The sequence below is a fragment of the Dromiciops gliroides genome, chromosome 3 (genome assembly GCF_019393635.1).
Source record: "Dromiciops gliroides isolate mDroGli1 chromosome 3, mDroGli1.pri, whole genome shotgun sequence".
Lineage (NCBI taxonomy): Eukaryota > Metazoa > Chordata > Mammalia > Microbiotheria > Microbiotheriidae > Dromiciops > Dromiciops gliroides.
The window spans coordinates 488185914-488258002 of record NC_057863.1 but is presented as its reverse complement, the minus strand read 5'-3'; the positions used below and the strand labels follow the sequence as shown (position 1 = coordinate 488258002).

General features: G+C 38.5%; 1 protein-coding gene across 1 annotated transcript; it reads left to right on the top strand.

Annotated features, from left to right (window-relative positions):
* The first annotated feature begins 21122 nt into the window (after positions 1-21122).
* FGF9 (fibroblast growth factor 9) lies at positions 21123-64127 on the top strand. Its single transcript, XM_043999158.1, has 3 exons — positions 21123-22211; positions 34454-34557; positions 61365-64127. Exons 1-3 carry the CDS (start codon positions 21932-21934, stop codon positions 61608-61610), a joined length of 630 nt encoding a protein of 209 aa, XP_043855093.1. The 5' UTR covers positions 21123-21931; the 3' UTR covers positions 61611-64127.
* The last annotated feature ends 7962 nt before the right edge of the window (positions 64128-72089 follow it).

Below are 72089 nucleotides of genomic sequence, written 5' to 3'. Positions count from 1 at the left end.
AACATCAGTTAGTGGTTGGATTAGATGACATCTAGGGTCCCTTATAATTTTAGGATTCTGTGCTTTTAAAATGACAGAAATTATTCAACTTTTTCTCTGGCCAGAGAAAGTATTACTGACATTTACACCAGAATAAAGCTCATTGCTCATATTGGTGTGTTGTTTAAAAATCTAAATGTGGGTTCTAATCTGTCCCCCTCAGTTTTGAGGGGAAACTGGCTAAAATCACTGATAAATTCATGAAGAGTTTAGGCTTTTAAGGGTTTATTAAAAGATATAAGATAGTGAATAGAGAGAAAGATTCAGAACAGATTCCTCATAGCATTGAAATCCTAGCTTTCCTAACAGCCCACATGAAGTCCTACCACCAAGCTAATGTCTTGAACCAAAAGAGCCAGATCCCCTCCACCAGCCTCAGCTTCCTACTTCCTGTCCTCCTCCCAGAAATGGGAGGTTCTTCAAGTTGATTGGCTGAGAACTAGAAGGGAAGATAGCATGAAATATATTTAAAAGGTTATAAAGTGTAGGAAACATTTTAATTATTTTTCCTATTTACATGTTTGCTCACGGTAGGCAGTATTAAGATTAATAGGTCTCCTGCTGATGTTGAAGTCTATAGCCTCTGAGAACACACTCTCCTCAGGGCCAGCCAGGTGTGGTCCAGATTTAATCATCACAAGTAGGTACTTAGTCTCTCAGTCTCACCCAATTCAATCAATTCCAAATGAAACTTCAGGTGGGGGCTCCTGGGCATCTGCCAAGTCCCATTATTTTATCACATTGGTGCAGTCTCTGTTAGCAATGTTTTCCTTTATCTTAAAAAAATACTGAAGATTTGTGTTGATACTGTAACATGGAAAAACAGTAGTGATGGCAAGATTATAATATTTTCCCTATGTGTTATCACATAGAATATATATTTTTTTCCAGTGCAAAAGAACAATGAATACAATTCCTTCAGATACTGTTCAGGCATTTTCAGTTGTGTCTGACTCTTTGTGACACTATTTGGCATTTTCTTAGCAAAGACATTGGAGTGGTTTGCTATTTTTTCTCTATCTCTGTATATTTGAGGAAACTGAGGTAAACGGGAGTAAGTGACTTTCCTAGGGAATTCAGGAAGATGAGTCTTCTTGCCTCTAGGCCCTTCACTGTATCTGCCGCACCATCTAGCTGCCCCCTTTTGGGCACACATCTATCATACCTCTACCTCAAGGATATTCCATGATTTAGTTTGAATTCTAATAAACCTTTCTGAAGAAAAAATCCAACATTTAGAACCATTGAGGTAGGTGACAGAAAGTTTCATGCAAGTCATTTAACGCATGTGGTTTCTGTAATCATGTCAATCCTTTACTCTAGAAGCTCCAGTGATTCACTGTTGCTTCTAGAATAAAACACTACCTCCTTTGGTACATAAAGTCTTCACAATCTGGTTCTAGGTTATCTTTCCAGTTGTTTTTGTTGTTATTCAGCAATCTCAGTTGCACCTGACTCTTTGTGATCCAACTTGGGATTTTCTTGGCAAAGAAACTAGAGTGGTTTGTCATTTCTTTATTTTTCCAGACAGACTGCATATTAATTACTCCCTTCATGGTACAGGTAGGTAGTATAGTGAATAGAGCACTGGGCTTGGAATTAGGAAAACCTGAGTTAAAATCCAGCCTCAGACACTTACTAGCTGTGTGACTGTGGGTAAGTAACTTAACCCTGTTTGCCTCAGGTTCCTCATCTGTAAAATAAGCTGGAGAAGGAAATGGCACACCACTTCAAGTATATTTGCCAAGAAAACCCCAAATGGGGTCACATGACTGAAAATGACACAACAACAACAACAACACTCCCCTCATACAATTTGTATTTCATCCAGAATGGCCTACTTACTCTTCTCTGTATTGTACATACTTTCCATTCATGTACCTTTCTACAGGATGCCCCCCCAGCTCAGAATGCAATCCCTCTTTACCTCTACATTTTAGGATTCCTAGTTTCTTCCAAGGCTTAGCTGAAATGCTTCTTCCCACACAAGTCATTTCCTGGTCTCTGGAATTATTAACCCTTTCCCACATTATTTTCATATATTTTATATTTATTAATCTGTGTATATTTTGTTTTACCTTAATAGAATATAAGTCCCTAGAGGGTGAAAACTTTTATTTTTCTCTTTGTATACCCAAATTCTAAAATAATACCTGAAACATACTAGGTACTTAAGAAGAGCTTGTTGAATTGACTTTAATCATATTCACACCTTTGGCTGATTAAAAGTATAATATCTCCAAAGTACTCAACTGAAAGGAAGTGATATGATTTTTATGAGAGGCTCTTTGAAAATTTGTAATGGGCCCCAAGCTCATGTCCTTCTCTTAGATTTTTAATGGAATGGTGACTCCAAAGAGTTTTATCCTCATATCCTGATTTGGGCAACATTGGAAATCCTAAGAAATTACTTTCTATTATCTTTATATGTTCAACACACCGAATAACTTCATGCTAAAGTAAATTTCCCTAAATATGAAACAACCATTCAAATACGTGCATGATCAAATGACAGCAGTGTGGAGAAGGACCCTCAAACAGTACTGACATGTTTAAACATGCTTTCAGTTCCTTTGCCTTTGAGCAGTTCCTTCATTGTGAATATAAGAATAGCAGACACCATTTCTCTGATGCACTGTGCTATAAGTGACTGATTTGCTCACTTGCCTTTAGAACCATATACAGTTATTATTCAAGTGAGATAGTGGGTAGAAAGTATATTGTAAACCTTAAATTGAAGGTTATTGCCATTGTTATTCTTGGGCAAGTAAAACATGAATCCTCCACCTATAGAGAATATTAACAATGCATCTTTCTGTGTGTGTGGCAAGTAGACACCTCATACTTTCCCTTCTTCTCAAACCCCTGTTCCCTCCTTTTTATCCAGTCCCATACAAGGGAGGAATATTTTAGAAAGGTGAATGTTCTGATTATCTTTCTTTCTTTCTTTCTTTCTTTTTTTTTGCAGGGCAATGAGGGTTAAATGACTTGCCCAGGGTCACACAGCCAGTAAGTGTCAAGGGTCTAAGGCCAGATTTGAACTCAGGTCCTCCTAAATCCAAGGCTGATGCTTTATCCATTGTACCACCTAGTTGCCCCCTAATGTTTGTTTGTTTGTTTGTTTGTTTTTTTGCTGGGTAATGAGGGTTAAGTGACTTGCTCAGGGTCACATAGCTAGTTAAGTGTCAAGTATCTGAGGCCTACTGTGACCTCAAGTACTTCTGAATCCAGGGCTGGTGCTCTATCCACTGTGCCACCTAGCTGCCCCCCCACCCCGATTATCTTTCAAAGCAAATTATAACCAATACTTGAATAGATCTGTGGTTTCATGGCTTTGGAAGTTACTTCTAATGATGTGGATTACATCTCATCTATTCATGCCCTCCTTTTTCCATTATACATTTTACTTATGATGTCCTTTACTTTTGTTTTACTTTGATGTTGTTTCTTGTTTATACTTATCATGCACCTCTTGAGGTGTCTATGGATCATTTAACACCTGTCTATTCTCCTGGACTTCATGGTCTCTAGAAACTCATCATCCTACAATACGTAATCAATTTTGTAACTCATACTTCCTTAGACAATTTCCCACCCTGGCTGCAGAACTTCATCATGTCCCCATGCCAGTACTCCCATCCCCTTTCAGCTTTTATTTTTATGTGTTGTATTTACTAATTAGATTGTAAACACCTTGAGTTGAGGGACTGTCAAGCCTTTCTTTGAACTCTTAGCTTATCACATAGTTGGATGCCTAGTTGGAGCTTAATAAATGTTTATTGACTCTGACTAATGATTCTCTGTGTGAAATATTAATTTCCATTTCTTTGGAGATTCTGGTACTACATATCTTGCAGCCAGATAACAACACTGGCAGAATAATGGTATGAAAAAGATGAGTCTTTATTTCTGAGAGTAATTTGGGATCATTAAAAGAGCTCTGTAATTTCCTAAAGGCAACCCACTCTGCTCTCCTATTACTGTTTAATTATCAGCCCAATCACACCAAACTGGTATGATTTCTTCCTATGCATGAGTCTCATATGATTCCCTATACAGCCACATCTATCCTGCTAGAGTGAAAAGGGGTTGTTTAGTGTTATAACTAACAATTCCAGCACCCAGTTTTGGACAGCCTGGGGGGAAAATCCTCAGTTCTCTCCCTCCCCTCCCCTGAGCCACAAAGTAAGACTCTGCAACTGTTTAACTATGTGTCTTTACTTACTTTTGCATAAAATAGAAAGAATTCATTTTATCCAATAGGCACTAGAATTAAGAGGGATTGGGAAAGGTTTCCTGTAGAAGACAGGACTTTAGCTAAGACTTGAAGAAAGACAGGGAAGCTAGGAGTTAGAGATGACAGGGAATAGCATTTTATGTATGGGGGAGAGCTGGTGAAAATGCCTAGAGCTGGGAGATAGAATGCCTTGTTTGATGAATAGGAAGGAGGCCAGTGTTTTTTAAAAATTTATTTGGAATTTTATTTTCCCTCCAATTACATGTAAAAACATTTTTAACATTCATTTAAACAATTTTGTGTTCCAAATTCTCTTCCTCCCTCCCCCCCTTAAGAAAAAAAGCAATTCAATATAAGTTATATATGTGTAGTCATGCAAAATATTTCCACATTAGTCAGGTTGTAAAAGAAAACAGAAAAAAAACCCTAAAAAATATGCTTCAATCTTTATTCAGATACCATCAATTCTTTCTCTGGAGATGGATCACATTTTGGGGGTGGGGCAATGAGGGTTAAATGACTTGCCCAGGGTCATACAGCTACTAAGTGTCAAGTGTCTGAGGCCACATTTGAACTCAGGTCCTCCTGAATCCATGGCCAGTGCTCTATCCACTGTGCTACTTAGCTGCCCCGATCACATTTTTAATAAGTCCTTCAGAGTTGTCTTGGATCCTTGCATTGCTGAGAATAGCCATCTTTCACAACTGATCATCTTACAATAGTGTTGTTACTTTGTATACAGTACATCTCATTTTGCATCAGCTCATGTAAGTCTTTCCAGGTTTTTATAAGAGCATCCTGCTCATCATTTCACAGTTACTATTGCTAACTGAATTTCCCTCCATCCTACTCTCTCCCCATGTCGTTTACTCTATTCTCTATATCATTTCACCCTTTCCTCCTCAAAGGCATTTTGCGTCTGACTGCCTCCTCCCCCAATCTGCCCTCCCTTCTATCACCTTTCCCCCCTTATAACCTTCCCCTCCTACTTTCCTGCAGGGTAAGATAGATTACTATACCCAATTGAGTGTGTATGCTATTCCCTTTTTGAGCCAGTTCTGATGAGAATAAGGTTCACTCACTCCTCAGTACCTCCCCCATCTTCCCCTCTACTGTACAGGCTTTTTCTTGCTTCTTTTATTTGAGATACTTTACTCCATTCCACCTCTCCCTTTCCCTTTCTCCCAGTGCATTCCTCTCTCACCCTTTAATTTTATTATTTTTAAGGATATCATCTCTTCATATTCAACTCACACCTATGCCCTCTGTCTAAATATACTCCATCCACCTGCCCTAATAATGAGAAAGCTCTTATGAGTTACAATATCATCTTCCCATGTAGGAATGTAAACAATTTAAGCTTTTAATATCTCTTATGGTTTCTTTTTCCTGTTGTAAAGAATTAATTGTTATTTGAGATTTTTATGACCCCGTCTTTTGGCTAGAATTAAAAAAACAACAACCTTGGCACACACACTGGCCTCTAGGGCTCCGCAAATGGCATGGTGCTCCACCCACTGGTTGTAGCCATCACCATGGTGCTCGTACCTCACATCATCACCACTCACTGACACCTACATGAGCCTGGCAAAATTATAATGATTGGAAGCCTAGTGAAGGCAGTCATGTGACCATCAGAGTGACCAACCAATTGGTTGGGGGCTGCAGGGGCTTGTTGGGAAGGGGAAGGAGAATTCCCCATTCTAGCTCGAAGCTAGAAGGCAACAGGAGCACTGCTGTGTATTCTCAGCTGATTCCTGGGTGGTAGTATTTTTTCAGGTTGTATAATTTCCCTTTCTCAACTTTATTTCCTTTCCCTTGATCCTACTGATCCTGTTTGTGTTTTTTTAAAAGTTCATTCTTGTTAAAATAAATCCTGTTCTGTTTTGAGGGAGGCTGCTGGTCTCCTTCCTTGCCCCAATATTGTGGAGAGCCACATAGCTAACACTCCCCAATTAAAAATTGGTCCCCACACTGTTTACCTTTTTATGCTTCTTTAGGGTCTTGTATTTGAAAGTCAAATTTTCTATTAAGCGCAGGTCTTTTCATCAAGAATGACTGAAAGTCCTCTCTTCATTGAACCCTCACTTTTCTCCTGAAGGATTATATTCTGTTTTGCTGGATAGGTGATTCTTGGTTGTAATCCCAGTTCCTTTGCCCTCTGGAATCTCATATTCCAAGCCCTCTGATGCTTTAATGTAGAAGCTGCTAAATCTTGCGTTATCCTGACTGTGGCTCCACAATACTTGAATTGTTTTTTTCTGGCTGCTTGCAATATTTTCTCCTTGACCTGGGAGCTCTGGAATTTGGCTATAATATTCCTGGGAGTTTTCATTTTAGGATCTCTTTCAGGAGTTGATTGATTGATTTTTTTCAATTTCTATTTTACCTTCTGGTTCTAGAATATCAGGGCAATTTTCCCTGACACTTTCTTGTAAGATGATATCTAGGCTCTTCTTTGATCAAGGCTTTCAGGTAGTCCAATAATTTTTCAAATTGTTTTTCCTGAATCTATTTTCTAAGCCAGTTTCCTTCTATTTTTTTCATTCTTTTGCTTTTGCTTTATTGTTTCTTGATTTCTCAAAAAGTCATTAGCTTCCATTTGCTCAATCCTAATTTTAAGGAATTATTTTCTTCAGAGCTCTTTTGTACCTCCTTTTCCATTTGACCAATTTGGCTTTTCAAGGCATTCTTTTCTTAATTGGATTTTTGCAACTCTTTTACCATTTGGCCTAGTCTGTTTTTTAAAGTGTTATTTCCTTCAGTACTTTTTCAGTGTCTCCTTTACCAAGTTGTTGCCATTTTCCCCTGATTTGCTTGCATCACTTTCATTTCTCTTTCCATTTTTTTCCTCTACCTCTCTTACTTTATTTTCAAAGTACTTTTTGAGTGCTTCTATGGCCTGAGACCAATTCATATTTTTTCTTGGAAGCTTTGGATGTAGGAGCTTCTACTTTGTTATCTTCTTTTGATCTTCCCTGTCACCATAGAAACTTTCTAGGGTCAGCATTTTTTTCTGTTTGCTCATTTTCCCAGCCTATTTCTTGACTTTTAACTCTTTGTTAAATGGGGTACTGCTTCCAGGGTGGAGGGCACACTGTCCCAAACTTCAGGGGGTGTATGCAGCTGTTCTCAGAGATACTTCTAGGAATTTGAAAGTTTTTATTTCTTCCAAGGTGGTTTAATTTAAGTAGAGGTATGTTTACCACTTTCCTGGCCTGTGCTATGGTCTGCAATGAACCTCAGGCCTGCTTTTCTGCCCTGCAACTTTAAACAGAATCCCACTCCACTGTGGCTACAAGCTCTTGTGTGCTCGTGCTCTTTCTCCACCTGGGACTGCCACCCAAGACTATAACCTGGATCTGAGTGTAGGCAAAACAACAGAGTCCTGCCTCAGTGCTAGCAAACAGATGTCTGTAATCTCCTGCTGGCCAATTGTTCAACCTCTCCCATACTGTCTGTGGGCTGAGTTCCAGAAACAACTGCTGCCACAGCTGATTCAGAGGCTCCTGAGGCCTGCTCCTAGTTTTCTGTGGCTGTGGCTGGGTGTGCACTAAGGCTAGGTCTGGGCTGGCGTGGTCTGGGCTGGGTTGTGTTACACTCTCACCATAGTAAAACAGACCTTTCTTGACAACCTTCTAAGTTGTCTTTGGCTGGAAAATTATTTCACCCTGTTTTTTTGTGGGTTCTGCTGCTCCAGGAATTGTCTTATGGCATTATTTGAGGGCATTTGGGGGGGGTGTCTTGGGGAGAGTTTAGGCAAATCACTGCCTTTCCTCCATCTTGTCTCCCAGGAGGCTAGTGTTATTGAAGGAAAGAGTCTGTGTGTGGGGTATAAGATGTAAGAAGACTGAAAAGGTGATGATGGGGAAAGGTTATGAAGAACGTTGAAAACCAAACAGAGGATATGCTGTTCTATCCTGTAAATGATAGGTAAACATTGGGCTTTGTTGAGTAAGTGGGTGACATGGTCAGACCTGCGTTTTAGGGATATCACTTTGACACTGAGTGGAGGATAGACTGATATGGGGAGAGACTTATGACCGGCAGACCAGTCATGAGGCTATTGAAATAGTTCAGTTGTGAGGTGATGAGGGCCTGTAACAAGATATTAGTGTCATAGGAAAGAAGGAGGCATATACAAGAGATGTTACAAAGGTGAAATTGACAGGCTTTGGTAACAGCTTGAGAGAGGAGTCAGAGATGACATATGTCACAGCAAATTCATGGAGCATATTTGTTTTTTAAAAGTATTTTATTATTTTCCAGTTACATATAAGGATCGTTCTCAACATTTGTTTTTTTTGTTGTTTTGTTTTGTTTTGTTTTGTGTTTTTTGGGGTGAGGCAATTGGGGTTAAGTGACTTGCCCAAGGTCACGCAGCTAGTAAGTGTCAAGTGTCTGAGGCCAGATTTGAACTCAGGTCTTCCTGACTCCAGGGCCGGTACTTTATCCACTGCGCCACCTAGCTGCCCCTCAACATTTGTTTTTACAGGATTTTTAGTTTCAAATTTTTTTCTCCTACTCTCCCTTCCCTCTCTCCTCCCTAAGATGGAAAGCAGTCTGATATGGGTTGTATATGTACAATCACATTAAACATATTTCTACATTAGTCATCTTGTGCAAGAAGAATCAGAGCACAAGGGGAAAACCTCAGAAAAGAAGGAAAAGAACCCAGTCCAAAAGTAGAAACAGTATGGTTCAATCTGCATTCATAATTCAGAGTTCTTTTTTCAGAATGTTGAGAACATTTCATAGAGTGTATTTATGTTTGTAAAACTGAAGAAAAGTTCAGAAGTTGAATTGCAGTCCTTGGAATAATATTTCTAACTGTTTTTTCAGTACACTTTCTAACAAAAGGTACTAACTGAAATCAATTTTCTGATTTCAGATAACAAGGAATAGATGTGATCATGGGGAACAAAACAGAAAAATTCTCTTACATAAAGCTAAAAAGTTTTTACATGAACCCAGGATCTGCCTAGAATAAGAAGAGAAACTGTGGAATGGGGAAAAAAACTTAGCAATATAGTGGAGAGAAGCCTGATCTACAAGATGTGATATGACACAAATATATGTCAAGGAGCTATTCCCCAATACACAAATGGTTAAAAAAATCATGAACAAAAATTTCAAAATAAGACATTGTAAACAATTATTAATAAATGTTCCAAATCAAAAATAATAAGATAAATGCAAACTAGAGCAACTTTGAGGTTTCGTGCCATAACTAACAAATTGACAAAGATAATAGGAGATTGAAATAAAGTCAAAGGGATTTTGGGAAGATGAACAGTAATGCAATGTTTGTGGAATTATGAATTATTGGTTCAACTGTTCTGGAAAACTTTGCCACAAAATTATTAAATTGTTCATATTTGACTTAGTAATTCCATTACTGTTCATCTTTCAAGGACATCAAAGTGCGTATATGTATGCGTGTGTTAGCAAAAAATTGGAAACAAAACTTGGTGTCTATCAATTGAACAAATTATGCAATATGGATATTATCATATTACCATAAGAAACAGTGAATATGAAGAATTCAAACATAGGAAAACATAAGAACTAATGCAGAGGGAAGAAATTAGAGCAAAGAGTAATATGCAAAATGCAATGTAACAGTAACAATGTAAACATAATAAATATAAAATGCAGAGTGAATACAGTAGAACCAAGAGATAAAAATATCACAAAATGCAGCAGAGCTCATGTTAAGCATAATGAGCAATACAGGTTCCAGAGGACAGATGATGAAACATAGTTCCCTTTCCTTGGCAGACTGAATGAGAGACAATGGATGCCTAATACTACAAATGCTAACAGGGGCAGCTAGATGGTGCAGTGGATAGAGCCCCAGCCCTGGAGTCAGGAGTACCTGAGTTCAAATCCGGCCTCAGACACTTAACACTTACTGGCTGTGTGACCCTGGGCAAGTCACTTAACCCCAGTTGCCTAACCAACCAACCAACCAACCAAAAAAAAAAAAAAAACCCAAAAGAAACAAATGCTAACAGATGTAATTTCCATGTTGGTTGGTTTTGCTTAATAATTAAAAAAAACCCACAAGATAGAGGAAATTATACAGTGTAAACTAGATTTTTGTTACTATATGAAATTAAGAAGCTTTTGAACACACAAAATTAGTGCATCAAGGATAAGAAGTAAAATGGTTAACTGACAAAAATCTTTATATCAAAATATTCAAATGAGGGTTAGATATCCAAGATATGTACATGACTAACAGAAACATATAGAAAAAAAGGTTAATTGAATAGAGGTAAGAGCTGAGAAACTTAGGAAAAATAAAACTTGCCCAAGATTTCTCGACTATTTCCTCCAAGTTGGCACTCATATCATGGATTAGGTTTTCTACATGGATTGGGTGGCTACTATTCCTATGTTCTAGGGTGGCCTGTGATTATGTAATCTTATAAATAAATTATAAATTATCTTAAATATAAATAAATTAATTAAAGTAATTATAAATTATCTTATAAATAAATTAAAATTATAGTTCCCACTCATGTGCTTCCCATTAATAATCAGCCAGTAGAAATAGTTAGCTCTTAGCAAATAATTTACTAAGAGATCACAGTATAATCAGGAGCTATGACCCATAAAATTGGGGTACACTCCCCCACTGATATACATTGTCCATCAGAAGAATAGGCTCAAATTTTGGAATATAATCTTGGTGATTCTTATTTCTGGGGAATACATGTGGACAAAGCTATTCACTCCTCTAGTATTGCAGGATCTGAAAGTCCTTTTTTTTCACTAGGAGTGAAGTCCTTAAAAAGGCCAGGGCTAGCTCTCTCTTTAGCCCATAGTTCTCTTCTCTTTGTCAGGAGCCACATTCATAGAAGGGGCTTCTGGCCTTGAGTCATTGTGTTTCTGTATCTATGTCAGTCTCAAGCACGTGTTTCTATTCCCTCAATTGTGCTTCAAACTCTCTTGAGCTACTGAATTTGTTATCTCCTTCTGAGTTCTGAGTAGCTCCACTATATGGGTAGATACCATTGCTCATAACAAGAAAAAGGGGAGAAAATTTCCTCCTTTCCCCAAAGAGGTGAAGAGCTTCCTTGACTCAGCTGACTCTGACTAGTTTGTTTTTAAAGATCACCTGGGGGTATGACCAATCATTGTTTATTCAATGAATTTCTGCCCTCCTGACTCAGAGAAGTGTTCAAAATTTTAAAAGGGTAATGAGGTGTTAATAACTTAACACATTAACATCTCAGATTGATTACTTCTTATCCTCCTTTCTATCTCCGGTTTGGGCAAGAACTCTTCCCCAAGGCAGAGTTGTAATAAAAGCTCTTCCCCTGTTCCCTGAACTTGTGTATTATTTAACTTTTTACATATAGGTGATGTCCCCATTTATTGCTTATTGTGATATATGGTATGAGTTGTTGATATAAACAATTTCTGCCAGCATACTTCCCAGTTTTCTATTCACTTTTTGATGAATAGTGAATCCTTACCCTAGTAAATGGAATCTTTGGGTATATCAAGCACTATACAACTATATTCATTTGTTTCTGTAGCTTGGATAATGAATATGCCCCATTAATTAGCTTTTCCATAAAAAAACCAGATTCAAACAGTTTTGATTATTACTATTTTGTGGTATCACTTGAAAACTGGTATTGCTAAGTATCCTTTCCATTCTACTCAGGTGCAACACACACACCCTCCATTATTTTCCTTGAGATTCTTGGCCTTTTGTTCTTTCAGTGTTGTCACAGTTGTGTATTCTAGTTTTTCATTTTTAATACAGGTCATTTGAGTTTCCTCTCTCCTTTGAAGTATTAGATTAGCCAATGATTTATTTCATTACTTCAAAAACAGTTCTTAGTTTTATATAGAATTTTTTCCTTTCATTTAGGATTTCCATTTTTGTGGTGTTAAGTTGGTTTTTTCTATTTCTGACTTTCCTCGTATTTTTAGTTGTATTGCTTATTCATCAAATGCAATTTAATCCCTCACCTATGCTTTTATCACATTCCAAAGGTCTACTAGGTTTTCTCCTTGTCATTTTCTTTAATGAATTCTTTTGTTTCTATAGCTTGTTCTTTCAGCCACATTCTTTAAGATTAAATTATTTAGTCTCCATTTAAGACTGAAATCTCTATTCAATGGCACTTCACTGGTATTCATTTTTATTACACTGTGGTCAGTAAAAGGGTGTTTACTATTTCTGCTTCTCTACATTTATTTATGAGATTTTTATCCCTGGTACATGGTCAATTTCTGTAAGGATGATATTTATGCAAGCTGAGAATATGTATATTCCTGTTAAATTCCATTCTCTCATCACTAGGGAACTGTTATATTTAACTTATCTAAAGTTTTATTTTGGCAGTTAACTTCTTTTTTATTTATCTTTTGTGTTAGGTTTGTCTAGGTCCATGAGGGGTACATTGATGTCTATCTTTATCTGTAATTTGATGAACTTTTTCCTTGATGTACTTAGGTGATACATAATTTGATGCAGAAATATTATGTATTGATATTATTTTGTTGTTTATTATACATTTTAGCACAATGAATTTTCCCTTGTTTATCTCTTTTAACCATGTTTATATGTATTGTTGATTTGTCTGAGATCATGGCTGCTACCCCTGATTTTTGAGTTCTCCTAAAGCATAATAAATTTTGTTTTAGTCCATTATTGTGAACTCTTTGTTAATCTTTATGTTTCAGTTATATTTCTTTTTAGAAATATAATATTTGGTTCTGTTTTCTAATCCATTTTGTTATTCTTTTGACTTTCATATATGAGTTCATCCTATTCAAATTCACAGTCATGACTGTTAATTGTATTATTTACCATGATTATATAATTTTGTACTTTTCCCCTCTCTTTGTATCCTTCCTATCTCTTTACAAAGAAGGTACTAAAAGACAAGTCATAACTAGTGCTAGTCACACTAATTTAATCAATCTCTTTCTACTTTATTACCCTTCTTTTCCTCTTAAAAGATCATGATAACTGGTTCTTAAACTTTGTTTCTTTCATTTTAATTTCCCATTTATGATTGACTCTTGAAAGTTTGTTTGGTTTATTTGTGAATATTTACTTGTGACCCTACCTTCTTTTAAACTCTGTTTCCTATCCCTTCTGTTTCTCTGCTGACTTTAATGTATTGGTACACCTAAATGTTCGCATATATGTGTATTTATGAGTGTGTGTTCAATCCTTAATTGTCTAGTTCAAGTAAGAACAAGGCTCAGGTGATGTCTGATACCTTCATCCCTGCCTCCATGTTTTTATATTGTTCTTAAGCATCCCAATTATAATACATGGCTTTTCCTTCCTTCTTTTCTTCCTTCCTACCTCTTTCCTTCCTTCTTCCTTCCTTTCTTCCTTCTTCCCTCCTTGTCTCCTCCCATTTTGTTCCTTCTTTCTCTTCCCTTCCTCCTAGACTTTGAAAAGATAGAACAGGGCACAGTAGATTGTACTTTCATTCTGGGGTGAAGGAAAACCTATTCTTACGTGTAATTTTTTCCTCCTAAGGAAAAGAGGTGGCTACTTGTGGCATGGGGACATGGTAAGTCGCATATGCTTGTCCTGGCGTCCCAAAAGGGAATTGATGAACCTCAACTTCTTGACCATATTCTACCTTTGAATTTTCTCTTCTGTGTATAGTTCACAGACTTAGAGGTCCTGAGAGCAGACTTTTCCATTTCTACACGTATTCTCAAAAAGGGCATGAATAGCTTCCCTTCAGAAGCATATGGCAAACATCCTCAAGATGTAAGCATCCTCACTTGACTCAAGGAAGTAGTTCATGGATAATGTTCCATAACATCAACTCCTGTGCAAAGGAAGGGGGGATTTTGAATTCCCTAGGTAGTGTGTGCCCCAAATCTAGCTATTGAGCAGAAAAGGAAAAATTCCTAGATGACACCCTGTGGTTAATTACAAATTTAAGAGTTACTAAATTAAATTATAAATATTAGACCTTGAGAAACAGGGGAATTTCCTCACAAAGTATGCTCCTTGAAGAAGGAAGTGTATTGTTTATATAGTTACTTTGATGACTCCTTGAAGAGCAAAGATAGTGAGTTACTTGGACAGTGAAAGTTCCTCTGGAAGGGAATTGTTTATTCAGTAGCACTCAAAGTATGTTTATTTTCATGGGATTCTAAACCACAAGGTGGTACTGCAAGTCTTTGGGGGTATTTTGTAAGACTGTAGGAAAGAGATGAGAATGTCAAAGCATTGCCCTGATAGCACTTGAAAATTGTGCTAGCTTCTGGGGAGCTAAATTTGCATTTAAGGTTTTCTCAAGACCTTGAATAGAAGGATCAGGAATTTATGATTTATTTGTTAGAAAATGGGGAGTTGCAGAAGTTTTTTTTTTTTTTTAGTAAATGAATGCCACGATGAGAGAAACGCATTAGGAAGAGAACTTTGACACCTATATGAAAGATGTAGAGGCAGGAAAATAAGTTAGGAACTTATTATAATAACAAAGGGGGGAGAAGACAAAGGCCTGAATAAGGCCTGCAGTGGGAGCTGAGATGATGGAAGGGATGTAAGAAATATTGCAAAGGTAAAAGAGATGATTGGATGTGAGGGATCAGATAAATGAAAGGGTTTAATAGCTTTATATCTCTGCCCCCTCCACTTCTCCAATCCATTTTTCATACCATTGCCAAAGAAATCTTTCTAATGCACAGGTCTAATTTTATCACCTAATAATCAAAATAACAACAAAAATGCTAGCAAGCATTTTTATAGCACTTTAAGATTTTCAAAGTGCTTTACAAATATCTCATTTTGTCTTCACAAAATCAAAGAGAGAGGTTTTATTATTATCCCCATTTTATGGATAAGGAAACTGAGACAAAAGTTAAGTGATTTCCCTAGGGTTACACCACTAGTAAATGTCTGAGGATCAAATTTGAACTCAGGTCTTCCTGACTCCAGGTCCTGTGCTTTATCCACTGGGCCTGTTTAAAACATCCAGCAGATCCTCATAATGAAAAGGATAAAACTGAAAATTCTTTACACTGACATCAAAGTCTTCCCATCGTCTGGTGGTGTTTTTTGTTTTTGTTTTTGTTTTTTTACCACTACTTTTCTTGTAGTTAATGCTTCAGCAAAACTGGGCTATTAGATGTTCCTTAATATTATACCGTCTTTTGCTACTCTTGATTATTTGAGGGAAGGTCTTTCTCTTATCACTATATTCCCTCTGTATCGCTTGACTGTAAATCCTTCCCTTCCTTATAAATCCAAAATTAGGTACTATCTCTTCTTCTCCCTTCCATATTGCACCCCCCCCTCCAGTTATAGGAAATTCCTCTTTCTTCAATCCATCATGTTTATCAGATCTCTCCTGTTGACTTTTGTCATTCTGGTTTATAGAATATTCATTTATTTATAAGACATCCTCCTACTAAATTTTTTTTTTGGTGGGGAGCGGGGCAACAGGGGTTAAGTGACTTGCCCAGGGTCACACAGCTAGTAAGTGTCAAGTGTCTGAGGTCACATTTGAACTCAGGTCTTCATTAATCCAGGGCTGGTGCTTTATCCACTGTGCCACCTAGCTGCCCTGCCTCCTACTAAATTGAAAGTCCACCTTCCCCTGCCCCAGCCACTGCAAATAGAGGCACTCCAACTTTTTATCTTTGTACCTCTAATGCCTAGAACAGTACTTTACACATAATAAGACACTCATTATATTTATGTTATTGGATTTGAATTAAGCAGCTACTATTTGCAAGGCAAAGAAAGTATGAAAATAAGTTCCATAAGGAAGTAGGTAATGACTGGGTAAAGAACCCAGTAAGCATCCATTTACCATATATTTTATTATTTGGCATACCTGGAGAAAATTAAAATGCTTCTAGTAAGTCTTCATGGAAGAATCTCAAGGAGGGCTTCACATAATGTAAAATCAGCTTCTTTTTGTATGAGGAAGGGAGGCATTACTAAGCTATTTATCTGTCTGACAACAAAGATTATATGAGGCTGGGAGGGGAGGAAGAGATTAAAGGACCAAATGGAAAATGCTCTGGAATGTAGGAAAAAATGATGTGAATGGAAAAGGGAAAGTGAGGAAGGGAAGGGAAGGCAAGAAAGGAGAGGCAGTGTGGCATAATGGTGTCAAGAGGATCCAGATTCAAAGTTCTGTCTCTGATATTTATGACTATGGATGAGTCAGTCATCTTATCTTTTAGTGACTATCAATTACCAATGAGCTGCCAATCTCTATCAAAGACAGATGTTTCCATATTGATGAAACAGCACATACGAATCAAAAGGTAAGAGATGAGAGTTAGAGATAGAAAATAGTAAGATTTTAGTAATGAGAAGTTTAAAGTTTTTATAGACAATGGTAGGAGCTTTTCAAATCAGTGAAGTGATTTGAATGGATGCAGTTTTGCATATGAGTACTTATTAAATGTTTGTTAAGTTGAATTTATTTATGGGCCAGACATGTGGTAAGCATCTCATTAGATCCTCTTCAACAACCCTAGGAGTAGGTTCTATTATTTCCATTTTTACAGTTGAGGAAACTGAGGCAAACAGAATTTAAGTGACTTGTTCATGATAATACAACAACTAGTAGTATCTCAGGTCAGATTTGAACTATCCTGACTTGAGGCACTCTGCTTTATCTACTGCGCCACCTAGCAGCCTTTACTAATTTTACAATGATGTGAGATAATAGTTACAATAATCTGGGAGTCATATTTTGCACTGACTTTGTCCTGAGAGAGATGAGGAAGCCCCAAATTGAAGACCAAAAGAAGGAAGGGAAGGCAATTAAGGAGCAGATAGAAGTTTTCAAAAAAGAAGGAAAGGGAGCACATGTTGTATACAAATTCAGGGTATCTTCAGTGACATTAACTTTCACTACATTTTGAAGAATCTATAAAGTCAAGTATAGGGAATTTTGTGGAAGAAATTTGTCATAAACTAAAACATACTTTTTTTTTTGGCCAAACGTAGATGGATCAAATTAGGAATTTATTATTTTGTGCTTAAAATGTGTATTGTTAGCACTATTGAAAAGGGAGAAAAAGGAAAGGATTGTCTAAGAGATTGTAAGTGTGACACAGAAGGATCTGACATATCCAAACTACATGCTCAGTAAATAGAGAAGATAGTGATAATGCAATAGAGATGAACAGAGGTTTGAGTGTTACATAAGAATAAACAGTGATTTTTAATGTCTTTACTGACTTCTATAATTACTAAGTTTAAACCAAAGAAGACAGATGTCAACATATTTGGTAGCAAGCACAGGTGAAGGGAGGAAGGAAGAAAGAGAAGACATTACAATGGCATTTTACAGAAGCCCTTGGTAACCTGGGAAAGGGGAGGGAGAAACCAATAAGGTTTGGAAGTAGTGTCTGTTAGCAGAATTGATTTCCTCCCACTGGGTGGAATTTTGTGGGAAGATCTAAGTCCTTGTTTGTAAAAGGAGGCAATAGTGCTATATAGTTTCTAAGATCCTTTCTAGCTCTCACAGTCCATGAGCCTGTAAAAAAAAAAGGGTCTCTGTCCTCTTCTGAACTCATAAACAGGACAAATATGTGAGAAAAAGATACACAACTTGTAAAGAAGCATGAGAATTTACACAATGACAATTTTACTGTGACATTTAATTTTTTAAAATTTATTTTAATTTTTAAAATGTCTTATTATTTTTTAATATTGGTGACATTGAAAGCATGAGATGGCTCCCCTAAGTAGAGATATGAGAGAACTTTGAGAAAGCCAATCAGCTTCAGGAGAAAGGATGAGGAGAAGAGATGTGGTAGGGAAGAGAAAAAGAAGGCAAGGAACCAAAAAGGAGTCAGGCAATGGTCAGTCATGGCAGAAGCAATGAAAAAGATGGTGGATATAGGAGAGCAATGAAAACCGAGGGAATAGGATAAGAAAATAAAATTAGGGGGAGGTGATAAGGAGTAAGGGATGATAGTAGTTAAAGGGAAGGTGAAAGAAGCATGGGGAAAAACATGGGGAAAGAGAATAAAACTATGAGAGGAGGATCTTGTTAAATCATTTCTTTAAATGACAGTCATGAATTTTGAAACAATAATAAAGTTTCATGAGCTTTATTACCGGACCCAGAAATGATTCCTGCTCACTGTGGGCTCACAATCTAAACTTAGACTGAAGAATGCTGCTGTCGACAGAAGGGAGATTCCCAGTCTTACTGCTCCTCTGTAAATGTGTCCAGATTCCTCCCAAAGCACAATGATACTCACATATGTTACCCACTCCTCCCCGCCCCCAAGTCATGGGAAAAAAAGTTCAACAACACTGAATACAAGTGGTCCAGCAATGTCCCTGTTTTCTGTAATGCTGCCCGGGTGTCTAGGGTGATTACTGAAAGCTATTGGGGTGGTTTATGAGAGCTGACACTTCCTGCTCAGCTTTTATCAGCCACTGAGCAGTTATCGTTAACAGTCTGCTCTGTACCATAGTTGATGTGACTGTTGTAAATACCACTACGGTGCAGGGTAATTATGCTTCATAAAAAAGTAAGCAAGAGGCACTGAGCAGCTAACCCAAGACGCTCACTGACCCGGCACTGCGGAAAAAGGTGTAGGAGAGGGAAGAAAGATGATCCTATCTCCGTCCACCTTTCCACACTTCCCCCCACTCCCCACTCCTTACCCCTCGATCCTCTCCTGGTGGCCCTCCCTAGCCCAAACCCCTAACTTCTCTTCCACGGGGTGGGGGTGGGGGCTGGAGGGGTGTAGGGGAAAGGTCATTCTAGGTCACGGGCACAGCCAACGCCCAAGAAATCTGCAATTTCACTCCCTGATCTTATCTTTCAGCAAAATCTGCCTGTCCCTGGAACATCCAGGACATCTTCCTGTCCCCGGCTTTTAGGGGTGTAATAAGGTGGAACCAAATTCCCCCTCCGAAAAGATCTCCTCTCTCTCTCTCTCTCTCTCTCTCTCTCTCTCTCTCTCTCTCTCTCTCTCTCTCTCTCTCTCTCTCTCTCTCTCTCTCTCCTTTCCTCCCTCCGTCTCCGCCGCCCCCCCCCAACCCCCCCGCCCTCCGCCCAGAATGTTTTTGTTTTGTTTTGCCCAGCAGGCGCTGTTGGCTTTTTCTTTCTCGGTTGAACGCCCTGCAGTCCTGAGTTTGGCAGTCTGTGGGGATTTCGCGAAAGTCTGGAGAACTTTGAGTTTCTTTGCTGGAGACTCGGAAGAAACTCTGCCGGTGTTCAAGGGTTGTGAACAAAGAAGAGAGCAAGGGGGCGGGAGAGGAGAATGAAGGAGAGGGAGAGAGAGAGAGAGAGAGAGAGAGAGAGAGAGAGAGAGAGAGAGAGAGAGAGAGAGAGAGAGAGAGAGAGAGAGAGAGAGAGAACGAGAACGAACGAGAGAATTGAGAATTTAAGGGGTAGTTATTCCTGGAAGTTGCAGTGAAATAAGCAAAAGCAAGCTAAAGTGTTTTCTGTGGCTACATTAGTGCATGTGTCTACTATTGGGAGGACTCCACTCTTGCGCTGGGCTGTGTGCTTTCGGATCGGCGGCTGCGGTCTGCGGATTTCTTTGTTCCGCGCTCGGGTTATGCCCTGTGTTCACTGCTAGTTGCTATCAGAAACTTGTTCAAAGTCCCGGTTTATAGAAAGGTTTCAATGTGCAGTTTTCACTGGAGAAATTAGGTGAAAGAAGCTGCGTCCAATCTCGCTGGCGATTCTGCTTCTGAGGACGCTTTTTAAAAAGTCCAGCTCTCTTTTCTGTTTCTAGTTAGATTTTTGGGGGGGAGGGAGGGGGCTAAAGTCCATTTCTCCTCATTTTCGCCCCAGCAGTCCCCCGACCCCGATTTCATACCCTCTCAAGGCAGCGTCTCAGAGAGTCTTTCAAGGGGTTAGGATGAACACAATTGGTCGTAATGGCGTGGTTTGGGGGAGGTTAGAGACAATGCTGATTTTTCCCCCAAAGTGCCCTCTAGGGTGAGAGTTGAACTCTTGGACCAGCAGCAATTCACTAACACGCCTCTCCTACAGGACTGACTGTAGGGGTTGCTGCAAAAGTTGATGGTCGAGGGACGGGAGCCGGAAAAATGGCAATCAAAAATGATCTCGTGTGTGTGTGTGTGTGTGTGTGTGTGTGTGTGTGTGTGTGTGTGTGTGTGTGTGTGTGTGTGAGAGAGAGAGAGAGAGAGAGAGAGAGAGAGAGACAGAGACAGAGACAGAGACAGAGACAGAGAGACAGACAGAGACAGAGAGAGACAGAGTGAGAGACAGAGACAGACACAGAGACACAGACACAGAGAAAGTGAGAAACAAAATATAGAGAATACGAACAGGGGCCGTGATCTAAGTCACTTAGTACAAATGTTGCAATTCTTTAGGGTAAGAAAGTGAATAGGATTAGAAGAATAATAGGGAATTGTGAGATCAGTCTCACTCCGTCCCCCAAACTGCGACTATTATTTAAATCTTATTTTACAATTATAATACAATGCTAAGAATTCTAAATTCGCCCGAAAATTAACTTTTTAGTTTAGGCATGAACCTGCGGTTTATGTTATTGGAGAAGAGGATTCCTGCAGCCTGAGAATCTAAAGCAAGAAACCTTCCGGTCAAAGCGCTTGTGATTCCAATTGCATTGCACTGCCTCCTGCCTCTCCTTCGCTTTTTCCGCAAGTGTTCCTCATCCCAAATGAAGTTGCAAGCTCTTGAAATGTTTGCTCTGCCGCAGAGCCGCGGTGACTACTCCACTAGAGCCCAGAACGAGAACTGAATCTCTGTATTGCAGCAGGTACGGGTGAGCGCTAGGACCTTGGAGAATGCTCCCAGAAGCAGTCAGGACTACCTTAAACCCAGCCCAATGCCTCTTCCTGCGCCACTCTGCGTGCTGGATGGAGATATACAGTCAAGAGCCGCAGCTCAGTGCTGGAGTTCAACATTTCACTGGGAGCCCTGCAGAAGCAACACCTGTTTCACGCCAGCCAAGAAGGCATACAAGCACTCGTACGTTTTCCTCCTTTGCTTGTTGGTCGTCAATAATTATGAGCCAATGGACATCTTCTGAACCGCTGGAGAATTCCGGAAAATAGATTTGGACGTCAAAAGTTTTTTTTTTTTCCTTCTTTTTAGGGGGGCGGGAGGGGAGGATTTATCGCAGCCTACAACGTGAGATTTTTTTTTTCCCCTTGAAGGATTCATGCTGATGTCTGCAGAGTCTGTTAGAGAGTAAAAACAGCGCATGCCTTCCTGGAGTCAGGATCCATAAATTCTGACGTAGCCTGTGCATCTTAAAAATCCCTATAATAACGCCTAGGTATTTAAGTTGCTATGGTCATTCTGATCTCAAACCAAATGGAGAAACTACGGATTTTTTTCCTTATTACGGTCGGATGGGATGAAGACCTTACTGCCTGCTAAGAGCTGGGGATCTATAGAAATACATATATATGTTTATAAATATGTCAGTGTGTGAGTATAAAGTGGTGGTTTCTTAGACTATCAGTGGTTTGACCTTGAACCTGTGCCAGTGAAAACAGCATATTACTTTTATTTATGCATTTAATGGATTGAAGAAAAGAACATTTTTCTCTCTGTAACTGCAGTAAGGGAGGGGAGTTGGAAATACCTCGCCTAATATCTCCCGGGTTTGACACCATCATTATTGTTTATTCTTGTTCTCTAAAAGCAGAATCTTCTGATGGCTCCCTTAGGTGAAGTTGGGAACTATTTCGGTGTGCAGGATGCAGCAGTACCTTTTGGGAATGTGCCCGTTTTGCCGGTGGATAGCCCGGTTTTGTTAAGTGACCACCTGGGTCAGTCCGAAGCAGGGGGGCTGCCCAGGGGGCCTGCAGTCACGGACTTGGATCATTTAAAGGGGATTCTCAGGCGGAGGCAGCTATACTGCAGGACTGGATTTCATTTAGAAATCTTCCCCAATGGTACTATCCAGGGAACCAGGCAAGACCACAGCAGATTTGGTAGGTATACAATTAACCCTTTAGTGGTCGTGTGATGAAATGATGTGGTTATAACTAACAAAAAGGTGGTGGCGGTGGTGGTGGAGGTTGGGAAGGGATTAGAATGAAGCTTTTTGAAAAAATAATTCTTTGCCAGCTAAGAAGAAAATGCCTCCGGAATTGCAGGTCTACAGCTGGTACAGCTGCAATTCAAATATTTTTTTTTTTTGAGGGGAGAGGAGGCGGTATATGAAACAAGATCCTAATTCTTTTGGGATCATATATATGGGAAGGTCGTGCTTAGGAAGTTTCTATTGAACAGACTAATTCCACGAGTTACTAGGTTTTAATCATTAACCACTAAAAACTTAAAAATACATTCAGTTTCCTGAAGGGAGTGGTCATCATCCTGTACCAAGAATAAGAGACAGGTTTCTTTCTTTTTTTTGAATGCTAATTTAAGTAAACTACTTGAATTGCAAATCTACTGTATTGTTTATTCCTATTGTAAGGTCTGACTGAATGGCCTGTGGGGCTAAAGGACTAAAGTCATATTTTAGATCCAAAGAGTGGTGGACTCAGAGGCATGTGGGGGAAAATTAGTTCAGGAGGGCATAGGGTTAGATAGAAATGTTTGTGCTTGCAGGTATCAACTTAAAATCCATACTCTTTAATTGCCATAAAATGCAGCAAAAAGTGGATTTCGTGTGTGTGTGTGTGTGTGTGTGTGTGTGTGTGTGTGTGTGTAAAGCTGTGAGCTAATTTTAAAGAGCATTCCGAAGATTTCATTTCCAGAGGACGCTATTTGTGACTCAGCATTGAGGGTTGCAGACCGGAGGTCTCGTGGCTTCATCCACTTTTAAGTGCCTGCACACACACAGGCACACACGTGTCAAATAGGCCTGGAGCTGCTGCTGGTGCAACAAGATGATTTAAAATAACTGAGTCACAGTTTGTGTATGGGGGGGGGGAGGGAAGACTCCAATTATTTTTTTTCCCCGTGTCTCTTAAAATAAATAGAAACTAAGTGCCAGTTTGGGTAACCAGGTTGTTAGAATGAGTTAACTTCTGAGTGAACCCACCTGACAGTACTTAAACTAGATCGTAAAAAGTAAGTCCTGCGGTGATCCGAAACTCCCCCGTCCCCCCCCCCCCCACGCCAGATGTTGAACAAGAACTTAACTATACGTTATTGCTTCGTGGGCTGTAGATGATGCCAGTCTCGTGAGGGATGATAGCCAGAGGGCTCATTATGGAAGGTTCAGAGCTTGCAAGGTGAATATTCACAGGTATAAAAGGCTACATCAGGCTGTTCTCCTTCTGCCGCTTCTGCCAAAAGGCTTTTTCTGAGCCCCGGGGCACATGTTCCCTACTCCCCTCCCTCCTTCCCGGTCAAAGCAAGCACCATCAATAATTTTGAATTGTAGCTCTTCGATTTGCAAAATATCTTTTGGGCTATTCGGTTCAAAATAGCTTTCTCAGAGAGATGAAAAAAATGCAGCAATGGGATGCTGAAGAGCGGAAAATAAACTTTACGGAAAGAGATATTGATGTATGCCTTTTAGGGGCTGCCACCTTGCTCACAGCTTAATACTACAATCCCTGGGAGTGGGATGCTTACGCGGGTGTGTGTATGGTGTGCGTGCGCGCCTGCCTGCCTCCAGGGACCTAAGCTGCTCCCTTTTCTGTGGGTTCGGAAGCACTTGGCACAGAGATCAAAAGCTGCAGTTAACCACGGAGGAGGTGAGACGTAGCCGGCGTGCCCGGGAACCCCTCGCCGTGGGGTTCAAGTTGTCCCTAGCAGGTGCCTGCTCTGTTCACGGCTGCCGCCGCGCCGGGCCACGGCGCTCGCGCTTGCACATTCACCGGCACCGCTACGGCATTGGCGGCAGTATCAGCATTGGCAGCAGGGAGTTCCTCGGGGTCCTAAACACGCTCCTCTCCCACTCCACTTTTCTTCCTGTCCTCGGAGTACCACCAGCTGCTGCCGTCTAGTACCGTAGTGACCGCATATTTGAAACATCTATTTTTAAAAGCAGATTTCTAGCCGCATTGGGGAAAGCTCATTTTTTTTTTGGTAAACTTTTACTGTCAGCTTTGTTTTCTCTTTTGTGTCACCCACATTAGATGGATGGCTAATGCTCTAACTGGAAGCTGTATATAGGAGGGTTTGGGGGGGGTCGTAAAGGAGTGGGGGGTAGTGGTGGTAATAATTAGGCCCATGACCTTTTCCTCCTCTCTTGCTCCCCCAAACCCCGCCAGGTTCTTTTTACCTCTTTCTGAAGGGCTTGGCACATATTTAAAGGATCTGCCTTTCTGTTCAGGGAGCTTTTCTCTGGGTTCTTTTTGCCACGGTGCGGGGAGCTGGGGCTCGGGGGAGGGGCGTAAAGAGGGGCCCTGGAGTTGAGGCGGAGGTGGACAAAGGGAAGGATATATGGTAGGTAGAGATGGGGATGCTACAGTCAAACCACTTTCTGGGATTGCAACTCGTTTTAGTTTCCCAATGTGGAAAACCTCAGCGGCCTGGAGGTTAAGCTTTTTCTCTGTCCTTCTCCGACCACCCACCTTTGCCTCAGTGTCCCCGCCCCCCCTTTCATAGAATGATCCCATGGGACAAGAGATGGCATTTAATGCACCCGGTTTTGTTGAGCAATGCAGATTTTATTGTGTACATGTTAGTCAGTTTGTACTGATAATAATGCAGAAGGTGGAGAAGCCTTTTGGAAAGCCCCGCACCCCACCTCCAGTGCAATTCAATCTCAGCGCAGTGAACGGTGATTTGCTCCAAACCTTGTCGTCCCTTCCACTATCCTTGAAGCACTAGAGCCCTACTCCGTGTGTGTGTGTGTGTGTGTGTGTGTGTGTGTGTGTGTGTGTGTGTGTGTGTGTGTGTGTGTGTGTGTAAAATATATCGCAGTATAGGTATCTGCCGGGCATTATGGAGTCATTTTCAGTTCAGTAACTCTGTAACGGGGTTGTGGGGTGGGGGTGCTGGGGAGGCTGGGATGGGGAGGAGAGGAGAGAGGCGTGTGTCTTGCGTCAGCAGAAGAGTACTGCAGGCACAGCATTTAAAAAAAAAGACCCAGGAGAAACGCTTCGCCCAAGAGGTGACCTCTTCCTAAGACTTCACTGTGCTACCAGGGTGACAGCTACAAAGAAGGGAAGAGAGAACCGATCATTCAGAGTCGAAGCTGAAGTCGTAGGGTTGAGAAACGATGGGGGTGGGAGGGGACCTGCAAGGAGGCCAGGACCACTGCCGGCCGCCTTGGGGAGGGAGAGGATGGAGAGAAAAGTAGGCAGCCTTTGTGGGTCTTCCTCCCCCAACCCCATGTGGGATGGGTGGTGGTGTCTAGGTGTAGGAAGGATGGTGGGCTCTCCTGGGAGGGTTATACATTTCTTAGATACCTCAAACTAGGTTCAGTCACCTTCCTCTCTAGTCTCTGACCCCTTCACATCCACTCCATTAAAATGAATTGAATAGATGTCTGTGTGCAGTGGGATGTCTGTGCCAATGAGGTGGGAGGGTTATTTAAATCTCAAATCTTTCATCGGGTTAGGTTTCTGGGAGGAATTGTACTCCTGGGTGACAGGAGCCCTGCCGCTGTCTCATGCTGCTGCTGCTGCTGCATATCCCAATAATAGCAACTCTCTGCAGAGAGCCTTGGGCAGAGTCTTCTTCCCCTACATGTGACAGGCGCTTCCCTTCCTGGAGTGAGAACGAGGACCTGATTGAAGGGGGAGGGAGGCAAGAAGAGAGGAAGTGAGAGGGTAGAGATTCTACTGCAATTTCTCACACCTCGAGCCTCCCAGGTGGCGGCCTCTTTACTCTCCATACTCCATCCCCCACATCTGAGTCCTTAGGGACCTTCCCCACCTTCCTTCTTATCCCCATTCAGGGGACTTAGTTTCTCTTGGATGCCCTAGAAAAGAGTTTGTGGAGGAGAATAAGGAGAAGGTTCCTTCCTTGATAAAAATAGATGGTGCATTTTTCACTTCAACTGAATCTCCAGACCAGGGAGGAGGAAACCTGAGAGGGAGAGGGAGAGGGAGAGAGGGAGGAAGGTGCCTTCGCCACAGCTGCATGGGATTGCTGCTCCTGCTGGCAAGCCTGGCGGTGACACAGCAGCAGCAGTGCAGGGGACACTAATCCTGGCAGAAGCTACTGCTGTGACAGCAGTGGGGTTTAAATTGGGTGGGGCCTGGAGGATTGGTTTTTTTCTTTTTTCTTTTTGGTATATGTGTTTCTTTGTGTATGCTGGGGGGAAGTGAGACAGATTAGGAATAAAGATAAGGAACTTGACACTTTACTTTTGCTTGATGCTCTGGGGGAAAAGAGACTTTTTAATAATAATAATAATAATAATAATAATAATAATAATAAATAATACTGTAGTCTCAAACAGCAGCAGAAAAAAAAGATTGAGAAACAGAACCAGTGCAAAGCAATCCCTAAAGTAAGTTTTTGCCTTCACCTGCTGTTTAGCCTTCAGAATGTCTAGAGATCCAATTGAAGCTGAAACTAGTTAGGTGCTAACCTTTCAGGAGAGATAGTTGTGCTGCTGCTACTGTTATGTCAGCTAATGTAATGGACCTAAAGAAATGTTGAAAACTAAGAGATGGAACACCAGTTAGATAGGCATCAGTGGCAAAGTCAAAGAAGAATATATTAAATGAAAGTTTCAGGGGGAAGATAACTGATTCAATGGGCATTAGTTTTTAGGCAAAGACAGACAATATTATACTTCCCTCCGGTATTCTGGCCTGTTTCTCCAAGTTCCATATGTCTGGCCATTCAATAACTTCCCAGTTAGATGCAGAATGCTTAGGAGCTGTCCTTATGATTGCTTCCAACTCTCCATTCTCTTGAATAAGTTACTACTTCCGACTTACGGTATGTCCTAGGGTTTGTCAGCCATTTATTGGGTAGACCTGATGGTATGGTATTCCTTTGGTAACGAATGAGCTTTGTGGGCAAGAGTTACAATTTGCTTCCCAGAATAGTTAAAACCATGTCTTTTGCAATAGCCTGGATTATTCTATTTAATGTTGGTTATTATTGTCTAATATCTTTTCATGGAGTCTTGCTTGCTTCTGTCTTATAATAAGGGTTGCCAAACACTGGATTAGAATGTAGCAAGATTCTCCTTTCCCTCCCTCCTAGTGCTGGTCATGGTTCAGCCAGGTAGTTTTGGCATGGTACAGAGTAGCTCTGGAAGGTTTGGGTCACTACTCATTTGGAAAAAACTATAATCTTTCTTACCCTGAGGTAGGATGTGGTACTATAGAGTGTTGCATCAACAGACCTGGGTTCAAGTTGAGCCTCACAACTTACTATGAATTTGAACAGATTAATCTCTGAGCCTCAGTTTCCTTAACTGAAAAATGGGTATATTAAAATACTTATACTACCCACTGAAAAATTGTTGTAACTAAAACATTTTGTACATTGTAAACTGCTATATAATGTGAGTTGTGTTTTTTAAATTTTTATTAAATGAGAGCTATTTCTAGATTGTAAACTCCATTGCATCAGAGGCTATATCATATCCATCTGCTTAACTGGTTCTAAATCTTGACATATAGTATGATATATGCATATGAATGATTGAATGAAAAAAATCAGAGAAGCTCAGTCTCTCTGGGACTGAATATCCTTGGAAGAGTGGGCAGGAGCTTTGTGAGGGAAGGAGTAGGGGGCAACAGGGGGAGGGGAGAAGAAAAGACAAAGCTAAGGTATGGGAATTCTGAATGCTACAGGACCTCCCTGAATTACTGAAGCAAACTCAAGAACTGAGCCGGTCTTCTTGGGCTCCTTTAGATCAGAGATGATCAATGTTTCTATCAAAGTTCACAGCTGCATGATTCAGTGTACAAGTGAACCTTCTAGGCCCATCATAATGTATACCTCTAAACCCTGGTTTAGCCAGCATGTGATGGGGTTCCAGATAAAAGTATGTTAGGAGATGGAGGACAGGGGAAATGGCTCATTATTTTTCTGCATTCTATTCTTTGTTCATACAATATTATGAACAAGGACATCAAAACTATATCTGCACAGGAGAAAATGGATGTTTTGGCAGGGAGTAAATAGTACACTTGGTAGCAAGCTTTAACACTTCAACTTTGGAAACAGTGCTAACCTCTTTTTAACCTTTGTTTTATGAACATTTATTTTTACCTATTAAGTATCACTTTTCCAGACAAAAATCACCTCTTTAGCTAGAGCTGGAAGAGACCTTAGAGATTATCTTGTCTATTTTATAGATGAGGGAAATTGAGGCCCAGAAAGAAGTTAAGTTAGATTCCCAGTAGCTAAGCTGAAATATGTAGCATAGTTTTGTGCCAAAGTTAGGGCAGTCAGGAAAAATTGCTGTGATACAAACAGCCACACACAAAGGAGTTAACCTACTTGATTACGGTCAAATAGTCTGTTAATGAAGAAAATGTTATTGATAATATTGATAATTAAATCCTTCCCTGGGTGAGGATTGTCAAGTCTTCCTGTCATTCAATCAAGTTTTTATTATGTAGTTACCATATACTAGGCACTGTGCTAAATTCTGAGGCTACAAAAAATCAAAAACATATTGCTGTTTCTCAAGGTGCTCATTCAAGATTCAGTCTAGTTGGGGAAGCAACATAATAAACAAGGTGTATACAAAGTATATTGAAAATAAACCCAAAGGGGAAAGCTCCAGCAACTAGAGGGATTTCAAAAGGCCTCCTATATAAGGCAGTATTTGAGCTGAGTTTTGAAGGAAGTCAGGAATTTTAAGAGGTGAGGAAAGAGGGCATTTCCAGGCATAGGAGATAACCAAAGCTGTAAGGATTGGATGACTTATCCATCCCCATATTCCTATTGATCACTGATAGCTAAATAACACCATAAGCTGTGATGTGGTGCCTCTCTATATACACATTTCAAAAAAAAATTTCAGTACCATCCTAATTTTCAGTTTGTTCTCACTGTATTTGAGTACCTTTCTCTAAGAAATGGTATTTATTTTCAGTCACTTTATTTGAGGAATTCTAACTATAGCGAGCAAAAAAGTGGAACAAACATGAAATGACAATAGTCTTCTAGTTTTGGATGAGATAAAGAGTAGTTGGTATTTAGACCATGAAAGACTTAACTTTTCACTGTTTTGGAGTATGCTTAGTATAAGAAAATTCACATGGCAGGGAAAAAATCTTATTAAGTTTATTGCCCCTTCTCCAAACTTCAGAAAGTAGAGGTATGCTATACCCTTCTCAGTGCAAAAGGGAAAACCAATTCCCCTCTCAACATTTTTCTCACTTTCCAGGATTATTTTTTTCTTTAGAAACTATACTTTTGCTGGGTTGAGGGGATGAGGTGGGGAGTCACTGGTAAATTCAGTCTATATTATGAGACTGTCTGCATTGCTGGCAGTAATATACCTTGCCTGCTCCTCCCTTATTCCCCCACAGACCATGAAAATTCTAGGAAATAGAAATGCCTAATGTTATATGGGAATACTTTGTTTTTCTCTTTAGAAACCATCATTCATTGAATGATAAAGTACAAGTTGTGGAAACAGGAAAAGAGAAATTAAAATGAAGCTCTATAACCCCTACCCCCAACAATCCACACTTAGTTTGTGTTGTTTGGAATGTGATGTAGACAAATGGCTAGACTTTTAGCTTTCAAGTCAGTGTTCAACTAAACCAAATGTCCCAAATCTGAGGTCTTTGTGTATTTGACAAGTTTTGGTTGTGTTATTTCCCCACAATGAAGATAAAATTTTCCAGTTCTAGGAAAGCAATCTTTTTATTTAATGTTAGGATCAATAACTATGAAAGGAAAAATGTAGTCACAAAATGATTTGGCTTTTCATTGGACTTGTGGGCATTTAAAACACATTCATATCAGTTGCAGATAGCTTCAAGATGCCAGAATAACACCAGCTGGGGGAAAATATAGAGTATGGCTACTCCTTTCCATTCCTTCTTAAGCTTCAAATTGCTTCAGAAACTATTTTGTAAACTTTGGGAAAAGAGTATACTTCTCAAGGCATTGTAGTTTAGTGATTGCTCTACCTCTCTTTGGATGTCTAATTCAGCTGTCAGTCACCTGACAGGTCTTCCTTATGGACTCTTGAATTCCCTTCCACCCGCAATCTTTACCACACTGAGTCTGATTTTCCGAGCTGGTGTACAAGTGCTGGAGGATGCCCTTTTTGTACCCAGGTGTGAGGTAGAATTGCCTATCTCACCATGCTTGGGCATTGCAGTGATCTGAATTGTAACTCTTGTTTCTCCCATCCCAGCAACATTGCCAGTGAGAATATGAAGGAAGATCCAGCAAAATTTTTAAATTCTGTTTAGTATGCATAGTTTCTCTGCTTGCCCATAAAGGTGTCCTTACATTTTTCCTGAGGTGAATTTCCATGTGACCCTTTACTAGTAATTTTGTATAATTACTACAAAAAGTGATAGCTAGAAGAAAGGAAAAGCTTGGTGAAGAAAGGCAAATATAATAAAACTTTTCCCCTTATATTGAATAGCATGTATTGCTAAATAATTTCTGACTTTGGGAAGAAATTCTAACTTAATAAAGATGCTGGAAACTATGCATTATGTTGGCTGCAAAATGTCCAAATCTATTGAGTCTCAGTGTCAGGAAAAACTTCCTAGGATTAGAGCTATCTAGGATGGAAAAGGATGCTTTGTAGGTAGTGGGTTTCTCTTCATTAGAGTTTTCCAAGCAGGGGTCATATGATTACTTCTTGGGTACAAGGTAATGGAGATTCCTTTTTCAGGCAAGGGTTGGTGTTAGACTTGATGGCCACATTAATTTACACATTTTTTTGGTGGGGCAATGAGGGTTAAGTAACTTGCCCAGGGTCACACAGCTATAAGTGTCAAGTGTCTGAGGCCAGATTTGAACTCGGGTCCTCCTGGATCCAGGGTCCGTGCTTTATCCACTGTGCCACCTAGCTGTCCTGGCCACATTAATTTACAAGTAGGAAATTCTGAGATCCAGTGGTCCACTTTTCAGTTCAATTCAACAAATATCAGTCATTTAGTGTGTACAAAATATTGTGTTCAGGACTGGGATACAGGGGTAGCTGTGACACAGAAGAGGCTTACCATCTAATGGAAGGGAATGAAGCATGTACATAAATAACTATGCTATAGGCGAGAATAAGATGTACAATATATTTGTATGTGTTAGTTTGGGCTAGTGAGCTGGAATAGGGTGAGGTTCATTTGGTAGAGACATTTTGACTCATGTCCCTGTTCTAATCTCAAACATGTGGGTGCTCACTACTAATTACTCAACACACATGCTATTCTAAAACTGCCCGTTTACATGTGTACTTGTCAAGAAGTACTTATTTCCAGATCCCCAGTGATTAGACTGGACTTTTAAGATATATTTTATCTTCATTTTGATACTATTAAATAACTCAGTTACCAAATACCAGACACAATAACTGAGTTGATCTAATCTAGTAAAGAGTACACTTTTTTATTTTTGGAGAAATTTTTGAACAATGTATGTTAATGAAGTTTGTTTAAGTAACTATCAAAGTATAAAGGTAGCTATATGCCCAGGATGCCTTTCAGAGAATAGCAAGGCCTTTTCTTTATATATATCTTTTATACTCTGTAAACAAACAGAACCAAAGAACAAACAAGCAGAAAAACTGGTGGGGTAGAGGGTGGGGATCAAGTAATTCTCCAGTTCCTCATTCTATCAGATTCCCAGGTTCCTCTGTTCTTTCAACTCTGCCATTAATGAATTAAGTACAACAAAAAAAGCAATTATTGGGTATCTGCTAAAGGCAGAGTTATATGTAAATTATAACAACATAATCAGGTCTATTAAGTCATTTTGGTGACAGAAATATTAAAAACAATTATTTTATGTAAGATTAAGTTTAAGTATTTTTTACCTATAAAATGGAGATAAGCCTGCAGCACAGAATAATTGGGAGTATCAAATCAGAATATGAAAATACTTCATAGGCTTAAAGTGCTATAATAATGTGAGTTGTAATATTCTTTAGACATAAAAACTTACTGTGAGAGGCAGAACTGGTGAAAGATTTTTTTAGTTTTGGAATTTTTTTTTTTGCCCTAACTTTCATTGTTGTTGTATATGTTAGACTGAAGGAACAGTTTTTGCTAATGTTTGATGTTAAACCTAAAGGATAACACTTATGTCAGACTATAATCAACATACTTTGATTTCATAACTGTTCTTTCTGATTGACCTAGTGAATTGTTGGCCCTCAAAGGAAACAAGGGGATTCTTTTGTTTTCATTTCCCATGAAAACTGAACATTAGCCAGTCCCCTGGGTAGTTTTAGACATTAGCCTATTGTTGAACATTAGTTGTGGCATATGCTATCTTTGGTGGTATTTTTTAACAGGCTGAAAAAGCTTTGGCGGAATGGGACTGCTAAGCATATTTGCCATTTGATTCAGCATTTCTATTACTTTGAAATTCAGAAATTAGGTTGCACACCTTGTATGTGTATGGGTAATTCAATAAAATAAAAATAATCACTTAGGTTGAAAATAGGAGTGTAAATTATATAAAATGACATCCCATATGTAGTGATATTACCTCAATTGACCTTACAACATCTTTGTGAAGTAAGGAGGAATCAATAAATTGGCTTTATTCAAGGTACTCCTGCCATCTATAATTTATTATATTACAAACATAATTTAAAAAATAATTTCTCATGTTTTTTCTCACAAAGTATGTCAAATTTCATTAAACAATATGGTACAAATATACTGCCTATGTTGGCAGACACTCTAAATACTAGACTTTCAGTATTTGTAATACTGTGCAAACCATAAAGGAATTACAAATACTTCCTCATAAGAAACAATTTTTATCTTTATATTGCTTTGATATGAAATTTTCTCTTGGGGCTTTATCCTAGGCTTTATTAGATTTATGTGGTCCATGTCTGCTATTGATTACCACACAGTCTATTTTGTTAGAGATGCAAAATTAATTGTTTAAAAATCCATGTAAGTGCTTTTTTATTAGTCACATGGGAATGCCTACAGTGCAGTGTTAAACTTAGTCCCTTTACTGTTAAATGTAAGTAAAATTTTAAATAATTGAAGGTTTTCTTTTTATAAGTTGCTCAGTATTAAACTATGCTAGAATGCAGCAATTCTAAATGATGCACTGTAGGTTTATTATATCAATGAGGAAATGACTGAGTACAATTATGTTACTTCTGTATTTGCCTTGCCCAATCAGTATTGTGAGCTAGTTACCTTACAGGCAATTAGAAAGGTCATTTAGGTTTGTTTCAGTAAAATTCCAGCTCTGTGCTTAGATGGGGTGGTGGTAGGGAAGTAAATTTCAGTAAAGGAAGGTAATGGCAAAGTTGAATGCTGATTTCTGAAGATGCTGGACTGTGTCCAGTAGATTTAAATTCCTTGAGGGCAGGAACTATTTTATGATTTAAAAAAATTACCAATGCTTAGCACAGTGCAGGCTGCTAATAAATGCTTATTGAATCTGAATAAAGAATTACTTTTTTGATGTAGAACATGGTATTATGTGACTGGTCCACATACCTCTTTGAATTTCAGATAAAATGTAAGAGAAAAATGAAAAATTTGCAGAAACATTAATCTTTGGGATAAAACAAGAATATTCTAATTTTCAAGGCTAATTTTAGCAAAACAAAAATAGGGAAGTAGGTGATTTTTCTCTGAGACTAATCATAATCTAAATAATCTCTGTTATGTTTGTGTGGGGACACAAGACAACATTTTGAGAGGAAATCTGTCCTTGATCCATATGTGCTTCATTCTCTGATAGTATCTTTATCTATCTGATTATAGAATAATATTTTAGTTAATTAGAAAATGCCTTTTGTGGGTTTATTTGGCAAACATTTCACAGGATAATTAGCATTCATAGGTGTGGGCATCCATCTACATACTTAGTATTTTATTCAGGGAATTTGTTATTTTGGGCACAAATCAGGATGCTGGTAAGTTGTATAATATTAAGCTATTCATTTCAGTTAAAATTTTGGGAAAATGTTCAAGATTTATCTTTTGGTTGTCATACTGAAAAACTTGTTAAAGCCAATTCTTTTGTTATAATTATTTTTAAAATCAAAATATACTTCTTTAACTCTTGGAAGATATTTTTCTAAATAGTGAGCTAGATTTGATGCCATTTAGAGTCTATACATTTCTGAGGAAATTTATGTATACGCTGACTTGTCCTTTTTTTCCTTTTTTAAAAAAAGGCATTCTGGAATTTATCAGCATAGCAGTAGGTCTGGTCAGCATTCGAGGCGTGGACAGTGGACTATACCTTGGAATGAATGAGAAAGGGGAGCTGTATGGATCAGTAAGTATTCTGAGAGGCATTGCCTATCTGTGTGTCCTCTTAATCACCTTGCACTACATTTTCTTAAGATGTAAAAAAAAGCTCTCAATGGCAAAATATTTATTCTGAAGAAGAGTTAAAGTGCTTACTTTTATGTACGAAGTGGAAAACATTCCATTTAGTTGTAAATGGACATTATTTTTGAATCCACGTGATATATACCAAGCAAGCTCTTAAATTTGGGCAAAAGTGCTTCATGCACCAAACCATCTTCATTATTCCTCTATGCTGAAAATCTGCAAGTATGGAAATAATGCTTCATCTGGTTTTGAATGGAAGCTATTTTTGCAAGTTATTAAAAGTCTTTCTTTTCAGGCATCTCGATAAAAATTGAATGTGGATGAAAAAGTGAGTTTAAAACTGAATTTCAAACCACAAATAATTTTCATTATGAAAGGAGGGAAGGGAAGGTGGGTTTAGATCTGCTATAATTCTCATCCTTGAAGAAGAATTTGGGAATATTGCAATTACTTTTGCTGCATGTTTTAAATTCCCTTTTAGATCACAAACCCATAGAGGGCAGGAACTAGCTTTTGTATCTCTCCAGGCTCTTAGCATAGGAATTAGCAACCAAGAAGTATTTAATAAATATTTGCTGCATGCATGAATAAACATATTAATTTTAGTAAAATAATTATTCATAATCATGGTTTTATACTATAAGTATGAAGGACATTTAGTCTAAATTTAACTAAAATATAAGAATTTTCATCATTTGAAAATACAAAAAGCCTAACAGTTCTAGATGGGAAGGTCCTTGGGGTATCCAAGTCAGAAGAAATGAAAATGACCTTCACATAGTACTTGGGGATACCTCTTTATAAACACCACTTTTCTATCTCTATATACATCATTATATAAAAAATAACAAATATCTATTAGGGAAACCTTAGAAGAAATGTGGACTAAGAGCCTCAGATCACAGACAATAATGGTCCATATAAGTTGAACCTCACATGTTGTTTGGAATGGCATATGGTGTTTGACAGGCTCGGATGGAATTTTGAACTGTGAGTTGATTTCTTGTTAGTGGATATACCTTCAATTAAAAAAACAACCCAGAATTTACATAAATTAAGAACTAGCTTCACCTGAGATATAGTATAGGTTAGATTTTGTAAAAATAAGTAACATTTGGTCCAGAATTATTATTTAATTGTTAGAGGGAAATCCCAGTGATGAAGCTCCTTCTATCAATGCTGAATAGCAACTTTTCTACAACTTTTAGTCTTTATTCTTTTTTTTTTTTTTTAAGTGAGGCAGTTGGGGTTAAGTGACTTGCCCAGGGTCACATAGCTAGTAAGTGTTAAGTGTCTGAGGCCGGATTTGAACTCAGGTACTCCTGACTCCAGGGCCGGTGCTCTATCCACTGAGCCATCTAGCTGCCCCACAACTTTTAGTCTTATTGGGTTCCTTGGGATGCTGGGAAGTTAACTGACTTGCCAGGGGTCACATATCTAGTATATGTCTCAAGTGGACCTTGAGCCCAAGTCTTCCTGGCTCCAAGTCCATCTCTGTAGCCATTATGTCATGCTACCTCTCAATTTTGCAATAATTTTAAAAAAGTAAGTGCTTTACTTTATAATATATCTGGCCCTGTTTTTATCCATGGTGAGCAAGCATCTTCTTATTAAGTATATCTAGACATTTTATCACCCTTTTCTACTTTTGTTATTTCTACAATTCCATGAAAGTGTGTTAGTCTGAGGTACAAATCATTCAGGGGGCAGGGACTGTTTTGTAGTAAATGAGAACTCAGTGGTGATTTCTGTGTCTACAGTTGTATTTGTGTTGTTGTTCACTCATTTTTCAGTTCTGACTCTTTATGACCTCATTTGGACTTTTTTTTTTTTTTGGCCAAAGATATTGGAGTATCTTCTCCAGCTAATTTTACAGATGAGGAAACTGAGGCAAACAGGGTTAAGTGACTTGCCCCAGGTCACACAGCTATTAAGTGTCTGAGGTAATATTTGACTCAGGAAGATGATTCTTCCTTATTTCAGGTCTGGCACTCTTTGCTCTGTGCCACCCAGCTGTAGTTGTATTTATACACATTGGTTGTAGGGAAGAGTCAGCAGTTTTATGATTGTTCAATGATGCTGGCAGTTTAGAAAACAGTAGTTTTTAGGGCTTGTGGTCTAGCATGCTAAATAATGGACAGATTTCAGACTAGAGATAAGATTTTGATTGCAGAACACTCACCTTGCTTTTGACAAACATTCTTTGGGTTTGTTGAAGTTATTTTGTCCAACTCTTCCACAAGGCTGCAGAAAACTGCTCAGGAATGGTCACAATTGTCTCCATGAAGCCTCCATACAACCTCACATAGGGTTATGTAGTTGGGATGAGGCAAGAGAATGCTGGTCTGGTGCATCTCATAGGAATCCACACTGGCTTTCCTAAACCCATTTAGTGTAAACAAACTATGAATTAGGGATACCCCACTCCTGTAGGAGTGGATAGTCTCCTTCACTAATGTTTAAATCTGGACAAAGGGGAGAATCTAGAGGAGATGAAAGAGGCCTTTCTTCATCCCCTGCTTGAGAAAAATGCTTGCTTTTGGGGATGATAGGAACTATACTATCTCAGTGTCTGTTCTGAGGAAAATCAACAACAGACTATTTTTTCCCATTATAATTTTCCTATAGAAAAACTTTTAAAATTTAGAAACTTTTAGCAATTTATTCATGTGCTACATTAAATACATGGGTATGGGACTGGGTGTACCTGCCTTGGCCTTGACTGAGAACATGTAGGCAGGAGTCTAAGGGAAGAACCACCCTTCTTTCTTTCCCATGTTCATCTGCTGCATCTTATGAGTTTTCTTGCAGCATACCACTATAAAACATGTTCTCTAATCTACACACACACACACACACACACACACACACACAATGGGCATACAAGAGTTTTATTAGTGGCTTGAGTGTAGAGCAGGGGAAGAGGGAGACTGAGCAGGTTAAGGATAGAAAGCTTTTGTCTATTTTGTCATTTTTCTATGCTTAAACCAAGATCAGGAATTTTTTTGGGGGGGGGTGAGGCAATTGGGGTTAAGTGACTTGCCCAGGGTCACATAGCTAGTAAGTGTCAATGTTCTGAGGCCGGATTTGAAATCAGGTACTCCTAACTCCAGGGCTGGTGCTCTATCCACTGTGCCACCTAGCTGCCCCCTAAGATCAGGAATTCTTAATCTGGGGTTCATGAGTTTTTGTAAAGTTCTGATAAGTATGTTTCAGTATAATTTATTATCTTTACAAAGGGAATGTATTCTATTTTATGTAACTAAACACATTATTTTGAGAAGAGGTCCATCAATTTCACCAGACTGCTTCAGGACACACACAAAAAGACTAAGAACCCCTGACCTGGATAAAAATGAGAATATAGGAGCAGGAAGAGGGAATAATCACTGGCCCTTCAATCAGGAGGACCTGAGTTCAAATCCAACCTCAGACACTTGACACTTACTAGCTCTGTGACCCTGGGCAAGTCACTTAACCCCATTGCCTCAAACATCCTGGGCCATCTCCCATCCTCCTGATGTATATCTTGCTATTGGACTCAGATGTCTCTGGAGGAGAGAGTGAGGCTGGTGACTTTGCACAGCTTTCCCTCACTTAAATCCAATCCACTACAAGTCATGACATCATTTTCCTGATGTCATGGTCCTCTTCAAGAATGAAGGACAAGCAACAACAAGAGCTCATTATAGAGGTGGAGAGAGAGAAAGAATTAGATGAGTGATTAAAAGATCTAATTTGGATTGCGAGAAAGTTAGCAGAAGAAAGGAAATAGCAAGTATTACATTATTAAATACATCTAATTTAAATAATAAATGTTTAGTAAATGCTTACTAAGCAGAATGTGATGCTAGGCTCTGGGGGAGATACTAAATTCAGATAAGATGTGCCCCCCACAGTTATGTATGATGATACGACACACAGATAATGATCATATAAAATCATACTTGAGACATGTATAAAAGATGTACAAAGCAAGATGCCATAAAAAATCTAAAAGGGGAAGGGTTACTATGAATTGGAGCAACTGAGGAAAACTGGAGGAAGTGACATATTAATTATATTTCAAAGAATGTTTAAGAATTCAATAGGCAAAGAGGGAAGGGGAAAGTGTTCAAGGTATATAGCTTTGACTTGGGGTAGGGAGTAGTTGAAATTGGTGGGAACACAGAGTTCATAGGGGGCAGTAATATTAGCTATAGTTGAAAGGAAAGGTGGTATCAGATTGCGAGAGACTCACTAAGCTAATTATTTTTATACTTCATTCAATAGACAATGGAAGGCTACTTTCACTTCTTTTCTCATGGTTCCTCTCTCCTGAATTCAGAAAGCAAGAAAAACAAAAACCCTTGTCCAAACATTTGTTTTATAAATAAAACAAATTCATACTATGGCCATTTGGTCACGGCCAAAAAGAAAAAAAAGAAAGGTCTCAATCTGCATTCTGAATCCATCACCTCTTTATCTGGAGGTGAAAGGCATGTTTCATCATGAATCTTCTGGAACTGTTTGGTTATTGTGCTGATCAAAGTTCCCAGGTTTTTCAAAGTTGTTTTTTTATTACAATATTGTTGTTATTGTATAAAATGTTCTGGTTCTGCTCACTTCACTTTGCATCAGTTCATAAAGTCTTCCCTGGTTTTTCTGGAACCATTCCCTTTGTCATTTTTTTCGGCACAATAGTATTCAATCACACTCATATATCATAATTTGTTCAATGAACATTTTTGGGCAGAGGAATTTTGTTTAAGATTCTTGCATAATCTAGATTCATGTACAAAAACAATTAGCCTTTTATGTGAAGGATGGATGCTAGTTTTATGGGGTAGGAGTATTTGTGAAGATAGTAGAAGGAGACTTGATAGAAAGCAATTTCAGTGCTCTACGTGGATACTAATGAGAGCCTGACTAGTTATGGCAATGGTAATAGAGAAGAGGAGATGGATTCAAATGATTTGCTGAAGTAGAAGTCACACTGACTATAATATTTCATTTTTGTTTGTTTTTTCGTTTTTGGGTGAGGCAATTGGGGTTAAGTGACTTGCCCTGGGTCACACAGCTAGTAAGTGTCAAGGACCGGATTTCAACTCAGGTCCTCCTGAATCCAGGGCCAGTGCTCTATCCACTGTGCCACCTAGCTGCCCCTGACACTGACTATAATATTAAAGTTATAGTTTAAAGAAAAACAAACTTGTCTTTAGCTCTTCTGAAATGGCACAAGGCTCATTGAACTAAAATTCATGAGGGAAGCAGAATTTCTGTCTACCCCTAGCCAATAGAAAAAAACCTTGGCATTAAGATTGATTCCATGGTGAGGCAAGGTTACTCCATCCCTGGGAATTCAGTAGTTACTTCTGTAAGGCCAGTTAACTCTTTTTTTTTTTTTTTTTTTTTTTGGTGAGGCAATTGGGGTTAAGTGACTTGTCCAGGGTCACACAACTAGTAAGTGTCAAGTGTCTGAGGCCAGATATGAACTCAGGTCCTCCTGACTCCAGGGCTGTTTCTCTATCCACTGTGCCACCTAGCTGCCCCAGTTAACTCTTTGAGAACAGAAAATGCAATTTTAAACAAGTAACTTGGTTTTGTGGATTAACTTTATATTCCCAACCTTGAGTTATTGTCTCATAATTTACCCTTATATTAGGTACAGTCTGACCAGTGGACTTAATGGCCCAATAACTCTCCAGAGAGTTAGTGGAGATGCTAGTTCTGCTAATATTTAAAAATGAAAAAGATGAAATGACAGCTTGGAGTTGAGAAATGTTATTTTTTCATGAACATAAGAGGTATATCCAGACAGGATTATCCTCCACTATTTGAACATGAAATTATGGAATAGTAGATAGGTCAGCCTTGACACATATTAATTATGTAACTAAGGGCAATCCATTTAAACTTTCAATGGCTCGAGTGAATTAAATCAACAATAATTAATTAATTAATTTATTTAGGGGCAGGGCGATGAGGGTTAAGTGACTTTCTGAGGGTCACATAGTTAGTGTTGTGTCTGAGGCCGGATTTGAACTCAGATCCTCCTAAATCCAGGGCTGGTGCTTTATCCAATGCTCCACCTAGCTGCCCCACTCAACAAGCATTTATTAAGTATCTATTATGTGCCAAGCACTGTGCTAAGTGCTGGGGTTATGAAGAAAGTAGAAAGATACTCAGGGAGCTCACAGTCTAATAGGGGAGAAAAGATACAAACAACAATGTAATTCTATCACTATAGGTTAGAAATGAATTGCTCCTCTTCACTGCTGGGTGGAATTTCCCAAGCTGATGAAATCAGAGGTACAGGCAAAAAAAAAAAAAAAAAAAGCATGGACAACTCTAGGCTTGAATATGTTGAATAGTATGCTGTGGTTAGTGCATATAACATTTTTAGAATGGAAAGAGAATATCTTACTTCATTAGAACTAGTGGAAGGGATTAGGTAAGGTATGTTTGAAAACTAATATCTTTACATGTATTGGAAGTGGGCCAGGGTATTAGCATAAATTTAGCATCTTTATTCTTAGAAACAGTACCAGGCCAGGTGTTATGGCCCAATCATTCTTAGTATCAGTCATCAATATTTGAGTATTGTCAAAACACAAAAGGAGTCAATAGTAAGTACTTATGAAACTTTGGTGTTATAATGTAGCCAGGAGTTACTGTTTCCTATAATGAAAAAAAAGACTTATTTGCTTTTATTGAGCACTTTATAGCTGAAAATATTTCAGTTCTTAAATGCCCATTAATCACCTTTTAGCAAAAATGCCCCTGGAGGGGCAAGGACCATTTAATTTTTTGTTTTTATAAATCCAGTGCCTACAAGAGTGCCTGGCACAATAGTAGGTATTTAATTGAATTTTAAAAAAGAAATAATTTGCTCCCAAACAGCTAGTTTGTCTAACTTATAATGAAGGCTTTAATTAATTGACTTTTTTTGACCCATCACTGAACTATATGAACACATAGTTTTCTCCATATTGTATTGTCATATATTTTCTCATAGATTGTGGAATGTGCTTGAAACCCTGGTGGTAAAGGATGGAACTAACTTCTAAACAGAACATCTGGCTTTTTACTAGATATAGTGATTAAAAGATATGATTTGAACCATGGCAATGTAAATCCACCAAATAATAATAATATCTGGTATCTGTATAAGACTTTAAAATTTGCAAAGTGCTTTCTATGTGCTATCTCATTTGATCCTCACAATAACCCCAGAAAGTAGGTGCTATTATTATTGCCATTTTATAGGTAAGGATACTAAAATGCAGAGAAGTTAAGTGACTTGTAAGTTTCTGAGGCTCCAAGTCCAGTGTTCTGGATCTATTGCCTTGTTCTATTGTGCAACAGGGAGTGAGCTAATGGAAATTCCAGTTCCATAGTGGGCTGTGAGGACAGAGAACTTTGGGTAAGCAATCCTAGAAATGCCCCCTCCCAATGGGCATGTTGGGTCGGAAGCTGGTGATTTTGCCCTTCTGGAGTTCTTTGGGACATGTTCACCTTTTCCTCTTTGCACACAGCTCTTGTTAAAGCCGTGGGTTTGTGCAGTGAGTACTGTGCTAGGTGCTAATCAAAGGGAACTTTGACCTTAAAAACCTACCAATATCTTTTGTTCAATTGTTTCTGATAGTAGAAGTTCAAACTTGTCATATAAAATCACAGAATCTGAGAGTTCATGGAGTTCTTAAAGGAAGGCAGCTCAAATGAAAAAGAATGCTACAGGTCAATAGGTAAGCTATCTGATATCCAGCATGATCAGGAAATGGGATGTTGTAGTTAACCAAATATTTTGGTTAATAGAGGCTTACCCCATACAGCCTTGTGAATGACCAATTTCCAAAGGAAATGAACACAGTAAAATATATTTAATACTCAAACCAGCCTAGAGAAAGCATTTTCTTTGATGATTCAGAAAGCACTTCAGGACCTTGTAATTCAGGACCTCAGGTTCATAAATAGTAACACCAGGAATAAGAGAGATATTTGCTAAAGTTCCAGCTTCTAGGATATTCCAGTGAGAAGGTGATATAGGCAATGTGGTGGAGTGGTAAGAGAGCACTGGGTTTGGAATCCAAGGACCTGGATTTGTGCCTTATTCCCTGTGACCTTGGACTAATCATTTAATATTTCTGGACTTCAGTTTCTCTATGTGTAAAAGGAAATGGTTGACTAGATGATGTCCCTACTCTAAACTTGTGTCATCCTGTGCACAAAATTTTACTATAGTAAGTTAGTGAATACATATGTAGTATATGATGTTGGGGGGTCAGAAAGAATGTCTTTCCCTGATTTACATGTGCATTAAATGTGGTTCTCCATGAATAAGAAAGTACGTTACCAGGACCAAATATGCAACCAAGCAAATGTTTTTGCATTCATTCCACAACATTTTGGAATTTAGAAATCATGGGGGAAAATCAGTAGTGAATTCAGTCTCTTTGATCTCTACTTGGTTGAGATTTTTCATTCACATTTTTTTTCTCTCAGACTAGGTTTAATTATTTTAAAGTATTCTCCCACTGCCCCACCTTTCTTCTTATCCCAGGCTTCCCCTTTCTCACTAGCTTTAGTTATATAGCCCACATATAATTTATTTTTCTCCTTAGCCTTTATACTTTTGGCCTTCAGTTTTCTGAAAACTCTTTTTATTTGGCTGTTCAGATTTTTAGGAAAATGAGTGGGTTGGACAAAATTATTTCTGTGATCTCTTCCAGCTCTGAATCCTATGATCATAGAGTAGGGTAGCCAAACTCACTGTATGAGTCATACATGACAGCCTTTGGAGTGGTATGGCCAAAGTCATGGGTTATAGGGCTCTAGGGCTTTAAAGCATATGAAAGATGTGTGCATGTGTATATACACATATGCATACACACACAATGTCTATATCTAGCTCATCTCTCTATATAGCCTATATTTCTGAGACGTCAATAGTTTAATTTAAAACTGCTCTCTGCTCCTTGATAGGAGTGGGGTCAAAAACTACACACTAAGGAGAAGGTTAAGAATATAGTCCTCGGGGCAGCTAGGTGGCACAGTGGATAAAGCACCAGCCTTGAATTCAGAAGCTCCTGAGTTCAAATCCAGCCTCAGACACTTGACACTTGCTAGCTGTGTGACCCTGGGCAAGTCACTTAACTCCCATTGCCTCGACCAAAAAAAAAAAATATATATATATATATATATATTAGTCCTCCTTCAGGCTCAGAAATGCCTCAGCACAGCCTTTACAATCAGACAGACATAACCTTGATACATGGCTTTATCTCTTACCCACCAGATCTTATCTGTACTCGTCCCCACAAGCCATACTTTAGAAACTAATAGGGGCAGCTAGGTGGTGCAGTGGATAAAGCACTGACCCTGGAATCAGGAGGACCTGAATTCAAATCTGGCCTTAGACACTTACTAGCTGTGTGACCCTGGGCAAGTCACTTAACCCTCATTGCCCTGCCCTCCCCCCTCCAAAAGAAACTTCTGAAGCAAGTGCTGCCCAGTTCCTGGCTGAGAGAAGCTGGGAAGAGACCTCCAAGTCTGGCATTGTCATGATTCTTACTCTTTACATTGCTTCTCTTCTCATGTCAAATGTATCATAGGTAGGTAGTGACTTCTGGTTCCCTGCACATACAAACAATTATTAGGGGAGTTGGTGTTTGGAACTCTTCCTCATCCTAGGGGGTTGTTACCCTTTTCCTTCCAGGACCCCTAAGAGTGAGGGAAGTGACTTCTGTGACTACAGAAAGAGGCTTCTTCTCTTATGTATGCTTGTATGTATACAGAGCCATGTAGAGAGAGAGTTAAAAAAAAAAGTTCTATCACTTATGAATCTGTGTCTCTGGCCATCACACTGGGTATGTTCCTCTCTCCCATGCTGCTTCCAGGGAGGCCACCTGCTATCACTGGTGCAAAAGATATGTTTCTGGTATGCTATATTGGGTTCAATGCCAATCTTTTTTCACCCATCGAAGCAATATTATTAAGTAAGGTTGACTTATGTTTTCTTAGAGATTTGAGGTTTACAAGACCTTTCCTCACAAAATTGTGAGGAGGGTAAAGTATGCACTATCATCTCCATTTTAAAGATAATGAAATGGCCTCAGAGAAGTTGTGACTTTCCTAAGAATGCTAAGAAATCTAAGCACTTTGGTGGCTTCCTGTTGCTTGTTACATTCAAAGTCTTCTGGTGGTGAATGCCACAATCTGTCTCCAAACTATTGTTTCATACTATTGTACCTGACATACCCTTTAATGTCCTACATTCTAGCCAAACTGGCTTACTTTTTGTTTTTGGTACTCACCATCCTATCTCCCATCTCAGGGTCTTTGTACAGGCTGTTTCCCATGCCTGAGATATTCTTCTTTCTTACCTATACTTCTTGGAACCCCTTTTGTTGTTCAGTAATTTCAGTTGTCTCTGACTCTTTGGAAGCCCATTTGAGGTTTTCTTGGCAAAGCTATTAGAATGGTTTGCCATTTCCTTCTCCAGTTCACTTTATAGATGAGGAATGGAAGCAAACAGGGTTAAGTGACTTCCCTAGGGTCACAAAGTTAGTGTCTGAGGCCAGATTTGAACCTGGGTCTTCCTGATTCCAGGCCCTGGCACTCTATCCATGTCACCACCTAGCTGTCCCCTTGCAATCCCTACCTCCTTTCATAGATGATTTCAAGTGCTACCTCCTATGAGAGGAATTTCCTGTTTGTCCTCCTACCCTGTGCCCCCTTCCAGTTGTCAGTGCTTCCCCATAACGGCTCTATTTTATATATACTTTTAATTTACTTATCTGTATACACATTCCATATTGTAGAATATAAACTCCTTGAAGGTAGGGACTGTTTAGTTTTTATCTTTGTATCCACACTTGGTTCACACATGGCACATAGTAGGCCCTTAAAAATGCTAACTGAATTGAATTGACTCAAACCCAAGTCTGGTTTTTTTCTTTACTTTCTCAATTAGTCAAGATTATTTCTATGAGTGTTCTACTTTTACATATAATATAGGTTAAATAGGCCTGGGACCTAATCACCATTTACAAAATTGTTTCTATGGAAAAAACACATTCTGAGTTTCAACCAGTTAGATACTGCCTGTTACAAATAACAAAATACACAGTAGAAGAAGCATTAGAAGGGAAAACTTCAGTCTGTCCCTTCATTTTTCCATTTTTCTTTGACCCCCTTCTCACCTCTTCCTAAGACTATGTGGTAGGAAAAGCATTGTTGAATTTGCAGTGGGAAGGACCTGGGTTCAAATCTTACACCTGCTACTTAATTACCTAGGTGACTTTGGACAAGTCAACTTACTTCCATGGCCTTTAATTTCCTCATCTGGAAAATGAGCAGTTTGTACTAGACCGTACTTACAGGCCCTTTAAAATATAAATTCTGTAATCCTCTGTCTACCTTCCTTAACCAAACTAGTTCCTTCACTGTCTTAACTCTTCTGTCAAAGGTTATCTCTTTTTCAGAAGTGCAAGCCTCAAACTCTGACCCAAGTTTTTTTAAATCATAAAAGTATTTTATTATTTTCCAGTTACATGTAAAGATAGTTTTCAACATTTGTTTTCATAAGATTTTTAGTTCCAAATTTTTCTCCTTTTCTTTCCCCTCCCCAAGACAGAAAGCAATCTGATTTAGATTATAAGTAAAATCACATTAAACATATTTCTGCATTAGTCATGTTGTGAAAGAAGAATCAGAGCAAAAGAGAAAAACCTCAAAAAAGAAAGAACAAAAACAAAAGTAGAAACAGTATGGTTCAATCGTTATTCAGAAGCCACAGTTCTTTTTTCTGGATGTAGAGAGCATCATGAGTTCTTTGGAATTGTCTTAGATCATTGCACTGCTGAGAAGAGCTAAGTCTATCACAGTTGATTATCACACAATGTTGCTCTTACTCTATACGATGTTCTTCTGGTTCTGCTCACTTCACTCAGCATCAATCCACTTTCCAGATTTTTCTGAAATTTGCCTGCTCATTATTTCTTATAGCACATTACATTCATATACTACCACTTGTTCAGCCATTCCCCAATTGATGGGCATTCCCTCAATTTCCAATTCTTTGCCACCATAAAGAGAGCTGCTACAAATATTTTTGTATATGTGGTTCCTTTCCCCTTTTTTATGATCTCTTTGGGATACAGACCTAGTAGTGGTATTACTGGGTCAAAGGGTATGCACAGTCCCATAGCCCTCTGACCCACTTTAAAAAAAAAACATTTATTAAGCACTTACTTTTTTTTTCTTTTTTAGTGAGGCAGTTGGGGTTAAGTGACTTGCCTAGGGTCATACAGCTAGTAAGTATTAAGTGTCTGAGGCTGGATTTGAATTTAGGTCCTCCTGACTCCAGGACCAGGTGCTCTATCCACTGTACCACCTAGCTGCCCCTCTCCGACCCACTTTTAATGAAACGGATGGCCCAGTTCCTTCTAGAACCTTGAGAGGACCTACAAAGAGGTTCCTTAGGCACAGGCTTCACTAAACCCCTAGAAGATATGTGGTCCCCTTTCCAATCACTGCTATAACCAGAAGGGACTAGATAGAATCTCCCATGGCTCTAGCTGTGTTGCTCACAAGGTATGTTTGATAGCCATCATAAGTCTTAGGTGCCAATGTGTAACTTTTTTCTTGCTCTGCTCTTGATTATTGGACTTGGAGACATAGGTACAAGGTTGTTTTTTTGTTTTTTGGGGTGGGGCCAGATATTTTCTCCCTCAGTTGCTTCCTGAGCTATTTTCCTGATTTTATTTTCTTTAATCCCCACTGCAACTTCTTTCTCTTGCTCTTTCAACCCAGCTCCCTGATATCAGAATTGTTTTCTGCTTGATACCTTGCTGCTGGTCTGGCCCTGAAATCTGGGGGTCACCTGGGAATTACAATTGAACCACCCAAAGAACTTGTTCTAATTAACAACCGCTCCGAGCTGGAACAAGAGCCACTGGACTATACACAGGTCCTAAAGGAGCAGGAACCACAGTTAATGGACACCCTTCCTTGTTCCTAGCTTTGAACCCCTTTTATGCAAAAGTGGCAATTGTACACTCATGGATTTTTTTAAACCTCCCCAGCCAGCTAAAAAAAAGTGGCAGGATATGTGAAGGAACCATAACACAGCCAGCATTCTCCTTTCAAAGTACTATCAAGAAATGCATTAGTTAATATGGAGAACTGTTTCCTTTCACTCCTTCCAGAGAGGGTTAAATTTTTTTTGCTAGTCTTCCATGAGCTCTCCATTGCATATTGCTTCTTTCTGGTAATGAAGGGCCAGTAGCTTAATGCAGCATTCCAAAAACAGACTTGCCAAGGTCATGCAGAGACATTGCTCTCTCTGGTGCATAATGTGAGTCCTTTCTTGTACCCTAGAACTGGCTTTTTTTTTGGCCATTTTTTCCCTTTTTAGCTGCCATGTTGCATTGTAAATTCTTACATAATTTGCTGTCCACTTTCAGCCCTGGGCTTCTTTCTGCATTACTGCTCACAGAGTGCTCTTTCCAAACAGCTGTGTTTCACATAATCTTTTCTTTGTAGTAACCTGCATTAAAAAAAATCAATCTGATTTCTAGTTTGTTGTTTCCTACCCCTTGTCCTGTTATTTTATAATCTTCCTTGGAGTCACCTCTTGGTCCTTTCTTTTATTCTGAGCATTTTTTGATTCAGCATCATCTGCAAGTCTCAGGGAGCATGGGGGAGCATCCTCAGTATAGAAATGCTGATCCTAATGTAGTATATGCACACTCTGGGGCCAAATGAAATGACAGATTTTTGCTTTTGTCATTAAGGACAGTTTGAATTGGAATTAAAATTCTTTTTCACTTGTCCCTCAAATTAAATAAAGCAAATGGATTTATTCCTTCAAATCATGATATGACATTTTATAATGTAGGGTATTTTCAGGTTTTAATAGCAAAAATAATCTGTTCTGTTGGAACTTGTTTTGTCTGCTTTGTTCTTAAATGAATCTAATCTTTTACCCACTTACTATTTTAAAATAATTTTTTATTTGTAGGGGTTTAATTTTCTCTGTGCATAATATGGGAGATTGGAATGGGTAGTTGACTTCATATTGCAATTTATATATTGCTCTACTGCACCCAAATGACAAATATCTGCCTCCTTCCCCATCTGTTATAGTTTCTAGAGTTCCCATTCCTTTGAGTTAGGACATTGTGTCTCCAGAAGACAATTTAGGATGGAAATATGTCCCCTATGAGGGTTAACACATTAAGTCATTATCACCAATTATCACATTAATTAGACAGCTGTGATCTAACATAGAAGACTGAGAGAATCTGGCACAGGACAGGTAACTTGTTATAGAGAAGAGAAGGGAGTTATAAGAGGACTGTTAGGCTTTACCTGGGTAGGTCTAGTTAGAAGGTTTCAATCACTGGTGGTGCATGAAGGTGCTGGGAACTAGGAATGGGACATGGGGAATACCAACTCCTTTTGATTCTGCTTTGACAATGTCTTTTCCTTCTGTCTTCTCTACTTTAGCCCCATTGTAACCACTCTAATTCAGGCTCTCATTTCTTCTTGCTTGGACCATTATAAGTTTCCTGACTAATTATCCTGTCTCCCATCTATTCTCTTGCTACTCTCAGTTTTGCCTGAGTAATCTTCCTAATGTACCATCTGAATATGTCACTGGTCAACACAAAAACCTTTCATGGCTCCCTATTACTTTTCAAATTAAGTGTGAACTCTAGTTCCTGCCATTCAAAGCCCTCTACAATCTGACTCCAAACCACCTTTCCAGTCTAATCTCATACTATTATTCCTTTGAACATACTCTACATTCCAGCCTGGTTGGATGACTATCTCCTCTTTTTATGTTGCTTTCTTCCATTATCAAGTCTTTTCTCATGTCTGAAATGGATTCTTTCCCTTCCCCACCTCCATACCTCCATGTATTGAAGTTCCCTTCTTACTTCCTAATGTCACCTCAGGTGCTGCCTCTTCCATGAAGCCTTTCTTCATGTTCCATTTCCCCTGTGCTACACCCTTCCCCACACATGTCTTACCAGATAGGAGTTACTTCTCTCTCCACACTTTGATTTCTCATAATATTTCATTTCATGTCACTCTACCCATCACATTATCCATTGTATCAGTTATTTATATGTATTGATTGTTCCTAGCTGGTAAGCTTCTTAAGAGCAGAATCTGTGCTCTATTTACCTTCCCATAACCAGCGTTAGGCTTGTACACAATAGGTGTTTAATAGATATTTGTTGAATTTAATTGAACTTAGGTGGGGGAAACTACTTAACTGTTTCACCTGAGGTTGGTGCTGAGGATTGGTATTCTTGATCTGGGTGTTAATGATCATGAAAATCAGAAAGGACTAGTGTGATGCTAGAGTAGGTGGTTTAGGAACTACTGAGTTATTTCTTCTTAGGGATACATTTTCTTCTTTTTACATTGTTTTATATATATATATATATATATATATATATATATATATATATATATATCTGGCTTTTCTTCCAAGTTCACTTTTTACCAGTTTTTAGCATCTTTAGGTTGTTTTGGTTATACTCCAAATTGAGTTTTCTTAAAATAGTTCAGTATGTTAGGTCTCTTTGTTAGCTTGTCACTTCATCAGTCAGCAGTTGTCATTGAAACCACTTTCTAGTTAACACTATGTAGTGGAACCCTGAAAGGGAAATACTTAATATGTAGAAGTGTAGCATTTTGGAACAGGAAGCAACCTTTCTTACAGATCATCTGCCTTATATAAGCATAGAATTCAGACCTGGGAAGAGCATTCAGTCAGGAAACCTTTATTAAGAGTCTACTATGTGTACAAATAAAGTGTGGGGGGGGAACTAGACCCTGCCCTCAGTGAAATCACAATTTAATGGGGGGTAGGCAACATATAAACATTCTCTCTGTCTCGGTCTCTCTCTCAAATCCATTGAGCTATTTATTTGGGAGCACTTAGAAGAAAAAGCTGTCATCCTCCTTCCTTTCTCTATTTTGTCCTTTATCAAAGCCTTTTCATTCTTGTGCTGGTTGCTTAGAACATTAATTAAGCTGGTGTTTCTGTTGCATTTATTGTTTCTTTGTAGGAATCAACTGATACAGCATATTCTTGCCTTGTTTTTACAGCTATCCCCCATGTTTGTTGGAGGGTTTTTTTATCCTCTCCTGTCCAGCATGCCTTTTATAAAGCATTTTGGATGTGTTATCTTCTCCACTACTTGTCGGTTTATAGGATTCATGAACTCAAAGCAATATGGGATTTTAGAGATTATCTAGTCCAGTCCTCATTCTTACCATTTTATAGATGAGAAGACTGAGACTTAGAGAGCTTCAGTGATTTGTAAATATCACACAGTCAGGAAGTGGCAGAGCTCTTGCAGGATTCAATCCCGGATCCTTTGACTACTAATCCAGCATCTTTCTACTGTATCCAGAATTCGAATTCCACAAACAATAATTAAAACTGCGTGTGCAAAGACCTTGGAAGATTTAGAAACAGAAAGTTACCTTTGAGGATGTTTTTAGCTAGTCTCTTCAGTTTGACTTTAGATTCTGACTTCATTGACCTTTTGGATTACCAAATGACTTCTAAAATGAAAAAGCTGGCTGGTGGTGCATGTGTGTATCCTTTGAATTCATTCTTTATGGAGTAGAATAAAAGTAACTCAGGCTTGTATGATTTGGTATTTAAATGTTTGCTGCATATTTCCAACCATTTGTTAAAATGCTGTGCTTGCCAGGACCACAGAGTCAAACAAAAATGGGGGTCATAATGTGTAAATGGTTGCTATTATTGGCTTGTGTGTGGAGATCTCATTAAATGACCACCTGAAGAGCCCACGTGAAACTTTTAAAAGCTGAATGCCACTCACATTAAATGTCACTGCATTTGAAAAGTGGAGCCTCAATTGAAATGAATTTTAGTCTTTATGAAAAGCGTGGCATTGTTACCTTTGAAGGCAAAAACTTCTCGAAGCAGTTTGTACTTCACAGAAAGTGGTTGTGTCACAGTCTTTTTCTCACTCATGTCTAATCCTTCAAAATCATATTAGAAACTTAGTGGTTGGAAGTTGGAACCCAAATTTCCTTTCATGTATTCTTCCTTTATCCCTGACTCTCTGAATTTCACCTCTCAACCTTGCCCGTTTTCAACATTCCATCGATTCCCTTATTCAGTCAGCCCTTCCATGTCATTTTCCCTGTCAGCCTTTGTCTTCTTCCCCAACAATATTTTCTGTTGCCAGCTGACAAATAAGTAAAGTTATTATAAAGGGGTAGAATTTTAAAGGCATTTTGTGTTAAGATTTTGGTGCAGGAGAACCTTCCTTTATAAGTCTATTTGGGGACAGTTTCTTGCTAGTGCCTTAAATAAATGATAGGAATTAGCTAGCTCCTACATAGTGAGTGTTGCCATTGTAACTCCATGTTGAAACAAATCTCAAATGCATCTGGAGCAGTCAAAGCATCTGACCCTTGGGCTCTAACTAAAATGAAATTCAAGGGACCATTGGCACAATGCTACTGGGAACTATGTGGTACTAAACCTGATGGAAGGCAGTTTATCAAAGTTAAGACTCTCTTGGTGCCAATAGACAATGGCCCTTTTAATAGATGTGAATACCTTGGTACTTTACACAGACCATTTGGAAAAACAACTGAACTTGTGTAGATCTTTTTGTAACTTTTCTAATGGTTATTTCTGTGACCTGGAGAAATGGTAACCCATGTGATGATGGCTTTTATCTCATGTGGAGACATTCAAGTCACATCATGTCAGTGACAATTCCCAAAGAAATAGAAATTTACTGTTTAGTGTAATATATAGCATATGTGCTTTTAATCAGCATGAAATGTTATATGGGCAAATTTGAAAAGCTTTTCTTTCAAGGGATATATGGAAAAATTAAATGCCCGTAGACTGCACAAATACTAAATGCTCCTTAGAGTGAATGTTAAGACTTTTAAGTGTGAATTTTATTGTGAGCTGGGGGCATAACATTTTTTGTGGGACTATATTTCTGAAATTATAGTGAAAGCGAATAGGAAAATGTGATTTGATATAAAAATGTTCATTTTACATTCTTTAAAGGAACACATATTAGACAAAGCCAGTTGGTATTATTACACATTTAGCAGATTGGCCCTGATGTTATCAGGGCCCATTGTTAAGTGTGTGTGTGTGTGCGCGTGTGCGCACATGTGCATGCATGCATGTGCTGGGGGGCCTCATTGTTTGGGTTCTTTTTTTTGTTTTTGTGGGGGTTTTCTGCCCTAAAGTGAATCACTAAGTAACTCTATGCTTTAGTTTCGCTATGTTGACCTGACCTAAATGTTTTGGTTGTTGTCCTAGTTCAAGTGCTCAGTATTTAATAGAAAAACTGACAAGCTGACCATTCTGTGGTTTTTAGTCTTTTGAGAAAAATCCAGCCTTTTGGAGGGTTGTTTGATCTCAAGTAGATCTTGAAGTAGACTGAGAAACGGCTCTCTTCTGATTTTCCTGTGTTTTGTTTCCTCCTTCTCTTCTCATCTGCCTCCCTCATTGGGGACTTCTCCCTGGAGAGGGGAGTTAAAAGACTGGGCTTCTTATTAAAGGTCCTTTAGTCATTATATTTAATCACCCCCATCCTTGCAACAACTCCCATTAAGACTTTACTGCTATATTATTAATGAGGGGGGGGGAGGAGAGAGAGAGGAGAGAGAGAAATGAATGAATGAAACTAAGAAGGAATAAGAACCTATCAGTGAGGGGTGCTGTGGTGAAGGCAGTTTTAAATACCATGACTCTAATGAATAGTAGATATGAAAATGAGTGATTACATCAAAGTCATTAACTTATAAAATGTGCAGGGACTCCACAATTAAGTCTGTTCTGAGTAGTCACTCTTAGTATTTAAAAATATGATTTATGTAAGCTGGCTATCACTGGAATACTCTAAAGGATCTGTGCTCTTCTATATATAAGTGGTTATTTCTTTCAGGGTTGCAGATTGCAGCCCCTCCCTGCCTACCATTCCTTTGTGACTCTTTTTCATGTTTGCCACAGGGAATACAATCAATGTGTTGAGGATTTCCCCTCAAGTTCTCTTTATATTACTTGGGTACTTGGCTATTCTTCACTCTTCCTTTCTGCTTAGGCTGCTTCTTCCTTTTTATTTTTTGTCACACATTTGTTGACATTTTGTCACAGTTCTTTATTGACAAGGAAATAAATGCAGTCAGTGGCACAGTTGGGCAACTAAACAAATTGTCAGATCCATATCATACATATGTTAATGTAGAAATCCCATTTGAAAATATCATTGAAGAACTACAGTTTATGCCTTTTCAGAGAACTACTGTTCTTTGAGAGAAAAAATTTCTAATTAGGTCCATTTTCCATTTTTTTATAGTTATAGATACAAATTGAGCATAGTAATATACACATGGATCTGAAACTTTCTAATTTCCTTACTTTTCAAATTAATTTCCCCAATGGTATTTGCCATAAGATAACATTCTTCAATGTGCATTGAGACGTACTGTGATTTTCCCCATCATTAACTCACACTTGAGTTTTAATGGGCCTGGTATAAGTTTTGCTCTTTTAATTTCAGTTTTCCTCACTGCTCAGGACTGGATGACATGGAATAAAAAGGGGTTTCCATAGTAGCTAACATTCACCAGATTGTGTTCCAAAGCATGGGCTTCAGTAGACTTTTGAATCAAGTCCACATTCTCCACCCAGGCCCAGTGATATAATCCAACAGTTCAAAGATAGGTATGCTATAAACAGCTACAGTTAAATAATCTAAAAAAGCAGTTAAAATGTGGAAATACAGTAAAACAAGAATTGATCACTTTATAGTGGAATACTCTATAAACTGTCTGCATTGGAAACATGTGGTGAGTTAGAAAACATCTGAGTTGCATAATTCTGTGTATAGTTATGGACAAGCTGACACTTTTTTGTACCTCCCCCTCTACACCACCGATCATGTGTCAGAGCATAGATCAAGATTTCTCTTAAAGTTCCACTGATACAGCTTTTTTAAAAAAAATATGATTTCTAAGAATTACTCTGGAGTATAAATAAAAAATAAAGTTGAATTCCAGAAAGGTTAAAAAAAATGATACTGGAGTTATTTGGACCCTCCTCAAATAGAACTACATGCTATAACAGAATATATTATAGGAATCTCAAGGGTAAGTTTCAAAAGCCCTTGTTTCCCCTACTATCTCCCCTGCCCCTCAAAAATGCATTTTTTTTGGTGGGGCAATGAGGGTTAAGTGACTTGCTCAGGGTCACACAGCTAGTAAGTGTTAAGTATCTGAGACTGGATTTGAATTCAGGTCCTCCTGAATCCAGGGCTGGTGCTTTATCCACTGAACCACCTAGCTGTCCCCCAATGCAAATCTTTTTGTACAAAGAAAGGAGTCAATGACAAAAGACATGAGTAGAAATGGTGCTACAGGAATGTCATAACTTGAGCTCTAGTAGTCCTTATTTTGGTTGAAATTGATTGAAATGTATAGAAGTGTTGAAATAAAATAGTGAATGAGGCTGATTTCCAGAAGTTTTCCCCATTAGCTGCAACACTAGTGCCTCTGCATAAAGTGAAATATTCTAGTTAGTGACATCAATATTTCTAAACAAGAAGGACTAAAAACAACATGTATCTATTCTGCTATAGAAGAGCCAAAATGGGTAAATGCTTTTTTTCTCCCATGTTTTGAAAGCTGTGCAAGTTGAGCAAAGGGTAGGGATTTGGGTGAATGGGAAAGGGAAAGGAGAAGGAGTAGGGGTCGTAAATGCCAGAGGACTGCAATGTATTAGTGACTTTGATCTGTATTGGTCTCTGGACAACCTCATTCACTAAAGTGAAACATTCCAACTTGGAAGACCTAGGTTGGAATCTTGGCTCTCTTTTTCTTACTCCCTGTGTGACCTTGGGAAAGTCACTTTTGCTTTCTCAGTTTTCTCATCTATTAACATGAAATGTTTGGACTAGATGACTAGGTGGCTAAGTAGATAGAAGACTGGGCCTGGAGTCATCAAGAATTGAGCTCAAATTTGGTCTTGAACGCAAGTCATTTCACCTCTACTGCCCTAGTTTCCTCAATTGTCAAATGGGGATCATGATAGCACCTACCTTGCAGGGTTGTTGTTAGGATCAAATGAGATAATATTTGTAAAGCATTTAGCACAGTGAATGGCATGTAATAGGCACTTAATAAATCCTCCCTCCCTCCCTCCCTCCCTCCCTCCCTCCCTCCCTCCCTCCCTCCCTCCCTCCCTCCCTCCCTCCCTCCCTTCCTTCCTTCCTTCCTTCCTTCCTTCCTTCCTTCCTTCCCTCCTTCCTTCCTTCCCTCCTTCCTTCCCTCCCTCCCTCCTTCCCTCCCTCCCTCCTTCCTTCCTTCCTTCCTTCCTTCCTTCCTTCCTTCCTTCCTTCCTTCCTTCCTTCCTTCCTTCCTTCCTTCCTTCCCTCTCTCCCTCCCTCTCTCCCTCCCTTACCTCTCTATCTTCCTTCCTCCTTCTTTCCCTCCCTCTCTCCCTTCCTTCCTTCTTTCCTCCCTCTCTTCCTCTGAGGTAGGCTCCATTGAGCTCTGGATCTGTCATCCTATGTTATCTGGGATCTTAGTGCAGCCAACATAGTCTTTTAAGTTCTTATGGGAGAACTGAAATTCTCATGATTATGACAAATGCTCACATTGGATAATCCATTTTATTTTTTGGGTTCCCTAGAAAGCTATTTTATGTGTGTGTAAACTGTGCTGTAATAGCCTACTAGGGGAAATAGAACAGTGTTTACTGAGCAGTGAAAATGCCACTTCAGTTTTTTTCACTTATTCAATCTTCCCTGCTTCATGTTTAGGAAGTCTTCATATTCTGACAGAAAATAAGGAAAATGAGAATCTTTACCAAAATAAGGACTACTAGAGCTCAAGTTATGACATTCCTCTAGCACCATTTCTGCTCCTTGTCTTTTGTTGTTGATTCCTTTCTTTGTCCAAAAAGATTTGCATTTTTGAGGGGGAGGGGAGATGGTAGGGGAAACAGGGTTTTTGGAACTTACCCTTGAGATTCCTATAGTATATTCTGTTATAGCATGTAGTTCTATTTGAGGAGGGTCCAAATAACTCCAGTATAATTTTTTTTAACCTTTCTGTATAAGCTGGTAGATCCTTTCTCTGGGAGAGAAGTTTAAGAACAGTCACAATGCTTTCTGAAAAGTAACAACCACCACCAAACACAAATCCCAGGGATCATTAAAGTATGGTTGTCTCCAACCCCTCTGCTAGAGAGATTTTATTGTCATAATCATATAATAACTATAGATATAAATAGAAACAAATAAATGTAAGTTTATATTTGAATTAGGTGTATTTTCAATTTAGAAAAACCAACTTGTAGTGTGTATTTATATATGTATATGTGCATATATGTTATATTTGTAAACATACACACACACACACACACACACACACACACACACACACACACCAGAATAGATCCAGTATTCTTAATCTGGGGTCCATGTCTATGGATAGATTTCAGGGATCCCACAGCTGTGGATGGGGAAAATTACACCTTTATTTTCACTAACCTCTAACTCAAATTTAGCATTTCCTTCAATAATGAATTTATTTCCCCTTCCCTTCCCCCTCCCTGGCAACAAACCATGATTCTGAGAAAGGGGACCATTGATTTTACCAGACTTCCATAGGAGTCCATGAAACAAAGCAGGTTAAGAACCTTTGGCTTAAATGACCTATGAGGTATCTTTTAGCTTTAGGAATCTGTAATATGGTGATATATGCATATATACATTCTCCCTTTATAATCAAAAGACTATTGTTCAGGAAATATATAACATATAGAGAAAATAGTGAATAATGAGTAGATCCAAGAGATAAGCAAATATGACATTTTAGGAATAGTTCTATTTTTAATAGGATGGATTCCGCAGTGCTTGTCAGGTGATTTGATTTCCCACAGAGAAAAGGAAAACTTCATTTGGATTAGTTTCATGTCCCCTGTGGAACTGCAGACTCAGTGTATAATACCATTCAGTGTCTGTTTTTGTAATTAAAGAGCACAACATAGCTTTTAGTTTAAGTTTTAAAAATTTATTTAATTATGGCAAACCCAAACTAGTGATTTTTAGTCATGAATAATGTTTAGTGTGAGGAAAATATTCATTACACAGATGGAGGTATAGCCTAAAGATAGCTACTAATATGTTTAACACACTATTTTTGTTCTGTCAGTTTTAATACAAATGAAAGAGAAAACACATTCAGCCTACTTTTTTGCCACCCCAGGAGGAGAGTGGGCTGTTGTATATCCACAGAGGGATGCCCTCTCTGGGTTCAGCTGGGTATGTTGGTGAGGAAATTATCTGCCCCTTGTGCAGAGGCAGATGACGTGGAAACTATTCCCAAGTGTACACCCAGCTGTACAGTTTCCATAGTGGGATTAAGTAGAATGGGACCCTCAGTGTATGACCTATGTACTCTGCTGAAGGTTGGGGAGAAGAGTAAACAAAAATTTCCAAATACATTAAATGGGAAAGTAAAATTTTAACCATTATTTATGAATAGACATTTGTATAATTGGATTGGCATTTGTATAATGTGTGTGGGGGGGTGTTTTTCTCTATTGACTGCCATGATATATATGTAAGCCTACTCTACATGAGAAGGAAGGAAATTTAGATCTTTATTCAAATAATTCATACCTTAAACCTGCAATTGAGTAAAATTAATTTGTCATTGTCTGTTATCTAGTTGACTATCTTTATTGATCTATTGTATTCCCTGGTTCCATATTTTGATTTCAGTTTCCTTGTGTAGTAATAACCTAACCTCTGGATTACCCAGTCTTTTCTTCTTATCTGGTATATGATTGCTCCTTTCTTCATGCTTTTCCCATGTCTTGACAAAATTTCTTGTGTTCATTGAGATAAAACACTTCTAACCTACTGAGTTCTTGATTATTTGAAGGGTAGCTGTTGAGGTTGTTAGCTCCTCATGGTGCATTGGGTTTCTTTTGCTTACTCAAAGAGCTGAAGCAGATAAAGTGTACTTGTATGGACATATAACAGGACTGAACTCTACCACTAGGAATCTTGAGTTCAACTAAAGATAGAGATTTAATTGAAACAAGCCACACCAAGAATGGACGGGGACTGGGTGGGTCAACACTTAAAGACACTAGTTTTGCTTTGTTCTTTGAAATAAATCTACAAATTAGAAATTACATAGCTAAAATGGCTAAAACTTTCCTACTTTATTATACTGTAAAAAAGGAAGAAATCAATATGGGTAATGATACATAGATCTTTGGGTGGAGACATTGGTCAAAAAGAGAAGTAGCTTAATCATCAACATAGACATAAGCTAAGAAGCCTTTACAGGCCTTGGAAATTGATGAAAGAAGTAATTCCTGTAAGTTGCACTCTGAGGGTATTTCTTTGGATTGCATTGAGAAGCATGTAGGGGGTAATCCCTTTACAATTTTTTTCTTGGGTTCCTGGAATTTAAACCATGATTTTGAGCATGATGTAATGGAAAGAGCACTGAGTTTGAGGTCAGAGGAAAAAGCATACTATATGCTAAATAATGTGCTAAACTTTGGGGTTACAAATAGAAAAGGAAGATAGTCCCTGCTCTTAAGGAGCTCACATTTTAATCGGGAAAGACCACACATACATGAAGTTTCAGTTGCAAATAAGATGGAAAGACACAGTGACCCTTAGGGTACAGTGGCAAAATAGATGGTAATGTACTTTTTTAGTGTCATTTCTACTGTTTCTGACATTGAACTGTTTGATACGCCAAGGAAGTAGTAGTGAGAACATTCTTTTCTTGGTCTTCAGTAGCTACTGAGAAGGTGGAGGCTGTAGTATCGTCAGAGGAAGTTGCTTTGTCAGATCACAAGGCTTGTTTGTTCCCCTTGATGATAGCCTTAGGAATTGGGCTGGAAGCAGGGTCAGTGGTTTGGTATATGTGGGGAACTATTCCTAGGGTTTTTGGAATGACCTCCCCATGGGTGACAGTTGGTGGTTTGTGTTAGTGGTGTTGGAGATGTTGAGGGGTTCTTTCTCCACTAGGGTTGCTTCTCTAAATGATAGCCTAAGGGGGCTTGGCTAGAAGTAGAGTTGATGGTCTGGGGGATATTGTTATTCTAGGGCTCTTGGGTGTAGGACTCTCAGGTCTAAGGGGAAGTGTTAGCTGAGGTCATATTGGTGGTTTTATTCTCTTCTCTCATTCACCCCTCCCTCAGCAAGCTCAGCTGCTTCAGTTAAGATGGGTAACCTGTTTTATTGCTGACAATCTCCCATTGAGTGCATGTAAATGGATGACCAGAATTTAGTACTGCATATCTGTTAACTAAGTCCTATGACAGAAAGGTAGAAATGGAAGAACTCAGCATCCAATAATTTTTTGTTGCCTGTTTGATTATGCCTACATATACTGTTTATTTTATTTTTTCTTTATTTGTGAAGCTACAAAGACATAGTGCAGGTCCCTTTTAGTGCATTTTGGTACGTTTTCCTTAACAAATCCAACATAGTTCTACTTATTCAATATGTCTACATATTAATAATAGTGAAGGAAAAAATATCATCATGGCCCTGTATTTTCTAGTGGTCTGCAAAAAAAAAAAAGTATGCAGTGATGCCTTGGGTGTCCTCAGATAGAGGCAGGTAGGTGGCCTAGTGGACAGAGTTCTAGACAGAGTCAGGAACATTTGAGTTGATATCCTGTCATGTACTGCTTGTATGACCCTAGGCGAGTCACTTAACCTCTTTGTGCCTCAGTTTCCTCATCTATAAAATGAGGCAGATAGACTTAGGGGTCCTAAGGATCCCTCCAGCTCCAAATCTATGACCCTATAATACCCTATTTAAGCCTGCTATTGTTGCGGTTCATGCAATATTGTTGGCTGCATGAGCTGTGGGAGAGGGGGTGGACCATTTGTTGGGGATTCTGCAGTAAATGTGTGGCCCTATGGAATGTTGTGGCCATATGACCTTCAGAGAGTCTGTACCTTCACTCTCTTCCTCTTTTGGCCACGCCTCCCATACATATTGGGAGGGTATACTTTTGTCAGCTTCTGGTCATCCTTAAGGAAGGAGGAGGTGAAATTCCCCCCCCCCTTCCCCTAACACCTCAGGAGAATGAATGGAATTACCTGTGTAGGAGGATCTAAAACACTTGGCACCAAGGTTGGTGTTGCTTCTCTACATGAAGATTGCTGCCCATCAGGGTTATTGCTATACAAGAAGCACTTTACAGAAAACATTTAAAAAATAAAACATTTACCTGAACTTTTGACTTTCGCTGGGTAATTTTCACTGCCCCAGCCTGTATAGTCACCCTTCCAATTGTCTGTAGTAAAAAGGAGAAGGCTTTGCTAATTACTCTACATTGTCTCTCATTATGCTCTGTGCTTCATGACTCACTCAAGTGATTGGCATGTGGGTTAAATTGATTTGGAAGCTGAAAAATTACTGTTCTTGGAAGACTGTCCACAGTTTAAACAGAAAACAAAACAAAACAAAATTCTAAGGCTCTTTAAATTTTTTTTGTAAGTAAGCCATTAAAATGGGAAATGAGAATGGGTCTGAATTTTTATGGTTGAGAAATTTGCAAAAACAGTTTGTTTTTTTTAAAAAGCATCTGTTTATCAAGATCATCGCACGCTGTAGGATCGTTTTAAATGTCACTGAAAGTAGATTATTTTTAGTAAGATATTTTATTTCTGTTTTGTCTCCACAGGAAAAATTAACCCAAGAGTGTGTATTCAGAGAGCAGTTTGAAGAAAATTGGTATAATACGTACTCATCGAATCTATACAAACACGCGGACACTGGAAGACGATATTACGTTGCATTAAATAAAGATGGGACTCCAAGAGAAGGGACTAGGACTAAAAGGCATCAAAAATTTACACATTTTTTACCCAGACCAGTGGACCCTGAGAAAGTACCTGAACTATATAAGGATATTTTAAGCCAAAGTTGACAAAGACAATTCCTTCACTTGAGCCCTTAAAGAGTAACCACTATAAAGGTTTCATGCGGTGGGTTCTTATTGATTAGCTGTGTCATCATAGCAGCTCCACTGTTGCCAAACTTTGTCGCATGCATAATGTATGATGGAGGCTTGGATGGAACATGCTGATTTTGTTCTGCACTTAAAGGTTGGTCCTCCCGGAGGAGAGCCTATGCCCACTTGCTTGATTTATTATGAGAGAGAGAGAGAGAGAGAGAGAGAGAGAGAGAGAGAGAGAGAATATGAATGTGTGTGTGTGTGTGTGTGTGTGTGTGTGTGTGTGTGTGAGAGAGAGAGAGAGAGAGAGAGAGAGAGAGAGAGAGAGAGAGAGAGAGAGTGAATGAGTGCATGAGTGAATGGGTGTGAGAAGGGGAGATGGAAGATAGAAATGAAAGCAAAGAGAAAAAGGCCTGATGCATGCTGGGAAATAGACACGCTTTTAAATTTTTGATCAGTTGTATTTCATCATATATCAGCATAGCTGCCATACTTCGACTCATCAGGATTTCTGGCTGGTGGCCTGCTCAAGGGTACGCTGCATTGACAAAGGCATGGAGGGTGCAGTCTTACTTTAAAAAAAAAAAAAGACTTTTCAGTTTAATTGCTTGCTGGTATCATCCCAGTGAGCTTAAAGCAAAGACCTCTTAGTAAAAAAAAAATAAAAAGTTAAATTTATTTATAGAAATTCCAAAGGCAACATTTTATTTATTTTATATATTTATTTATTATATAGAGTTTATTTTTAATGAAATATGTACAGGCCAGATAGGCATTTTGGAAGCTTTAGGCTATGTAAGCATTAAATGGCAAAGTCCGATACGAACCTGTGGTAAATTCATGCAGTAACTATAAAAGTGCATGGATAAAAGAAATTCTAGTGACCCTAATGTACTGAAAGGCGACAATCTCTTTTGTGCCCGTATTATTGTACAAGTATGCACACCACTCATGACCCTGAGTATTCACTCTTCAAACTGCTTGTTTCATAGCTTATCCCCAGAGGATTAAAGATCAAACTGGGTCTCAAACTCTTATTCTGTGTCTGTAATATTTCCTCTCTGATTAAGTGGCTTATTCCATCATTGTAACTTCACAGTTGTGGAAAAATATAAGGGTTGGTATATATTCTACTTGTTTAAACCTATTGCAAATTATACCAAAGCTAAACAATAAATATGCTTTTTATTTTTAGCAGATTTCCAGAACAGCAGGACTGACATTACCATTGTACTAATTTAAGGTTCTCAAAAAAAAGGAAAAAAAGAAAGAAAAGAGCTTACATAGCACAGAATTATTTTCAAGAGGCAAGAATCAGATTAATAGGATCACTCTTGTAAACACTTTTTATTTGTTCACTTGGCTATCTACTATGAAACGATAAAAGTTCCTTAGGGGTCATTGTAACATCTTCTATGGAAAACTGCTTTCAGTGTCACCTGTCATCATACATGATACTAGCACCCTTCTTAAAGTAAAACTTGCAAAATGAAACTAATAAATCTTTATCGATAATGACAATGAGGGGGAAAGCATTATACTTGTTGGCTGTGTTTTGTTTTTCAAAATGGTCTTCACAAGCGCTCAAGTTTTTTTTTTTTTTAAGGGGGAGGTTACAATATATAATAACTTTTACAAAACTTTTTATAATGTTTTATGCTGTCAAGCATAGGAATACATATTTCTTTAGTAGCAATAGTTTTGGAACTTGCCCTTGGGCAAGGGAGAATATTTCTTACTATATACTAAGGAAAATAGAGCCAAATTCTTAAAGCAATATTTAAGAACAAAAAGGAATTTATAACAAATTCCCATACCACAGTTAGCCCTTTCTAGCCAGTTATGATGGGAAATTGAGAGTGACGGTTTAAAAATGTTTGGAGATTCATATTCCTGAACTACTTTTAATTTAATATTCCCACTTTGTTTTGCTCTAATGCACATTATGTAGGACAAAGGTATGACACTGGCAAATTTAAAGCAGGTATAAAATATCAGTACATGTCTCAGTGTCCTGAGCTTGTGTTCTGAGGTCCTTAAGTTGGAGTAGGTAGCAACACCCTCCTCATGAGTTGCATTACTAAAAATTAAATCTAGTAATATGGTATTAAATAGGAAAATTTTTTGGGGGGAGGGAGTGGGCAGAAGTGATAATAATGAATTGATTTAAGGTGGAGGTTAGAATTGCCTATTCCCTTGTCTTAGCATTAGTTCTATGTCTAAATAGTAACTTGCATTTAAGTCCAAGAAGTAAGAGTCTTATTTATTTTTAAACCCTTCACTGCTATTGGAAATATGCACATATTCAGGCTTTAGTTTTCCAGAAAATATTTGATTCTTTTGATGGAAAAGTATTATCTGCTCATGAGAAAACCAAATTTCTGAGATGGAGAAGATATGACATTCAGCACTGAAGAGGTTCATTTCAGTCAATTGCTAAAAGCCTCATTAAAGTAGCATTAGAAGTCAGGTACCCAGCGTCAAAGAGAACAAAAGCCAACCACAAAGAGTTTAATGGAAAAGGTGAAGATGTCCATGAGTTAGTTCATGCAAGAATGCTACTTTGATGTGTACTTTGGGAGTTCATTTTGTTCTGGTCTCTTTTTAGAGGAAGAAAAACAAGTAAAATGTTATGTGCTTTTGGCAAGTGATACAATAAATTGTAATGGATTATTCAAATCTCCATAATGGTGTGTAAATAAATAAGTGCTGACTTATGTGATTTATGTAAATAGGCGTTATTGGGGGGGTTTGCTGGCTCAGGGTTTTGGCATGGGCATTGTATTGCTGGGCTATGATGTGTTTCATCTCTAGCTTGTTGATTCATACCCATCTCAAGTCACTAATGACCAAAGGTCTAATTGATGGCAGCGCTTAGCCTTTGTGGAATGAGCTGTTTCCTTTTTCATAGACAGATGCTCATGCCACCAAACATATTGTGTTGGTGCTGATTTGCACCAACTGAATGGGCATGGATTGACCCACCTATCCTTTCATCTCTCATGTGACCCTTCCTAAGTGGTGTTGGAGGACATGAGCAGGTCAGTGTTAGGTGGGCAATCACCCTACCTGAGCCTGTTCTATAGAGAAATAGACAGCTTTGTCACTCTGATACCCCTTCTCATGAACACTAAACATTGACTTCATGTTATCTATCTGCTAATCTGTAATTGTATGTAAATACATACACAATTATGTAATTTGTGTAAATATATAATTACAGACTTTTGAAAAATGGTATTTTTTACTTGATGTCCATTTTAGAGCTGCTTCAGATGACTGTGCCTACATGAACCATTGGAATTTGAAAAAAAAAAGTTCTTGCTCTTACAGCTGTTGTGTGTGTGTTGAGGGTATGGAGGAGGGGCTGGGAAGCAAGCACGTTAAGATATTTTTTTCTTTTCTGCAATTTTGAGAAGACAACCTTCTAAGATGGTACTTGGAGCCAAAATAATTTTATGTGCATATGTGGGCGTGTGTGTGTGTGTGTGTGTGTGTGTGTGTGTGTGTGTGTGTGTGTGTGAAGGGTGAATGGAAAAAGGAGAAGTTATATTTAGTTTTCTGTATCTTTTGACTTTGGTTATATATGATATTTAGATCAGTTACACCTAGTAATTTGCAAAATAGTCTAATAAGGAAATCTCAATGAGGGAGGTGTTCTAGGTGACAAGAAAAGATACAAAAATACGAAGTAACTCATGGATTTATGCCCTTTTGTTTTTTTACATGTTATATATACACGTGTGTATATATCTATATAATGTAAATATATACCATGTCTATACAAAAATATTCTCCTTTTTAAGGTCATATTTTACTGCTAAATTGGTATTGATGAGGAATTATGGGGACAAATGTTTACTGGTTGTTGCTCTGAACAGATATCAAATGAGGTACCCAGCAGCTATAGTAGGAGCATCATTTCCCACCCCCCTCCCCATCCTCCAAGCATCTGAAGTCTTGTTAAGAGAAGTTGAAAAAATGTAAACATTGGTTAAGGAAGTTTCCTTTTCTTTCAGCAAGTTAAGTCATTCCTGCCTCTTCAAGTGTTCTTACTAAGTTTTCAATCTGATATCTGGGGCAGGGTGGTGGTGATTATATATCAGGAAAATAAAAGTCTGTATTTTCTCATTTTTTGTTTGACTATCCTAGTATATTAATATGTGTTTTGCTTCTGTCTCCAAAGAGGCAGAAAGAGAGCATGCAGTTACCAGGTAGTGAGTGCTTGATCTTTGGCCTGGGTTGGATATTGGGTTGAAAGACACACGGGAAGAAAGAATAAAATACTGGAAGCAAAAGTTTCATTGCTTTTTCAGTAGACAGTGGAAGCTCTCCAGCTTGAGATTCATACTTAGACATTTCCCTCCTTCCTCAGAGAAGTTTTGTTCACCAGGTTTCCATGACTTGTCCAAGTGAATTAAAAACTAATAAAAATGTTTGTTAAGGGGGAGTTTAAGTTCAAATTCTCCATATTTTGAATACTGTAGTTAGCAACTCAGAGAAAGAGCCTTCCATTTTGCTTTTCATTTCATCACTTGAAAGTAGCTTCTCATTTATTGGCATCTTTTTAATCCCATCCCATTCTTTTTTTTTTGTTTTGTTTCAAAAGCTGCCACTCTTGGGAGTGAGAATATTAAAAATATTCCTCTTTCTTTTCTTTTGTAGGAATGTACAATTCCTTAGCAATTCTTGGCATTTGTATTTGTCTGGGCTCTGTCTCATACTGCTCCCAATCAGAAGTTCCCTTAAATACTACAGAGTCTGACCTCTGGCACTGGTAGTTCTTGCCATCATTTCCACTGCCAATCAGTGAACTTGTTGCCAGGAAAATGTGATGCCTGGTATCAAGGAGTTAACAGTTGTGCAATGGGAATATCCAAAGTGTGGACAACAGGTTCTGCCCATGCCACTTGGGAAGAATGTGGAAAACATTGTTGACAGTATATAAGGTCAGGTTCGGGAATCGGGAAATGGATTTTTCTAAAATACTCAAAGGATGCTTTTTCCTGTTTCCTGACCATATTGTGGGATATTGCAAAACACCCTAAGTTCAACCTGGTTACTGTTTGGTGCTTCTACTGTGTACATGTGCCTTGGGCTTGTAAATTATAGCTTTGTGAGCATTCTCCCCAACTATCTCTTAACCAGCAGGAGGGCCTTTTCAGTCATTGGACCTATGCAGATGCTCAAGTTTAGAGCTGTGCCAGTTTGGGGAGAGGCAATACTCAGAGCTCCTTATTATCCTTTGGTCGAAAAACCAATATGTAATCTCTATGCCTCTAAACATATTAACAAGGTGTTTCATACTCAATACCCAAATAGCTCTGGGAACTCATCAATGCAGCTAGCTGGTACAGTGAATAGCGCACCAGGTCTGGAGTCAGAAAGACCTGAGTTCAAATCAGATCTCATACACTTAGTAGCTATGTGATCCTGAGCAAGTCTCTTCACTTCTGTTTGCCTCAGTTTCCTAAGCTGTGAATGGGAACAATTATTGGTTTCCTTCATCCCAGGGGCATTGTGATGATCAAATGAGATAATAATTGTAAAGTCCTTAGCACAGTGCTCGACACATAGTAAGCATTATATAAGTATTAGTTCTTACTGTTATTACCCACAGATCTTGTACAACTCTCATCTAGGTCACCTCATAAGTTTACCACTGAGGGCCCATTCAATATACTGTTGGGTATTCCTTGTTTTTTTTTAAAATTAAATTTTTTTTGACATCACAAGGATACTAAGGAAGACTAAAGGCTGCTATGTTATGACTTATTTTAGGCACAATATTAGCCCATCTTTTTCACTCATTCATTTTTTAAATATTTCCAACCAACAGAGTGTTTTATAGTATGATAATTTGATATCTGTCAAATTAAGGGGTGTTAAGGGTTTGGAGAAGTGTTTTTGTTAAAGTTCTGTTACCATCTGCTAAGGTTATTATATAACATTGGGGAAGTTATTCAGGTTTGCTGGACCTTAGTTTCCTCGTTTGTAAAATGAGGGGATTGGACGTATGAAGTCATAAAACTCCAAAATTCTAAACTCTTTAACTGAGGTTCTACTGCATATTTTAGTAACATTGTTTACATATGGTTGGATCTATACTGCTGTAATGGAAAGACTTTGTTGGCTTGACTTAAAACCAACTGTTTGAAGATTTGCAGGGAGCAATGCTGATGGCCTCCTTACCATTGGTACTGCTACGTGGATTTGTGGCTAAAACCTGGACTTTTTCAGTCAGATGAATTTTTTGCTATGTACAACCTCCTCACCCTTCCCCCACCCCCAGGGTCTTTTGTTTTGTTTGGTTCCTTTGTCATACTTTTCTTCTCACATATCCATGTAACATGTCAATCATGATGCACAAAATCATAGATTTAGAATGAAAGGGACCCTAGACATAATCTAGTTCAACAGTCTTATTTATAGATGAAGAAATAGAATCTCAGGGAGGCTGTGATTTGCCTAAGGTACTACTAGGAGGTAGGGGGAGATAGATGGCCCAGTGGAAAGAGCATTTGGTCTAGAGCCAGGAAGACCTGAGTTCAAATCCAGTTTCAGTGTGTGTGACCCTGGGAAAGTTGCTTAATCAACTCTGTTTGCCCCAGTTTCTTCAATTGTAAAATGAGGATAATAATAGTGTGTACCTCCATGGATTGTTATGAGGATCAAATGAGAAAAAATATTTGTAGGAGGCAGCTAGGTGGTGCAGTTGATAGAGCACCTACCCTGGAGTTGGGAGGACCTGAGTTCAAATCTGACCTCAGACACTTAACACTTACTAGCTGTGTGACCCTGGGCAAGTCACTTAACCCCAATTGCCTTGCCAGAAAAAAGAAGAAAAATATTTGTAAAATGTATAGCACAGTTCTTGGTATATAATTGGCACTTAACAAATGCTTGCCTGCCTTCCTTCCTTCCTTCCTTCCTTCCTTCCTTCCTTCCTTCCTTCCTTCCTTCCTTCCTTCCTTCCTTCCTTCCTTCCTTCCTTCCTTCCTTCCTTCCTTCCTTCCTTCCTTCCTTCCTTCCTTCCTTCCTTCCTTCCTTCCTTCCTTCCTTCCTTCCTTCCTTCCTCTCTAGTACCATCTGCAATATTCTTTTCACTATCTTTCACAACAAAGGACATTTATATATGGGATACTCCTCCAAGTGCTTACAACTGCACTAAGATTTTTTTGGGGGGGACACCTTATATAATGTATTAAAGTTTACAAAGTACTTAAAGATGTTATTCATTTAAGACTTAATGAAACCTGTGAGGTGGATACTATAGCAAGTACTCTCATTTATCTGATGAAGAAATGGAGGCTTGGAGCAGTTATTTTATTTTTAATTTTAAAAAATTTATTTATTTGTTTATATATTTGCGGGGCAGTGAGGGTTAAGTTACTTGCCCAGGATCACACAGCTAGTGTCAAGTGTCTGAGGCTGGACTTGAACTCAGGTCCTCCTGAATTCAAGGCCAGTGCTTTATCCACTGTGCCACCTAGTTGGTCTCCCCCCACCTTAGTTTATTTTAAATGAATTGTTAGAGGTCAGATTTGAACCAAGGTCTTCCTAATCCCAAATCCATCATTCTCTCCTCTATGCTACACCACTTCCTATAAAGAAATTGTAGAGATAATGACTTTTTTTTTTCATTTCAAAGAAAAAAAAGATGAAATTCTACTTGTAATTTTTTTAACTTTTTTACTCTTAATCAGCAAAAATCCAGTTGTACATTACTGAGCTGAACACTAAGTAAACTGTTAAAGAAATAAACATCAGAGAGCTCCTATTTAGCTATTATAGGACTAGGATGTTCAGATTATATGGCACTGAGGACAGTGTTGGCAACTGTCCCTGAACCTCAGAGTATTCTTTCGTTTTTTGCATTTTGTTTGTATAGATGCAAAAGAGCCTAGTTAGTAGCAAGCTCCATTTAAAGTCACAAAGCATGAAGTAGGATAGTTTTTTCAAAGTTCACCCTAGATTCTTGTGAACCAGACTCTAGTGTTTTGACTCTCCCTTGGGAGTCAATAGCTCCTTTTAGAATAAGCAGAATAAGGCCTTTCCAATTTTAATTCTAAGGAAAAGACAGGGAATTCCAAAGTGGATCAACTCTGGACTTCCCTGGTTTTTAGGATATGCCTTTCTTTCTTTTTTTTTTTTAGCATCTAAATTATTTTATTTATTTTTTTTAATGTATGAGGTATTTTATTTTTTCCGCTACATGTAAAGATAGTTCTCAACCTTTGTTTATACATGCTCTACAATTTCAGATTTTTCCCCCTCCCTCCCCTCCCTCCCCCCTCCCCTAGACAGCAGGCAATCCGATATAGGTTATATCTATATATCTCTATACATATACATATATATATATATACACACACACACACATATATATATATATATATATATACACACAACAACATCAATCCCATCTCTGAGGATATGCCTTTCTTAAAAACAGTTTTCTGAATTGAATGGAAGTGATGGAAGCAGTGATTTAGTAAATGTTGCCCACTGGCCTGAAAGAGTTAATTCAGTTTTCAATAGTGCTTTTTCATTCCCAGCAAACATTTTCCACACAGTGAGAACTGGGCTCAATGAAAAATGGGCATATCACCATAACTATTTATTTCTAGAGGGGGAAAATGGTGTATTTTTGGTTAGAAGGATAAAACATCTCATTTTGTTTGTCTCCACCAGAAATACCAATCTGTAGTTAATCAGCTTTTGGCTTCAGTTTTACTTCCTTTTGGTTTCCTCTTTCAGTTCTAGGGAAGGGCATGACTTCCCCTTGCTCCACCCCTATTTAGGAAGAGACATGTTCCTGAACAAGTAGGGCTGACAAACAGTGATGGATGGCTCATGAAGGAATAGCTGATGGGACTTCAGACCTTGCCTTAAAGAGTTTGATGTTGCTCAATTTAGCTTAAGAAATCTTGCCTAATCCAATTAGAGGAGCATTCCAAATAGTGCATGTTGGCATGAAAACATTCTCCATCCTTTGGGACATACATCATGTTGGTCTCTCCACTGGTGGGGCAAAACAGAGGTGGAGAACATTTCTATCTCTTATCTTTCCATTTGTGGACATTTTCCAAAAGTGGGTCACGAATAGCTTTTTGGTGAGGGGAAACTATGTAAGAAACAATACCTTCTCTTGTGATGATTTGCCACAGAGAAATAACTTGGAATTTTGCAGTGATTCTAATGTCATAAAATGTTTTCCGTGTATGTACATATTCTTTGTGTCTATATGAATATACCTATATACACATGCATATACACAACACATGCATATACACAACATATACAACATACATACATGGATGCACACATAATACATATATTCCATGTGTATATCTGTATATAGGCACAGGGGACTCACACATATGTATGCCACAATAAAACATGTATATACTTAATAGATATATCCTGTGTGTATGTGCACATGCATACATGCATACACGCATACATATACATATATAATATATACACATGTGTGTATATATCCATATCATCTATCTATCGATCGAGAGGGAGGCAGGCACAAGGGACCCAAATGCACAGGAATATGTCTATATCAGAGGTGGAGATAAGCATTTATATAGCACCTACTGTGTGTGAGGCACTCGCCTTTTACAAATATTGTCTCATTAATTCTCATAACAATCCTGAGAGATAGGTGTTGTTATTATCTCCATTTTACAGTTGAGAAAACTGAATCAGGCAAAAGTTAAGTGACTTGACTGGGTTCACACTACCAAGTATCTGAGGTTAGATTTGAATTGAGTTTTCTTGACTCTCTGGGCCCAACACTCTATTCATTGTGCCACCAACTACCTCAAACTGGCACATCAGCATGTCTACATATATAGGTAGCACAAGGAATATATACACACATGTCTATATGTGTGCATATGTGTATATACACATTATAAATATATGTATATACACACATATATTTCCTCTTGCATATTCCCCATACAAGTAGCTTGTGCTATTACTATTTTTGAGCTTTGATTTGGTTTTTGAACTACCCATTTCTTTTAGTGGGTAGGTGGGGGCAGGGGTATTTAGGTTTAACAACTGGCACTCAGGAAAAAATGTATGCAGGACACGCTTTTCAGTTTACATTAGAAACATTTTCTCTGTCACTTTATTCAATGAAAACAATAAACAAAACAATAAACCAAGCCCTCCTTTGCATTATTTGTCAGACATTTGAAGTGTTAATGCTCACATCAGTAATTTAACAATTGGCTCTTGAGTTGGCTTAGACTGGCTTGTGCACAGAGGCTGGGGATGGGGAACCTCATTCTAGTAGAATTGGTTTTTACACTCTGCAAATTAGTGTATGAGGGTAGGACATTTCTTGCTGTCTTCAAGCATTTTCCCTTTCTTCCAGCATTTAGCACAGTGCCTGGCACAGAGTAAGCCCTTAAATAAATGTTAGTTATT

Excerpts from the sequence above, each read along its gene's own strand:
- FGF9 (XM_043999158.1), top strand. The coding sequence starts at position 21,932 with ATGGCTCCCTTAGGTGAAGTTGGGAACTATTTCGGTGTGCAGGATGCA. Across the intron at positions 22,212-34,453 it reads GCAAGACCACAGCAGATTTG|GCATTCTGGAATTTATCAGC; the intron begins GTAGGTATACAA and ends TTTTAAAAAAAG. Across the intron at positions 34,558-61,364 it reads AAGGGGAGCTGTATGGATCA|GAAAAATTAACCCAAGAGTG; the intron begins GTAAGTATTCTG and ends TTGTCTCCACAG.